The following is a 72,089-nucleotide window of genomic DNA, read 5'->3' as shown; positions in this document are numbered from 1 at the left end:
TTTTGGGTGGATAAAGACAAAAACAGACATAGAATCGGCGATTCTGAGAAATTCTGACCGGGAAATTGTCCACAAGGACAGATGATAACATTGCACAATACTTGTTTTTCTGTTATTTTTCTGATATTAAAAAGATGAAGATTAACCATTTCTTTAAAGAACATTACCACAGTTTTCATTCCAACCCTAACCCACCTCATCACCCTGTCACTAACAACTGTTGTCTTCCCCTCATACTTCAAACATATGTTGATCACACCCATCCACAAATAGCCCTCTCTTGACCCATCCTTTGTGTATAGCTATCGCCCTATATCACTTATCCCCTATTCCTCAAAACTACTAGAACAACACATCCATTTTAAACTGTCCTCCCACCTCTCCTACTGCTCTCTCTTTGACCACTTACAATCTGGCATTTGACAGCATCGTTCTACTGAAACTGCCTTGACTAAAGTCACCAACAACCTACTAACCAACACATCCAAGCTACACTACTTTGTTAATCTGCTGGGAGACCTGTCATCTGCCTTCGACAAAGTGAACAATTCCTTCTTATTACAGACTCTCTCATCTCTTGGCATCACAGACTTGACCATATCTTGGATCACCTCATACCTAACAGACAGGATATTTAGTGTCTCCCACTCATAAACCTCCTCCTTATCGTGCTCCCTTTCTGTCAGTGTACCTCAAGATTCATTTCTAAGACCCTTGCTCGTGTCCATCTATACATTCAGCCTGGTATAGCTCAAGGAGTCTCATGGTTTTCAGTATCACCTCTATGCTGATGACACACAGATCTATCTCTCTGGACCTGATATTACCTCCTTACTAACCAGAATCCCTCAATGTCTGTCTGTGATTTCATCTTTCTTCGCTACTAGATTTCTAAAACTTAAGATGGATAAAATTGAATTCATCATCATTCCACCATCTGATTTAACCAACTCAACTGACCTATCCATCAAAGTCAATGGCTGCCCAATTTTCACAATTTTCCTTTCAAATCTGAGATCCAACCGGTTCCAATTCAAAAATAACTTCTTGATCCGCATATTCCTCACCCATGAATCTCCAAAAACACTAGTGCATGCCCTCATCTTCTCCCACCTCACCTACTGCAACCTCCTGCTCTATGGCCTCTCCTCTAACATTCTCGCATCTATCCAAACTATCCTAAACTCTGCTACCCGTAATACACCTGTCACCCTGCTATTCCCCAGATTCTCCCCTCTGCTATTCACTGCATTAGCTCTCCATTGCCAAGAGACTCATGTTCAAAGCCCTATTTTGGCATACAAAGCTATTCACAACCTGGCTCTTCCATACATCTGTTACCTAGTCTCCAGATACTTACTTACGAATAAACTCCAATCTCCACAAGATCTTCTCTACTCTCCTTTTATATTCTCTTACCACAATCGCATACTAGATTTCTCCAGTAGATCCCCTCTACTCTAGAGCTGTGTACCACAACACATCACTCTTACCTACAATGGATATCTTCAAAAGTAATCAGAAAAAACACCTCTTCCGACAAGCCTACAACCTCCACTAACCATTGCTCCACCATACTGCTGCACAAGCAGCTGTACCCTCACCAATTGTATCCTCACCCATCCCTTGTAGACTGTGGCAGGGTCCTCCCTCCTCCAGTACCAGTCGGTGACTTGTATTGTTTAAGATTATTGTCCATGTTTTTATTATGTATACTTCTTTTCACATGTAAAGTTCCATAGAATAAATTGCACTACGATAATAAATAATAATAATTGATGACACCTTAGTAGTGCATGGCAATAATTTAGGAAAATGTTTGTACTCCAAGTTGGGTCTACTTCATGTGTTGCCTGAATTTGGCAGGGCTCCTAGCACAGCAGGCCTACACCTGTCTTTTAACCATCTCTTAATTTCAACCAAATTTCAAAGCTGTAAATTCTGGGCAAGACCCTGATACCTCATGTATTGCCCATGGCTGACTGCTTCAGTGCCATTATAAAATGTTCTACTGTGGGTCAAATGATCAGTCAACTACCTGAGTTACTATCCTTACGTTTTTTTTTACAAATTGTAGTCTATGAAACTGATGTTTGTGCCACCTGATGGCGGCTTTGAAAAAAAAAATGAGTTGTTACATGAGGTATCAGGGCTCCCAGAAAAGAAGGCTTACACCACTCTCTTACACACCATGTTGTTATTGAAACTTAAATTAAAAGGTCAAAATGTTGTCCCAGACCCTGATACCTCTGGCACCTCTTAATTTCAACCAAATTTCAAAGCTGTAAATTCTGGGCAAGACCCTGATATCTCATGTATTGCCCATGGCTGACTGCTTCTGTGCCATTCTAAAATTTCTACTGTGGGTAAATTAATCAGTCAACTACCTTTATTACTATCCTTACATTTTTTATAACATTGGTGATCTACCAATCTGATATTTGTGCGACATGAGTGTGGCTGAGCAAAAAAGCAGTGTGAGCTTTTCATGAAGTATCAGGGTTCCCACTACAGCAGGCTTACACTGGTCCCTCACCACTCATCTTAATTTAAAATTTAATTATAAGCTGTAAATTCTATAAACGCTGTAAATGCTGGGCCAGACCTCATGCATGGCCCATGGCTGACTGCTGCTGTTTGTCAAATTTCTACTGTGGGTCAATTGATATGACTTTTCCTGGTGCTTGCCCCTAATTTGAGTTGTTTGGGCAGCTTTTTGGCAGCCCCACTGAAGGTGTTGTCAATGCTTGTTGTTTTGCCTCCCTATGTCAGACTCCCCCTGTGCCGGAGCCTTTCCGAGAACATGACAGCTGATCTATGCAGCTAACATGTGCCCACAACAGCAGCGGGTGGAATCTCAAATCACCAGCATATATTACCTAATTAAATGCCGCTGTCAGTCTATAGGATACCCTAAACTTGGTATGGTGTCAATAGAACCATTGAAGCACCTTGACAGATTCGGGTACCTATCTCCTGATCTTTATAATGGGTGAGATTATGCCAATATCTGATTTACAATAACTGGCCATTATGAACCTTTACTATTATGGACCTGGTGGTTAGGAGCACCCGGAAGGACCTGATGGTTAAACTCACACAGGACAAGCTCTGGGAAGTGGGAGCTCTGCTGACCGCAACCCCTAATCCTATCACACAACTAAAAATAGCCGTGGAGCGTACCTAACACGACCTAGACGCCTCTTCACAGCCTAAGTGCTAACTAGCCCTAAAGATAGAAAATAAAGCCTACCTTGCCTCAGAGAAATTCCCCAAAGGAAAAGGCAGCCCCCCACATATATTGACTGTGAGTTAGTCAGGTTTCAGCAAAGGAAGGCCAGACTTACTAAACAGACTGAGGATAGGAAAGGTATCTTTGAGGTCAGCACAAAAAACTACAAAAGACCACGCAGAGTGTGCAAAAAGACCTCCGCACCGACTCACGGTGCGGAGGTGCCACTCTGCATTCCAGAGCTTCCAGCTAGCAAGGCAAAATCATGATAGCCAACTGGACAAGGAAACAATGAACAAATAATAACTAGCAGGGACTTAGCTTCTGCTGGAGTAGACAGGTCACCAGAAAGATCCAAGAGCGAACTGAACCAGTACAAGAACATTGACAGCTGGCATGGAGTAACGATCTGAGTGGAGTTAAACAGAACAGCCAGCCAAAGAATAAACTACGTCACCTGTGGAAGGAACCTCAGAAGCAGCAGCTCCACTCACAGCCACCAGAAGGAGTCCATGGACAGAACTCGCCGAAGTACCATTCATGACCACAGAAGGGAGTTCGAAAACAGAATTCACAACAGTACCCCCCCCTTGAGGAGGGGTCACCGAACCCTCACCAGAACTCCCAGGCCGATCAGGATGAGCCAAATGAAAGGCACGAACTAGATCGGCAGCATGAACATCAGAGGCAAAAACCCAGGAATTATCTTCCTGACCATAACCCTTCCATTTGACCAGGTACTGGAGTTTCCGTCTCGAAATACAAGAATCCAAAATCTTCTCCACCACATACTCCAACTCCCCCTCGACCAACACCGGGGCAGGAGGATCAACGGAGGGAACCATAGGCGCCACGTATCTCCGCAATAACGACCCATGGAACACATTATGGATGGCAAAAGAAGCTGAAAGGGCCAAACAAAATGACACAGGATTGAGAACCTCAGAAATCTTATACGGACCAATGAAACGAGGCTTAAACTTAGGAGAGGAAACCTTCATAGGAACATGACGAGATGACAACCAAACCAAATCCCCAACACGAAGTCGGGGACCAACACAGCGACGGCGGTTAGCGAAACGTTGAGCCTTCTCCTGGGACAATGTCAAATTTTCCACCACATGAGTCCAAATCTGCTGCAACCTGTCCACCACCGTATCCACACCAGGACAGTCCGAAGGCTCAACCTGCCCTGAAGAGAAACGAGGATGGAAACCAGAATTACAGAAAAAAGGCGAAACCAAAGCAGCCGAGCTGGCCCGATTATTAAGGGCGAACTCAGCCAAAGGCAAGAAGGACACCCAATCATCCTGATCAGCAGAAACAAAGCATCTCAGATATGTCTCCAAAGTCTGATTAGTTCGTTCGGTTTGGCCATTTGTCTGAGGATGGAAAGCCGAAGAAAAAGAAAAATCAATGCCCATCTTAGCACAAAAGGACCGCCAAAACCTCGAAACAAACTGGGAACCTCTGTCCGAGACGATGTTCTCCGGAATGCCATGCAAACGAACCACATGCTGGAAAAACAATGGCACCAAATCAGAGGAGGAAGGCAATTTAGACAAGGGTACCAAATGAACCATCTTAGAGAAGCGATCACAAACCACCCAAATGACTGACATCCTTTGAGAGACAGGGAGATCTGAAATAAAATCCATGGAAATAAGCGTCCAGGGCCTCTTCGGGACCGGCAAGGGCAAAAGCAACACACTGGCACGAGAACAGCAGGGCTTAGCCCGAGCACAAGTCCCACAGGACTGCACAAAAGAACGCACATCCCGTGACAAAGAAGGCCATCAAAAGGATCTAACCACCAAATCTCTGGTACCAAAGATTCCAGGATGACCAGCCAACACTGAACAATGAACCTCAGAGATAACTCTACTAGTCCATCTATCAGGGACAAACAGTTTCTCCGCTGGACAACGGTCAGGTCTATCAGCCTGAAACTTCTGCAGCACACGCCGCAAATCAGGGGAGATGGCAGACAAAATTACCCCCTCTTTGAGAATACCCGCCGGCTCAGGAACACCCGGAGAGTCAGGCACAAAACTCCTTGACAGGGCATCAGCCTTCACATTCTTAGAGCCCGGAAGTTACGAAATCACAAAATCAAAACGGGAGAAAAACAGCGACCATCGAGCCTGTCTAGGATTCAACCGTTTGGCAGACTCGAGATAAGTCAAATTCTTGTGATCCGTCAAGACCACCACGCGATGCTTGGCTCTTTCAAGCCAATGTCGCCACTCCTCGAATGCCCACTTCATGGCCAACAACTCTCGATTGCCAACATCATAATTGCGCTCAGCAGGCAAGAATTTTCTAGAAAAGGCACATGGTTTCATCACCGAGCCATCAGAACTTCTTTGCGACAAAACAGCCCCTGCTCCAATCTCAGAAGCATCAACCTCAACCTGAAACGGGAGCGAAACATCTGGCTGGCACAACACAGGGGCAGAAGAAAAATGACGCTTCAACTCCTGAAAAGCCTCTACAGCCGCCGAGGACCAATTGACCACATCAGCACCTTTCTTGGTCAAATCAGTCAACGGTTTAGCAACACTAGAAAAATTAGCGATGAAGCGACGGTAAAAATTAGCAAAGCCCAGGAACTTCTGCAAGCTCTTCACAGATGTCGGCTGAGTCCAATCATAAATGGCCTGAACTTTAACAGGGTCCATCTCGATAGTAGAAGGTGAAAAAATGAAACCCAAAAATGAAACCTTCTGAACCCCAAAGAGACACTTCGACCCCTTCACAAACAAGGAATTCGCATGAAGGACCTGGAACACCATTCTGACCTGCTTCACATGAGACTCCCAATCATCCGAAAAGACCAAAATATCATCCAAATATACAATCATGAATCTATCCAGGTACTCTCGGAAGATGTCATGCATAAAGGACTGAAACACAGATGGAGCATTAGAAAGCCCGAATGGCATAACCAGGTACTCAAAATGGCCCTCGGGCATATTAAATGCTGTTTTCCATTCATCGCCCTGTTTAATTCGCACAAGATTATACGCCCCTCGAAGATCTATCTTGGTGAACCAACTAGCCCCCTTAATCCGAGCAAACAAATCAGACAGCAGCGGCAAAGGGTACTGAAATTTGACTGTGATCTTATTAAGAAGGCGGTAATCAATACAAGGTCTCAAAGAGCCATCCTTCTTGGCCACAAAAAAGAACCCTGCTCCCAATGGTGATGACGACGGGCGAATATGACCTTTCTCCAAGGATTCCTTTATATAACTCCGCATAGCGGCGTGCTCTGGCACAGATAAATTAGACAGTCAGCCCTTAGGAAACTTACTACCAGGAATCAAATTAATAGCACAATCGCAATCCCTATGAGGAGGTAAGGCACCGGATTTGGGCTCTTCAAATACATACCGGTAATCTGACAAAAACTCAGGGACTTCAGAAGGAGTGGAAGGCGAAATTGACAGCAATGGAACATCACCATGTACCCCTGACAACCCCAGCCGGACACAGACATAGATTTCCAATCCAATACTGGATTATGGACCTGTAGCCATGGCAACCCCAAAACGACCACATCATGCAGATTATGCAACACCAAAAAGCGAATATCCTCCTGATGTGCAGGAGCCATGCACATGGTCAATTGAGTCCAGTACTGAGGCTTATTCTTGGCCAAAGGCGTAGCATCAATTCCTCTCAATGGAATAGGATACTGCAAGGGCTCCAAGAAAAAACCACATCGCCTGGCAAACTCCAAGTCCATCAAATTCAGGGCAGCGCCTGAATCCACAAATGCCATAACAGAATAGGACGACAGAGAGCAAATCAGAGTAACGGACAAAAGAAATTTAGACTGTACCGTACCAATGGTGGCAGACCTAGCGAACCGCTTAGTGCGCTTAGGACAATCGGAGATAGCATGAGTGGAATCACCACAGTAAAAACACAGCCCATTCCGACGTCTGTGTTCTTGCCGTTCAGCTCTGGTCAAAGTCCTATCACATTGCATAGGCTCAGGCCTATGCTCAGAGAATACCGCCAAATGGTGCACAGCTTTGCGCTCACGCAAGCGCCGGTCGATCTGAATGGCCAAGGACATAGAATCATTCAGACCAGCAGGCGTGGGAAATCCCACCATGACATCCTTAAGAGCTTCAGAAAGACCCTTTCTGAAAATTGCTGCCAGGGCACACTCATTCCACTGAGTAAGCACAGACCACTTTCTAAACTTCTGACAGTACACCTCCGCTTCATCCTGACCCTGACACAAAGCCAGCAAGATTTTCTCTGCCTGATCCACTGAATTTGGTTCATCATAAAGCAATCCAAGCACCAGAAAAAACGCATCTACATCACGCAATGCAGGATCTCCTGGCGCAAGGGAAAATGCCCAGTCTTGAGGGTCACCACGCAACAAAGAAATAATGATTTTTACTTGTTGAACGGGGTCACCAGAGGAGCGGGGTTTCAAAGCTAGAAACAGTTTACAATTATTTTTGAAATTCAGGAATTTAGATCTATCCCCAGAAAACAAATCAGGAATTGGAATTCTAGGCTCTAACATCGGATTCTGAACCACAAAATCTTGAATGTTTTGTACCCTTGCAGTGAGATGATCCACACAAGAGGACAGACCTTGAATGTCCATATCTACACCTGTGTCCTGAACCACCCAGAGGTTAAGGGGAAAAGAAAGACAAAAAACACTGCAGAGAAAAAAAAATGGTCTCAGAACTTCTCTCATCCCTCTATTGAGATGCATTAATACTTTGGGCCAGCTGTACTGTTATGGACCTGGTGGTTAGGAGCACCCGGAACGACCTGATGGTTAAACTCACACAGGACAAGCTCTGGGAAGTGGGAGCTCTGCTGACCGCAACCCCTAATCCTATCACACAACTAGAAATAGCCGTGGAGCGTACCTAACACGACCTAGATGCCTCTTCACAGCCTAAGAGCTAACTAGCCCTAAAGATAGAAAATAAAGCCTACCTTGCCTCAGAGAAATTCCCCAAAGGAAAAGGCAGCCCCCCACATATATTGACTGTGAGTTAAGATGAAAGTCACAAACACAGAAATGAAACAGGTTTCAGCAAAGGGAGGCCAAACTTACTAAACAGACTGAGGATAGGAAAGGTATCTTTGCGGTCAGCACAAAAAACTACAAAAGAGCATGCAGAGTGTGCAAAAAGACCTCCACACCGACTGACGGTGCGGAGGTGCCATTCTGCGTCCCAGAGCTTCCAGCTAGCAAGGCAAAATCATGATAGCCAACTGGACAAGGAAACAATGAACAAATAATAACTAGCCGGGACTTAGCTTCTGCTGGAGTAGACAGGTCACCAGAAAGATCCAAGAGCGAACTGAACCAGTACAAGAACATTGACAGCTGGCATGGAGTAACGATCTGAGTGGAGTTAAATAGAACAGTCAGCCAAAGAATAGACTACGTCACCTGTGGAAGGAACCTCAGAAGCAGCAGCTCCACTCACAGCCACCAGAGGGAGTCCATGGACAGAACTCGCCGAAGTACCATTCATGACCACAGGAGGGAGTTCGAAAACAGAATTCACAACACTTTACCCTTGATTTGGAGGATTATATTACTAATATTATATAAGTTTACCACAGTCACTATTTGGTTTTAGGGATTGTGCTCGCCACCAACAAAATACAGCCAGGATGTATTACTTTCTATTCAGTGGTCAGTGGAGAGATGCAGCATTCCAACCTGTGTATACATGTTATCTGTTAGTGAGTAGTTGCTTGTTCTGTCTTTGTACTTTACATCCAGCTGGACATCATTTTAGGCTTTAAGATACTGTATATGTATGTTTTATCAATATTATTAAAAGTTAACTCTAATTTTACCTCTCATTGCTACTGATTCTGATATACGGTGTAACATAGTAACATGGTTAGTAAGGCCGAAAAAAGACATTTGTCCATCCAGTTCAGCGTATATTCCATCATAATAAATCCCCAGATCTACGTCCTTCTACAGAACCTAATAATTGTATGATACAATATTGTTCTGCTCCGGGAAGACATCCAGGCCTCTCTTGAACCCCTCGACTGAGTTCGCAATCACCACCTCCTCAGGCAAGCAATTCCAGATTCTCACAGCCCTAACAATAAAGAATCCTCTTCTATGTTGGTGGAAAAACCTTCTATCCTCCAGACGCAAAGAATGCCCCCTTGTGCCCGTCACCTTCCTTGGTATAAACAGATCCTCAACGAGATATTTGTATTGTCCCCTTATATACTTATACATGGTTATTAGATCGCCCCTCAGTCGTCTTTTTTCTAGACTAAATAATCCTAATTTCGCTAATCTATGTGGGTATTGTAGTTCTCCCATCCCCTTTATTAATTTTGTTGCCCTCCTTTGTACTCTCTCTAGTTCCATTATATCCTTCCTGAGCACCGGTGCCCAAAACTGGACACAGTACTCCATGTGCGGTCTAACTAGGGATTTGTACAGAGGCAGTGTAATGCTCTCATCATGTGTATCCAGATCTCTCTTAATGCACCCCATGATCCTGTTTGCCTTGGCAGCTGCTGCCTGGCCCTGGCTGCTCAAGGTAAGTTTATCATTAACTAGGATCCCCAAGTCCTTCTCTCTGTCAGATTTACCCAGTGGTTTCCCGTTCAGTGTGTAATGGTGATATTGATTCCTTCTTCCCATGTGTATAACCTTACATTTATCATTGTTAAACCTCATCTGCCACCTTTCAGCCCAAGTTTCCAACTTATCCAGATCCATCTGTAGCAGAATAATATCTTCTCTTGTATTAACTGCTTTACATAGTTTTGTATCATCTGCAGATATCGATATTTTACTGTGTAAACCTTCTACCAGATCATTAATGAATATGTTGAAGAGAACAGGTCCCAATACTAACCCCTGCAGTACCCCACTGGTCATAGCGACCCAGTTAGAGACTATACCATTTATAACCACCCTCTGCTTTCTATCACTAAGCCAGTTACTAACCCATTTACACACATTTTCCCCCAGACCAAGCATTTTGTGTATCAACCTCTTGTGCGGCACGTTATCAAACGCTTTGGAAAAATCGAGATATACCACGTCCAATGACTCACCATGGTCCAGCCTATAGCTTACCTCTTCATAAAAACTGATTAGATTGGTTTGGCAGGAGCGATTTCTCATAAACCCATGCTGATATGGAGTTAAACAGTTATTCTCATTGGGATAATCCAGAATAACATCCTTCAGAAACCCTTCAAATATTTTACCAGCAATAGAGGTTAGACTTACTGGCCTATAATTTCCAGGTTCACTTTTAGAGCCCTTTTTGAATATTGGCACCACATTTGCTATGCGCCAGTCCTGCGGAGCAGACCCCGTCGCTATAGAGTCCCTACATTATATTATATTACATTACATTATATTTCCCAATTTCTAAATTTATTATTATTGTTACTGATTGTGCAGTGAGAATATCATTTAGCAAAATCTCCCATCCTTCTTGGACATTTCTGTCCTTGAGAACATCCAGCCACTGGACCTTTCCTATCCTCTTTCTGAGTCCATTAAAATCTGCCTTTCTGAAGTCCAACCTTAAAGTCTGAGTCCTCCCAAGGCTTCTTCCTTTACTTCCTCAACTATTTCCTCCCTCTTGGTAAGAATTAAGTCCAAGATTGCAGATCTTCTTGTTTTCTCTTCTACCTCTTGAAAGATAAAGTAGTCAGCAGGAGAAGATATGATTTTTCTGAACCCATTACTTTTGCCTGAAAGAGAATTCCAACAAAAATGCGTGCGCAGATTGAGATCTTGGAGGCCATTTTCCTGAAGCCAAGGGCCGCCGAGATCTCAAAGCCAGGGGCCGCCGAGATCTCAATCTGCGCACGCGAGCCTCAGGAAGGTGGCCGCCGAGAAACTGGTCATGCACTCGGCTCTACTCGACCTGGACACTGGGCTGCATTGTTGTCACATTTCTGCCACCGGTATCCTGAGGAAGGGACCCTGCTCCATGCTCTGCCTCACCGCTTACACTGGATCAGCAGTATCGCACCTCGGGACTGCTGCATTGCCCCACTTCTGCTGTCGCCGGCTTTCTAAGGAGGGGACCATGCCTCCTGTGATCCTGCTCTACTACCACCGGCCCTCTGGTAAGATACCTTAAATTCAGACAATAAGACGGACCCCCATCTTATAAAAATCTTTTTTCTGCTGTTTCCCACCCCAAAATCTTATGGTCCGGTGCGTCTTATAGTCCGAAAAATACGGTACATCAGGTTAGTTTACCTTTATTTAAAAACTTTCATCCTACAGTGCTGTCTTTTTCCTTCTAATTATATTCTAATACCCTGTACAGACACTCTTTGTTTGTACCATCATAAATAAACACAGAAAACAGTCAATTTATATTATAGACATTTAGTGACCAAATAACATCACTATGATCTGTGAATTAAACCTCCATATCATAATCAAACATTTCCACTCTCAAGTGACTGAATATTGGTCCATCTACACTATTGTATATAGACTAGTTGAGAGAAGTGGATTGATATGCGGAGGAGTGAGTTTGAGTCAAATTTCTTCAAATGTGTGGTGGTTTTGCGCAAATTCAAACATTTTGAGATTTGCAAAACAAAAAAACATGCCCTGCACCTTTTCCTACACTTTTGAAGCATCAGAGAGCAAGTAACATCATTTTGTGATTCTTGCATGACATCTGATTCTGATATGACATCTTTCGGATTATCATGCCTTGTGCAGTGGGGGTCAGTAACTGGGCCATCTGAGATCACAGCTTCCCAATAAAGCACAGTTATTATGGCAGATTAGTTTTCTTTCCACAGAGTCACTTGTTATATCTTTCAGTCCAATAAAGTGTAAGCTCTTATGGTCAGAAGGGTTTTCTCACTCATTCTCTCCTTCTCTTTCTCTTGTAAAGTATAAGGCTGGGTTCACATTGCGTTAACAGCAGCCCGTTCAACACATGCATTAACGGGCTGCTGTTAACGCAAGTGCCGATATGTCATCGCGCTAGCATAGATAGAGCTAGCAGATGCTCCATCTGCGCTAGCGGTGACGGACCCGGAAACGCTGCAGCCCGTGTCCCAGGGTCCATCACTCAATGACGGCACATCGCTTGCGCAAGCCCATTGTGGGCGTACGTTAGCGATGTGTCGACATAGGACTTAATGGCGGCGTTTTGGACTGCATTACACCGCGTTATGATAAATGGGTACCTCACTCTCTCCTACACAGTATAAGCTCTCATGGTCAGCAGGGTACTCTCTCTCCTCTGTAGAGTATACATTTTTATGGTCATCTAATTTTGGATCAGTAGACTAATGAGGGTCAGGATTTGCAGCTATAATATGCCTGTGAAATATCCCCAAAACTGATTTCTGTGAATACAATTTACAAGCACAGTTAGGTAAATGATTGCAATTTTTCATTCAGATCCTCACCACGTACGACCATTTCTTGTTAATAGTTTTTCTTTTCTACAAACACTAATAACAATCGCTAACATCTGTGCAGCAACTGTTTCTGGCAAGTTGTAATCCATCAGGGATATAATTAGTAATCTTTATTATTTTATTAACCATTAGCCATAACTACTGATGTCTATGCTCATTTAATAGGAAATAATTAATCATTGCTCTGAAGAATTGTACTTTTTACTTTGCTAAACGGAGATAAAGCAGTTATAGTAAACTTTGGATAACCTGCAACATTAAAAGACTATCATGGCTTCGCATGAAGAGAATTATAGACTTTTATCCATACATTTAAAATATGGTATTGTGGCACCCCAGAGTCTGGCTGCCACGGTGACATTGCCTCCCTCTAAGGGGTGATGTCATGCCTGGAGGCAAGAAGAAAGGTCCCCATGCCAGGTAACGCAGTGTACATGTCACTTCCTGCTCCAGGCCAGAAAGGGGAGCTTCCTTATAAATTCTGGCCAGCAAGTGGGGTTAGTGAGTCAGAAAGAAGTCAGCTGAGAGAGCAAACAAGGGAGTTGTCATGGAAATGGGAGCCAGCTGGAGCTCATGACAGGACAGTGAGAGAGGAGAGTTGGCAGTTGGTCTGTGGAGAGGAAAGAGACAGAAGCAGAGACAAGAGCTCAGGGGAAAGAAGAGCTCGTTAGAAAGAAAGATGATACCATGAGAATGTGTGTTGACTACAGGTGAATTAAAAGCAGTACGCACAAGGATGCCTATCCATAACCTAGAACTGAGGAGTCACTAGCTGCACTGAGATCCGCTAACTATTTCTCCACCTTAGATCTCACCAGTGGGTATTGGCAGTTTCCTGTGACGGAGGCAGATAAAGAGAAGACCACCTTCATGACACCAATGGGCCTCTCTGAGTTAAACTACATGCCATCCTGGCTTTGCAATGCACCAGGGTCGTTTCAGAGGATGATGGAGTGTTGCCTCGGGCACAAGAACTTTGAAACCATTCTGTTGCACCTGGATGACGTCATCGTCTTCTCCAAAACCTATGAAGACCACTTGAAGCATATGACTGAGGTATTCGAAGCCCTGTCCAAATTTGGTTTGAAAGTAAAGCCATCCAAATGTCACCTTTTGAAGCCCAAGGTGCAGTACCTAGGCCACATGGTAAGCGCGGAAGGTGTGGCACCAGACCCTGACAAAGTCACCATTATCTGGGACTGGCAAAGACCCAGCACCATTCATGAAGTAAGGCAGTTTCTTGGGTTGGTAGGCTACTACAGGAGATTGACCAAGGACTTCACCAAAAGAGCTGCACCCCTGCAAGATCTTCTAGTGGGCCAATCCAAGAAGGCCAAGAACAAAAGTCTTCCATTTGAGTGGAACAACAGGAAAGAAGATTACTTCATCAGGTTGAAATTGGCCCTCACGGGAAATGATGTCCTGGCTTACCCTGATTATGACCAAACATTTTTACTTTACACTGACACCAGCAATGTGGGATTGGGAGCAGTGTTGTCACAAGTACAGAAAGGCAGAGAGAGAGAGTGATAGCCTATGCCAGCTGGAAGCTTCGTCCCACTGAAAGGAACCATGACAATTACAGTTCCTTTAAACTGGAGTTCCTCACCATAGTCTGGGTAGTAATGGAATGCTTCAAGCACTACCTAGCTTCAGCAAAATTTACCATCTACACAGACAATAATCCGTTAACCCACCTTGAAACGGCAAAGCTAAATGCACTTGAGCAGCGATGGATGGCCCGGCTGTCCAAATATGAGTTTACCATCAAGTACCAAGCGGGACATGAGAGTGCTAATGCTGATGCACTGTCCAGGATGCCCAATTCACCAGATGGGGAAGAAGATCCAGAAGAACTCAAAGAAATTGAGTTACCAGCCTTCCTCCATCCAGTTGCGGCCCAGTGCTCCCAAGGGGTGAGGAATAAGGGCTATATCGTACGAGAGGCAACGTTGAACCCATTACCCCATTATGAATGGGCAGAGATGCAAGATAGTGACCCAGCAATTTGCCTAGTAAAGGAGTTGCTGACACAAGCTGATTCACACCCTGGTCCAGATGCCCCACAGGAAGCACAGCAGTTATGGAAGGAGAGAGGCAAGCTGTTAATCTATGAGAGTAAGCTGTGTCAGGGGAAAATCAACTTGCGCACTCACAAACTGGTCTGGGAGGTGGTAGTCCCGAAGCAGGATGTGCCATTGATCTTGGATAAAACTTGAGGTTTTTTATTCCGTAGTACGAAAAAACGTTTCGGCCTAGTGTGGCCTTCGTCAGTTACTACAATATTGCAAAAACAATAGATACATCTGTAAGTACATATAATGTGAAACTGTGGGTTACCACTAAAAGAGAGAGAAACCCGCTATGTAAACTATATTAACTATATAGTGTAAGGATATAATGGTGCACATAGTGCAAGTGTCCCCAGATGCTAGCCAATACCTTAATGGCGGTCTCTTTTAGTGGTAACCCACGGATCTATCACACATACTGAGGTTATTCTCAGTCATCCTTCAGTACGGTATGAACAGCGCTACTTCTCTCTCTGTACTCTATTCACTATCAGGGGGTATACTAAGTGGCTCCTTATTGGTGTTTCTATTACTGATATATCATGACCTTATGATTCTTTGTATATACCTTTGTTTTTCAGATTTTCTTTTTCTGTTATTATTTTTCATTTCACATTATATGTACTTACAGATGTATCTATTGTTTTTGCAGTATTGTAGTAACTGACGAAGGCCACACTAGGCCGAAACGTTTTTTCATACTACGGAATAAAAAACCTCTAGTTTAATTCAAGTCGAGTGCCGGGTTCTTTATATCTATATGCATATGGTTTGGGAACCTAACCATGCACCCTAGTAGCTGTGCTCACGTCTTTTGACTCACCAATGATCTTGGAGGCGTACCAAGATGGAGCAGGACACTTCGGGTGGAAGAAGTTGGAGGTCCTACATCGTGAAAGATTCTACTGGGTTGGCATGAGGAGATCCTTTGAGAAGTGGTGACGAGAATGTGGCCCATGCAAACTGCGCAGGAAAGACCGTAACAGCCAGCGAGCCCCATTACAGCAAATTATCACAAAGCAGCCGCTTGAACTCGTAGCTCTGGATCATGTGAAGTTAACTCTGAATAGGATTGGCTACACCTACACTCTGACCATCATTGACCATTACTCAAGGTTCTTGGTAGTTGTGCCAGTTAAAGACCAAACATCGAAGACAGCAGCCAAGGAATTTCAATGCCCATCCATGCTCTACCACAAACTTCCATAGCCTCTATAACCTTATACCCATTCACCCAGCCCCCGCTTCCCCAGTCCCACTAACAGGAGCTCTGTGAAACACTCACTCTGTCTGCAACAAGCTTTCCTACATCCATGATCTTTTTGTTACTACCAAACTTTCCTTCCTCGCAATCACCGAAACCTAGCTCACCCCTTCTGACACAGCCTCCCCTTTTGCACTCTCTTATGGTGGCTTCCACCTTTCTCACACACCCCGCCCCAGCAGCAAACATGGTGGAGGAGTTGGTTTTCTCCTGTCAGATAACTGCTCTTTCACCCCAATCCCACTGCCACCCTCTGTTACCCTCACTTCCTTTGAGGTGCACTCTGTGCGCATCTACTCCCCATCCAACCTCCAACTTGGCTGTCATTTACCGCCCCCCAGGGCCAGCCACCACCTTCTTTGACCACTTCACCACCTGGCTACTTCATTTCCTTTCCGCGGACATCCCCACTATCATCATGGGTGACTTCAACATCCCCATTGACACTTCCCTCTCAGCTGCCACTAAACTTCTATCTCTCACTTCCTCCTTCGGCCTCACTCAGTGGTCTTCTACAGCCACCCACAAAGATGGTCACACACTGGACCTCATCTTCACCCGCCTCTGCTCCCTATCTAACCTCTCTAACTCACCTCTTCCTCTCTCTAACCACAACCTTCTCATCTTGACCTACATTCATTCTCTGAATCCCTCCTTCCTCTCACAGATATAAGTTCCTTACACAATGCAGATGACGCTGCCGCTCTATATAACACCACAATAGTTGTAGCTTTGGAATCTGCTGCAACACTTACACATACCAAAGCTCGCAAAATCAACAGACAGCCCTGGCACACCAGCCTGACCAAAGAACTGAGGCAAGCCTCCAGGGCTGCAGAGCGGAGATGGAAAAGATCCCGCTCCAATGAGCACTTCATCACATTCAAACCGTCCCTCACTACTTTCAAGACCACACTGGCCACAGCTAAACAAACCTACTTCTCTTCTCTCATATCCTCCCTGTCTCACAACCCTAAAAAGTTATTCAACACCTTCAATTCTCTCCTCCGTCCCCCAGCACCTCCTCCCTCCCCACTTATCTCAGCTGAAGAATTTGCCTCACTTTTCAAGCAGAAGATTGATAACATCAGAGACAGTTTTGGTCAACAACCCCCAGAGCCTTTCTTCCCGACTTCCCAGCCCTCTGCCTCCAAAACCAACTTCTCCACCATTACAGAAGATCAACTCTCCACTCTACTCTCAAGATTGCATCTCACCACCTGTGCATTTGACCCGCTCCCATCCCACTTCTTCCCAAACCTCACCACAGTATTTATCCCAACCCTAACCCATCTCTTCAACCTATCACTAACTGGTGTTTTCCCCTCAAGCTTTAAACATGCCTCCATCACACATATCCTCAAAAAGCTTTCTCTTGACCCATCCTCTGTATCTAGCTATCGCCCTATATAATTTCTCCCCTATGCCTCCAAACTACTGGAACAACGCATCTACCTTGAACTGTCCTCCCATCTCTCTTCTTGCTCCCTCTTTGAGCGCTTACAATCTGGCTTCTGGTCACACCATTCCACTGAAACTGCCCTAACTAAGGTCACCAATAACCTCTTAACCGCCAAGAGCAAGCGACACTACTCTGTGCTCCTCCTCCTCGATCTGTCGGCTGCCTTTGACACAGTGGACCATCCCCTATTATTACAGACCCTCTCATCACTTGACATCACAGACTTGGCCCTATCCTGGATCTCATCATACCTAACAGACCGGACATTCAGCGTCTCCCACTCACACACCACCTCCTCACCTCGCCCACTATCTGCCGAAGTCCCACAAGGTTCAGTCCTAGGGCCCCTGCTCTTCTCCATTTACACCTTTGGCCTGGGACAGCTAATAGAATCTCATGGCTTTCAGTATCACCTCTATGCTGATGACACACAGATTTACATCTCTGGAACAGATATCACCTCCCTACTAACCAGAATCCCTCAACGTCTGTCCACTATTTCATCCTTCTTCTCCACTAGATTTCTGAAACTTAACATGGACAAAACAGAATTCATCATCTTTCCCCCATCTCACGCGACCCCCCCAATGAACCTATCCAATACAATAAATGGCTGCCCACTCTCCCCAGTCCCACAAGCTTGCTGCCTCGGGGTAATCCTTGACGCTGATCTCTCCTTCAAACCACATATCCAAGCCCTTTCCACTTCCTGCCGACTTCAACTCAAAAATATTTCCGTACATTCCTCAACCAAGAATCTGCAAAAACCCTAGTGCATGCCCTCATCGTCTCTCGCCATTACTACTCCAACCTCCTGCTCTGTGGCCTCCCTTCTAACACTCTCGTACCCCTCCAATCTATTCTAAACTCTGCTGCCCGTCTAATCCACCTGTCCCCCCGCTATTCCCCAGCCTCTCCCCTCTGACAATCCCTTCACTGGCTCCCCATTGCCCAGAGACTCCAGTACAAAACCCTAACCATCATGTACAAAGCCATCCACAACCTGTCTCCTCCATGCATCTGTGACCTTGTCTCCCGGTACTTACCTACACGCAACCTCCAATCCTCACAAGATCTCCTTCTCTACTTCCCTCTTATCTCCTCTTCCCACAATCGTATACAAGATTTCTCTCGCGTATCACCCCTACTCTGGCGTATTACCCTCTACCACAACACATCAGACTCTCGCCTACCATTGAAACCTTCAAAAAGAGCCTGAAGACCAACCTCTTCCGACAAGCCTGCAACCTGCAGTAACCACCAATCGACCAAACCGCTGCATGACCAGCTCTATCCTGGCCTACTGTATTCTCACCCATCCCTTGTAGATTGTGAGCCTTCGCGGGCAGGGTCCTCTCTCCTCCTGTACCAGTTATGACTTGTATTGTTTAAGATTATTGTACTTGTTTTTATTATGTATACCCCTCCTCATATGTAAAGCGCCATCAAATAAATGGTGCTATAACAATAAATAATAATAATAAGAAGAAGAACACTTTTGTCGACCGCATGGCTACCCTGAACAAGTGCTCACCGACCAAGGTCCAGCCTTTGAGGCAGAAGTGTTCCAGGAGTTCTGAAACATGTACGGTTGCAAGAAAATCCGGGTGACGCCGTACCATCCACAGACAAATGGCATGTGTGAGAAGATGAACCAGGTGGTAATTGACCTATTGAAGACCTTACCTCTGGAAGAACGAAACCAGTGGCCAGAGAAGTTGCCAGATCTGGTAGATCTATATAATCATATACCGGTAAACTCCACCTACTGCACTCCAGCCTACCTGATGAGGGCAAGACCTGGCAAGTTACCCATTGACTTGAATATGGAAGTCTTAACACCTGAGATGAAATCACCAGATGCAGACTGGGATACAGAGTGGCAGCAACGATACCGCAACGTGCAAGAATTTGTGGAGAAAAGTTTGTTCCAGGCAAAACAGAGGCAGGAAAGGAATTACAGTCAACACTCCCCTGATGCCAAAGGAGCCCTGACCAAGCATTGAGTGCATTTACTGAACATACATTTCAGTAGGCCAACATTTTGGATTTTAAAATCATTTTTGAAGCTGATGGTATAAAGTATTCTAATTTTCTGAGATAACTTTTGGATTTTCATTGGCTGTAAGCCATAATCATCAACATTAACAGAAATAAACACTTGAAATAGATCACTCTGTTTGTAATGACTCTATATAACATTTGAGTTTCACCTTTTGTATTGAAGAACTGAAATACATTAACTTTTTATTGATATTCTAATTTTGTGAGAAGCACCTGTATCTATCTATTTTAAGTGTATTTGCAGTGTATTTACAATTCATCAATTCTATTCTGTAGGCCCCTGCTATGATTTTACAGTATATGGTTACTGAATTGTCAGCTTCTCTTCTAACTATCTAGCTATGTAATGTGTGTATATATATATATATATAGGGGTGGATTAAGGGCAGCCAGGGCCCCGGGCTGTTCAGACACTGTGGGCCCCGAAGACATGTGACGGGTTCATGTGATGGGGTCATGTGACCAGGTTATCATATACCTGAACCAGATTATTCCAGAAAAATAGTTGCTGTGTGAAACTATAACCTGTCAAACATCCATTGATCTAGTCAGTTTACCCTTCAGTTCAGTATATAGTATACAGTGTATAGTGTCAGTGTATAGGTCACACTGACTCACCAGTGACGTCTCTAGGTGAAGTCCTTTAGCTTTCATCTGGCACAGACCGCCATTAATTCATCCAGCCCGGACTCATCTCTGCAGGAAATAACACAGTTACCTCGAGCTCCGCTTGCAGAACACATTACTTAATTTTTCCCAACTTCTACATTACACCATATGAAGAAAAAGAGGCAACTTAGTGTCACTCTACACAGTAACAGGACCACCCCCATTTAAAACTGTATCCTCAAAAAATAATATAAATACATCACTGCAGTAATAATATCCCTTAATTAGCCCCTATGGTAAAAATAATATCCCCCATCCTGGCCCCGTGTGTCTCATTCCTGGCTCCAGCCATATGTTCTCCCATCCTGCCCTCATGAGTATCCATCCTGCCCCATATGATCTCCCCATCCTGCCCCATCAGTCTCCATCGTATCCATCCTGCCCCATGATCCGGAATGATCTGTCTCCAATTCTGCCCCATGTCTTTCATTCTGCCCCGTGTCTCCAATCATACCCCATATCTACATTTTGCCCATGTCTCCAGTCCTGCCCCCAATCTGTCCAGAATCTCTGCCCCCAATGTGTCCAGCATCCTGCCCCAGTGTCCAGCATCTCTGCCCCCAGTGTCCAGAATCTCTGCCCCCAATGTGTTCAGCATATTGCTCCAGTGTGTCCAGCAATCTGCCCCAGTGTCTCCAGCATCCTGCCCCCAGTGTGTCCAGCATCCTGCCCCCAGTATGTTGAGCATCCTGCCCCCAGTGTGTCCAGCATCCTGCCCCCAGTGTGTCCAGCATATTGCTCCAAGTGTGTCCAGCATATTGCCCCCAGTGTCTCCAGCATAATGCCCTAGTGTGTCCAGCATTCTGCCCCCAGTGTCTCCAGCATATTGTTCCCAGTGTCTACAGGATATTGCCACAGTGTGTCCAGCATCCTGCCCCCAGTGTCTCCAGCATCCTGCCCCCAGTGTCTCCAGCATATTGCCCCAAGTGTGTCCAGCATATTGCCCCCAGTGGTTTCAGCATTCTGCCCCAGTGTGTCCAGCATCCTGCCCCCAGATTCTCCAGCATATTTCCCCCAGTTTGTCTAGCATCCTGCCCCCAGTGTCTCCAGCATATTGCCCCCAGTGTCTCCAGAACTCTGCCCCAGTGTGTCCAGCATCCTGCCCCAAATGTGACCAGCATATTGCCCCCAGTGTGTCCACCATATTGCCCCCAGTGTCTCCAGCATATTGCCCCCAGTGTGTCCAGCATCCTGCCCCCAGTGTGTCCAGCATACTGCCCCCAGTGTCTCCAGCATATTGCCCCCAGTGTGTCCAGAATCCTGCCCCCAGTGTCTCCAGCATATTGCCCCCAGTGTGTCCAGCATCCTGCCCCCAGTGTTTCCAGCATATTGCCCCCAGTGTGCCCAGCTTTCTGCCCCAGTGTGTCCAGCATATTGCCCACAGCTTTTCCAGCATTTCTGCCCCCAGTGTCTCCAGCATTTCTGCCCCCAGTGTGTCCAGCATATTGCCCCCAGCTTTTCCAGCATTTCTGCCCCCAGTGTCTCCAGCATTTCTGCCCCCAGTGTCTCCAGCATTCTGCCCCAGGATCGCCGCTCTCAAAAAAACCAAACAAACAAAAAAAACATTAGACCAGTGGAAATCTGTGCTTTGGTCTGATGAGTCCAAATTTGAGATCTTTGGTTCCAACCACCGACGCAGAAAAGGTGAACGGATGGACTCTACATGTCCGGTTCCCATCATGAAGCATGGAGGAGGAGGTGTGATGTGTGGGGGTGCTTTGCTGGGGACACTGTTGGGGATTTATTCAAAATTGAAGGCATACTGAACCAGTATGGCTACCACAGCATGTTGTAGCGGCATGCTATTCCATCCAGTTTGCGTTTAGTTGGACCATCATTTATTTTTCAACAGGACAATAACCCCAAACACACCTCCAGGCTGTGTAAGGGCTATTTGACCAAGAAGGAGAGTGATGGGTTGCTATGCCAGATGACCTGGCCTCCCTAGTCACCAGACCTGAACCCAATCGAGATGGTTTGGGGTGAGATGGACCGCAGAGTGAAGGCAAAAGGACCAACAAGTGCTAAGCATCTCTGGGAACTCCTTCAAGATTGTTGGAAGACCATTTCCGATGACTACCTCTTGAAGCTCATCAAGAGAATGCCAAGAGTGTGCAAAGCAGTCATGAAAGCAAAAGGTGGCTACTTTGAATAGAGACATATTTTCAGCTGTTTCACACTTTTTTGTTACGTATATAATTCCACATGTGTTAATTCATAGTTTTGATGCCTTCAATGTGAATTTACAATTTTCATAGTCATGAAAATACAGAAAAATCTTTAAATGAGAAGGTGTGTCCAAACTTTTGCTCTGTACTGTATATATATATATATATATATATATATTTATATGTGTGTCACTGACATCTACCGTACATACAGGTGCTTCTCACAAAATTAGAATAAGCCATAATCAATTAACATTAACAGGAATAAACCCTTGAAATAGATCACTCTGTTTGTAATGACTTTATATAATATATGAATTTCATTTTTTGTATTGAAGAACCAAAATAAATTAACTTTGTGGTAATATTCTAATTTTGTGAGAAGCACCTGTATCTACCTATTCTATGTGTATTTACTGTATGTAATCTGTCTATTCTATCCTGTCAGGTTCTGTACACAGCAGATGAATTGCCGGCTTTTCATCTATCGCGCGATGTGAGTCAGAAAGGCATGCAGGCATCTTTTCCATGCAGTTCTCATTTAGTTAGCTCTTTCCCATCCATTTCAGCATTTTTTTCTCAGGCCCCCAGATGTTTGTTGGGTCAAGCAGAAAAATATTCGTCTTTCCCATTGACTTGCAGTAGATCAGTTATTCAGTATGAATACATGAATATTATAAAGTATTTGTGACAAATTTCCTGAATCCAAATATTTCACTATTCGCTCATCACCAAATATAATATATAAATTGTAAAGGAAAACACTGTACAAGACTTTTAACAATAAACCAAGAATATGCCAAGTCAGTGGAACTCCCAACATATTCTATGATCTCAGATTCCATAATAAGTAAGGACTCCAAGTACTTGGACTCATATAACATGGACAGCAGGTTGGTTAGTACTTCATATACTGCACCTTAGAACTTGATACCTTCTCACAATAATACAAAGAGAAGGATGGGAAATCATTGTCCAAATGTCTTGCCTAGACTTGTGGGTATCTCCTTTACTGCCAAACATTTTGCAAAAAAACTAGATAAATGCAACAAAGCACACACTGGCGCTCACCACACTTGGGGACAGGAAGTTGGTGACAGGGAGAATTGAAGGTGGAATTATACACCTCTAGCTGCTTGGGATCACAAAACAGGATATGTGCCTATCCTGGAAAAGGTAAAGATTTATCACAAGAAAAACAAAGTGATGCCGCGCTCGGGGGTGGATGTTGCGTGATAGTAGCCGGAGTATGGCCACTGAATAGGTACTGGTCGGTGCCCAATAGTAGCCACAGATATACTCTCAATAGGGAGCGAATGTGACCTATGCAATATCTAAAACAAATGTGCTTGTGTATCTACACCTAAATACTGTATTACACAAAGGTGCTTATCCGATGTGTGGATGCGCTTGTAGATACGTAGTTGGTCCCACTAAAGCTGTGCTTGTGGAGGCATTCGTGCTCCCACTGCGGAAACCCGAAGGGTGTCCAGTCCAGCCGCCGCTGTAAGCTGTTGCGGCGTGTGTGGAAGATAAGGGAGCGGGGGATGAGTAGCAGCCAGCGCGATACCTAGGAGCCCCAGCCGAAGGTGTCCCTGTCGTCACAGTACAGGCAGGCATGAGCCGGCGCTAGCAGCCATCTTTCTCCTCGCGGTTACCAGGGACGCCTTCGTATCTACAAGCGCATCCACACATCGGGTAAGCACCTTTGTGTAATACAGTACTTAGGTGTAGATACACAAGCACATTTGTTTTAGATATTGCATAGGTCACATTTGCTCCCTATTGAGGGTATATCTGTGGCTACTATTGGGCACCCACCTGTACCTATTCAGTGGCCATACTCCGGCTACTATCACGCAACATCCACCCCCGAGCGCGGCATCACTTTGTTTTTCTTGTGATAAATTTTTCAAAAAAACTGGACACAGGGCTTGCTTTTAGTGTATGGGGCCATGGAATTTTGAAAGAACCTTCCTGGTCTTAAGGATTGTAGAATAAATATCTACACTCAGAACTACAAGCATTCCATAGACTAGTTTATAAGAAGATGGTGATAGTAGAGAAGATAGAATGGCCATGATGATAATGGAGTTTGTGTCAAATTTTAGGTAATTTGCTGAATCCATCTGCAGTTTGATTTAGGTGAATCACCAAAAAAGACTGTCAATTCTTTATGCAATGAAAAAGATTGCAACAGTCAGAGAAGGCCCAGATGACTTTTTAAGCAACGATCTGACTTCACAATAATGCCTTGCAGGTATCACATCACATAGTATAATACATCACATAGTATAATATATCACATCGTATAGCACATCACATCGTATAGTATATCACATAGTATAAAACAGCCATCAAATAGCTTAACACATCACATAGTGTGAGACAGACTATCATAGCCTGTAACTAGACGAGGCAGGGAAAGCAGTGCAGCAACCATGTTGGGGTCAATCTAGTGAGAGGATATCACAGCTCACAGCTTAGCAATAGAAATAGGGAGAAAGGGCCAAATAAATCTGCATACGTAGTGTTTGTGAACTGTAGAGAAGAATGGTTACTATCCTTTTACCCTTAGGCATATACTGTGAAGGTCACTTTGACATTGCTAAGGCTAGTTTCACATTAGCGTTTTGAGGAGCTGCGGAGGGCTGCAGACTTCCTCCGTGAAGCCCCACCCTCGGCTGCACCTCCGCCGCTAGCTCCACCTACTTCTGCATGCAGCCTGCGTACCTATCTTTAACATTTGGTACGCAGGTTGTGCGGATATATGCGGATGCTTCCGCATGAGTCGTTTTGACGATGCAGAGAAAAAAATAAATTGCAACTAGCTGCGTCCTATGCTGGTCGCCGCATCGTCAAAACGACGCATGCGGAGGCATCCGCATACAGCCGCATGACCTGCGTACGTAATGTTAAAGATAGGTACGCAGGTCGCATGCAGGCCGCATGCAGAAGTAGGCAGAGCTAGCGACGGAGGTGCGGCCGAGGGCGAGGCTTCACGGAGGAAGTCATCAGCCCTCCGCAGCTCCTCAAAACGCTAATGTGAAACCGACCTAAGGCTGTGTTTGTGTTAAAAGGTGTTGAATACAGTCCTAGTAGATTACAGGGTATTATACACATCTTTTTAAGGCAATTGGAGTACCTGCAATTCTAGGCAAATTTATTTCCTGCAAATCAAATATTTTTGAAAAATTTTCTGAAGTTGGTGAATTTGAATTTCAAAAGATAATCATCTCTAGCAGGGGAATTATGTAACACTAAATGATTCGCATATATGCAGGATATACTTTCTTCATTCAGCATACACTCAAATGGATATAGATTAGTACAATATAAAACCTTTATTTGTTACCAAGGGACACAATGTCATACTCTTTTGTGCCAGGATTAAGAAAACATAATAACTTGCAGCATAGAGAACTTTCTTTACAAAAGTCATGAAAAAAAAACTAAAACTTTCAAGCAACTTCAATATGAAAGTTTAAATGCAATTAATAGCCTGGGGTTTGATTCAGTCCACTGTAAGTTTTATGGTTTGGTATTTAGCCTAAATGGGATGGCGTGGAGCTGCCCCTGCGGTTCTGCATTAGAGGAAAGCCAAAGCAGACTGTTTGCACGGTCAGAAAATGAATTTCTGAAAGTTTTTAATTGTAAGTGTGGTTCAATAGCAGCTGGAAGTGCTTTTCAAGGCTGTATTAGATGTGACTGAGCCTCAGCCTGTGTGTGGGGGTGAAATCAGTTGTTGGGCTTTCAGAGCCAACAATAAACAATTAACCCTCTCTATGTCAATTTCTTTTCTAGCTAAGCCGCTAATCCACAAAGAAATATAGAAGAATTTGTTACACAGAATACAGGAAAATTCTGTTAACTCGAAACATGACTATCCAACATTTTAACTCACCCGATATCATTCATAATTGTGGTGTAAAGTAATATTCATATTTTATAGGGGAGAGGATATACATGTATATATACTTTACGGTTCCTTGATGATAACCTGATCAGATAACATCCAAAGATATCCTCCAGCACCTCTTCTTCCCATGAAAGGATTCTAACAAGAAGGTCCAGCTGAGGTGTATCCACTATCCAGATAAGTATATTGGAATCTGTATCTATCTGATATGTACAATACATAGATTATCAGCATTGATGCAAAGGGACGAACATCAATGTAGAGCTGGCAGAACCTCTCCAATTGAATAATGGCCTGATAGAGGGAGCTACACTTGTCATATTTGGGGTCTATGTAACTTTAAACTCATGAGAAAAAACCTTCAGAGGCAAAAATATTTCATGAGTTGGGAATTTCATAAAATCCTGAAGGGTTCAGAACACCTCACAACCTGGCCCACATGTGGTCATCAAGGGGAGTTATGTGGGTGCAACGTAGGAGCTAATAAAAAACAGAACCTGGGTCAGGATCAATTGTCAGTCCCTGGAAGTGCAGCCAACTGAGGTTCTATCCATTTTCTTTTTGGAATTCCTCCCTCCACAAATCTGAAGCCATTGCTGTGATGTCAGGTTTAGTAAGTTTATTTTGTAAATCCTTTTCATTTTATGTAGTTATATTTTCTGTATTGTTTTGTCCCCTTTATAAAATCTTTTGTACATTTTATAAAAACACTGCCTATCTTTCTGGATTAAATATAAAATGTAATAGTCCTGTTCCTTTTGTTAAATAAACTGCACCCCTGAAGCCATACACTACCTAAAACCAGTATACAATTGGTCTGTATAAATGATTGGTGGTGGCAGCAAATAACTTTTTTTGGGTTATTGTAGAGTTGGCAGCGACCATACTAGAGTGTATATATATATATATATATATATATATATGTATATATATATATATATATATATATGTATATATATATATATATATATATATATACATATATATATATATATATATATACTGTATATATATATATATATATATATATATATACTGTATATATACATTTCATGCCTTGGAATCAGTTATATATTAACAATACACTCACTGTGCGTTCCCCAATTGCTGGCCTAGTAATAGTAACAGGCATAGCCCCCCTCTTTGTATCGTCAGTCAAGTGCATAATTGTCCTGATGATAGAGGGCAGCAGATGGCTGATTGTGTCAAAAAGTAGCAGCGCAGTGATTCAGCGCAACCCCCCGGCTGTCATCTTTGACATCCTTCCTTCAACATGTATCTTCTGATTTAGTTTTTGCTATCTGAAAGCTCACATGTAATCCAATATGTGGTTCTGTTTTTACATGCTATCTTATATTTTTTTCCACCAAGATATCTACACTACTTTTTTTACACCCGTATGTATAGCTACCTCATGTTCTCTGCGTTCTTAACCCCTTTCCGACATTGGGCGTAATAGTACGTCGATGCCGGACTCCCCCTGGTTGGTGTAGGCTGTGTGGTGAGCCCACACCTTTGCAGGCACATGTCAGCTGATCTATACTGTAATTTTGGGGCAGTCTGCTGGGCATAAGGTACCAGGGTTTGGGGCAAAATTTACAGCTTTGAAGTGAAGTTTGAATAAGGTTGATAAGGGACCAGTGTAGGCCTTTTTAGCTGGGAGCTCTGATACTTCATGCAATACCTGCAATTTTTTTTTCCAGACTAATTCAGATGGCACAAACACAAGTTTCATATAGTTCTATTGGTCGCAAAATGTAAGGAAATTAACACAGGTAGGTGAGTGAAAGTAAGTGCAGGCCTACCTGTCATGGATCTCTACTTACACAGGCAACCCAACAGATGGAGACCCAACTTGGAGTCTCCACATTTAACCCTGCTGTTCTGTTGGTCAAAAATGACCGACTTTGAACTTCAATATTCTTTAAAATATTCAAGATGCGGCTCTGAAACCCGTGGCCGACCGACCCATCCTCATTTAAGTCAATCAACCACAAGTTTCAGAACCGCATCTTGAACACCCCAAAAAATACCAAAGTTCAAAATAGGTCTCCCCAGACCGAACAGAACAGCAGGGTTAAAGAAATTATTGTCACACACCACTAAAGTGGCATCAATTTCTACACAGTAGAAACAGTAAATAGGCCTCTGACACACCTTCTACTACAAGCAACCAACCAGATGGAGACTCAACTTGGAGTCTCCACAGTTCAAAAAACTGTTTGTAACATCAGCAGCAGTAGTCACAGCAGGCACAGAAGCTACAAAAAAGGTGTCAATACCTGCAATAACGTGAGATCAATACATGACACTAAAAACAACACCATCGCCTAGTCTGCCCAGTCTGCGACTGGGGTACAAAGGTAATTGGAGATCCATGACTTGTTCATTTTGATGAAAGTAAGGTGTTCTATACTTTCAGGGGATAGCCAGATGCGCTTATCCGTCAGTACACCACCAGCAGCATTGAAGACACGGTCTGCGAGAATGCTGACTGCCGGGAATTAAAAAAACCTCCAAGACATAACAGGTGAGTTCAGGCCACTGTTCCATTTTTGAAGACCAAAATGCGAAAAGGTCCAAAAACCCCTGATGGCACTGATATTGAGTTCCAGATACTCTTGCACCATCCTCTCCAATCATTTACAACATGACAAACTTCTATTCTGTTCTGCTGGTGCATGAGCTGGTATAAAAAATATATGAAATGACTTACACTGCTGCTGCTATTGTTTTTGCAATGACATCTTGAAGTTCCTGGGATTGGATGTCTAGAACTGTGATGTATACTGTTTGCCTCATTGCTGTCTTGGGGAAAACCACTCTTAAGATTGTCTATAAGTGTGTTTCAATATTCTAGCATGCACACGTCCCTTTTCAGGGGGGCAAGCATCTGGCTATATTTACTCTTATACTGTGGATCTAACAGAGTGGCAACCCAGTAGTTAGCACTATTTATAACCCTAAAAATATGAGCATCACGTTAAAGATAGCAAGAAGGAGCTCATGTGTCGAGTGCTTCCATGAGCTTCAAGTACATTGTGTGTTGGTGGTGGGGTAACACTCAAGATTGCTTTCTCAGTCACCTCCCACCAATGATGGACAACAGAGAGGGTATCATTATCCTCTTCATTTCCTGACTGTTCAGCGTCCATTACCTCTATAGCAAACAAGTCAATGACCTGTGGGGTGGGATCGTCAGAGTGAGCACACAGTGAACATGCTTTCTGCAGCAGTGTATCCAGACAGGAAAGTGGCAGAGAAATTGCTGTACCACCAGGTTAAGGATGTGAGCCATGCAAGGTACGTGTGTGAGGTTGCCTCATCATAGGTCCGCCACCAGGTTTGCACCATTATTGCACACGGTATTCCCTGGCTCCAGGTTCAGTTGAGACAGCCATAGCTCTAACTCAGCCTGGATAGCTGACTTGAGCTGTGTCCTCCAAGGAATATAAATTTTAACACTGCCTGTTTTCAGTGAGCCATGGCTGTGCAGTATGCAGGTGGGGGGATTCTATTTGCACTGTTGGAATGCGTGTCTGATTAAGGGAGAGGTTGAGGGCACAGGTTGAGGCCCTAGAGGAGGTGGAGGAGCCAGAAGCAGTGGAGGAAGTGTTAGATACAGATGTTTGTCCCCCAAGCCTTCAAGATTCAAAGACTTGTGGAGCAGCCCCTTGACCACCTGCCCCCACAGACACCAGAGTCATTCAGTGCCAAGTCAGAGAGATGTAACACCCTTGCCCATCTTTGCTTGCCCAGGTGTAAGTGGTGAAATGCGCCCTGTCAGACATAGATTTTTTCAGGGAATGGGTGATGTTGTCTGTGACATGCTGGTGTAGCGCAGGCACAGCTTTCTAAGAGAAGTAATGAAAACTTGGCAACCGATACTGGGGGACTGCGACGGCAATCAACTTTTGGAAACCGTCTGTATCCACTAGGTGGAAAGGCAACATGTCCATGGTCAACAGTTTGGAAATGGTGTAGTTCAAGCTCTTTGCTTTGGCATGTGTAGGAGGAAACAATATTTTATGTGACCACAACTGTGGGACAGGGGGCTATGCTGAGACAGGGTGGAGTAGGGTGAACAGGACAAATTGCTTGACTGTGAGTGACCTGCGCATACAGGTGTTGGGTTGATAAAGATGTGTTGTGCTAGCTGACACAAAAACAGCAGGCATATCCACTTACTTAAGAGCTGAAGGGCTCTCAGTCACCCCAACTGTAGAGGATAAACAAGAGAATTTTCTGCATCCGGAGATCTTTGTGAGTACACTTTGCACAGTTATGGAGGAAGAAGAAGCAATAGATGTGGTTGATGGGACAGCAGGTGGTTGGCGAAGCCCACTAGTCAGCATTTTACTTCACTGAGATTTCCAGATTAAGGCATGTTAATCACAAATGTGCTGGTTCATGCATGTAGTTTTCAAATCATTGCAATTCTTGCCTCTACTGAGTTCCTTTTTTGCAAATTTTGCTGATATCGAGAGTTGGGTCATTCTTTGCGATCTCAAAAAAGTCCCAGGCTGGGCAACCTTTGTTGCTCTTGTGAACTGCACACTCATGACCAGTGCTTGCCATAGCCAGAGTTGTGGCTGAGGATGCAGTGCTTGTCGTGATTACTTTACTTTGTGTCTGTGTGGGAAGCTGCAATGTAACCTCCTTGTCTTCCTCCTCCTTCACCTCCTCTGCTGAGCTACTCAGCTTTGTACCTCTGGGTTTACACCTAGTGGAATCTACAACCGCATCGTCATCCTCTCTGTTCTCACAACCCTTACCCTGAGAGTCACTCTCCTCCTCTTCCTGCCCATGTGAGCCTCAGATATCTGAATCTCATCAGGGTCACCTTTGTTGACGGTGGGATGATTTTTATGCTATTTTTTATCAAAAACAGTATTACTAACTACCCAGTGTTATTTAATTGCACACTTGCTTTTTACTTATTTAGTTACAGCAGGGTTTATGTTTATTTTGATGCTTGCAGGTTTTGTGAGTGCATAATTGCCAGGAGGTTCCCAGTGCATCTAAGGTTGGAAAGTACTTCCCAACCATGATGTACTGAGAACGTCCAAGGTCAGTAGGGATTAATACTAGAGATTAGGACCATCCCGATTTGGGTACATCTTGGTGCTGTGGGATGGCTTTTACGCTTTTTTAAAAATAAAAAATGGTGTTTACTACATACCCTATGTTATTTATATGCACTATTGCTTTTACTTAATTTTGTTCATATTGTTTCTTTTTTAAGTCTTGTCTTTTTAACATTACTATTTTGAATGAATACCAACTTATACTCAAGGTTTTTTAACTTATTGAAACTAAAAGTCTGCTTCTGTTGTGTGCCTGTATTCTGTTTGGCCCAGTGGGAGAGTAGAATCAGAGAGACAATGTCGCACCCCAATTTCTTTCGTCCATCTCAGCAGTGTCTCTAAGGCTAGAGATGGATTACACTTGACAAGAGTCTGGACAGTAAGCTGAAGTGATTTTGCAAGGAAAGACAACCTAAATTTTAAATAATGTGGACATAGTTTTGCTGGTCTGGGTATTCAGTGCATTATTCATTTAGTGGACCAGCATGTTTGATTCTTGTCAGGCGCATTTAGTTCAGTGTTTAGTAATGATGTTCTGTTTGCACTACATGTTTTCTTTCTTCCCTTTTGTTAGTGTTTCAAACAGCTACAATGACTCTTTGCATTCTCTCACCTCTCTCCCTAGCTTATCACTTCACACAATGGAGGAGACACAGGTAGATCTGATGAAGCTTCTTGCAAACACAAAAGCATACAAAATGCATTCAGCAGGAAGTCAAAGTGGAATATTAAATATATATATATATATATATATATCACCATTATACTGGATGTGTCTGTGGTCTACAACAAACAGTGACGATTGATGTCAGTCTTTGACTTTATATGTTCTTTTTTTTGCTTGTCACCTTCCTGTATAAGTTCAGCTATTTGGAAAACTTACATTGTACATAGCAACTTTCAGCCAATCATATTAGAGCAAGAAAAATGCTAAAAGTGTATCTAGTGCTTCTCCTATCAAGTATCAAAATAAACAATTACATCACTTTTGGCTTCAGAAAGCAAAGGCATCACCGTGAGGTGTTTTCAGAAGTAATTTGCATTGCCTCTATACTACTGTTATCTTAAAAGTGTTTTTTACTACAGGATAACCCTTACATAGTCATTTCAGGGCCCTAAAGAAAATAGGCTGTGAGAAATGAGACAGATATGACACAATTGAAGACGATACCACGTCACTTTAGACAGTTCCACGGATGCAACCCTAAGTCCTTTTTGGTATGGGGAATTGATCATGTCCAGTGTGGTATTAGAGGTGGAGATATCAAGCGCCTCCTGGCACAGAGAGATTGTCATTGGATTACCACGCTAGGCACGATGACGCCCATGGGTCTCAATGAAGCACAGGGATTTTCTTCTTTTTTATAATCTGAGGGGAGTTACAATATTGTTTTGTCTCTATCATGTGCCATCAGTTTTTAATTTTGTATCTCTGTTCCGTATATTTTTATAATTTTAGTGTGCTTGTACTGTTGACTAGGGTTGAGCGAAACGGGTCGTTCATTTTCATAAGTCGCCGACTTTTGGCAAAGTCGGGTTTCATGAAACCCGACCGGATCCCTGTGTGGGGTCAGCCATGCGGTACGCGACTTTCGCGCCAAAGTCGCGTTCAATGTTGCGAAAAGCGCCATTTCTCAGCCAATGAAGGTGGACGCAGAGTGTGGGCAGCGTGATGACATAGGTCTCAGTCCCCACCATCTTAGAGAAGGGCATTGCAGTGATTGGCTTGCTTTCTGCGGCGTCACAGGGGCTATAAAGGGGCGTTCCCGCCGACCGCCATCTTACTGCTGCTGATCTGAGCTTAGGGAGAGGTTGCTGCCGCTTCGTCAGAAGCAGGGATAGCGTTAGGCAGGGTCCATTAACCCCCAAACCGCTTGTGCTGTAGCGATTTCCACTGTCCAACACCACCTTTTCTTTGCAGGGACAGTGGAGGCTACATTTTTTTTTTCCTCAGCGCTGTAGCTCATTGGGCTGCCCTAGAAGGCTCCCAGATATCTGCATTGCTGTTTGTACACCGCTGTGCAAACCAACTGCTTTTTTCAAAGCACAAGTCCTGTTGCTCCTTCCTTTCTGCACAGCTTCCTTGTTTGTTTGTCCACACTGTTGACTTTTTTTGTGCAGCAGTCCACTCCTTGTTATTGCTGCCTGCCATACATTGCTGAGATTACTGCAGGGAGATCGTAATTGTAGGACAGTCCATTTTTTTTTTTTGTTTCGTTATATCTCTTCAAGCCACTTTCTGCCACAGAAAATATACTCTAATACAGTGGCCCAGATTTATTCACTAGTCTCCCTGAAGAAGAAAAGAGTGCAGATTAAAATTGGCAAATCTGTATCAGTGGCAGTCCTGTGTGTGGCACCTGTCTCAAATTGTGCGCCACATTATACCTAGTGTGTAATACTGGGTCAGATTTCTTTTAAATTCTCCCTGAAAAAAAAAATAGTGGGAGATTAAGATTGGCATTTCTGCTTCAGAGCCACTCCTGTGTGTGCCACCTGTCTCAAATTGTGTGCCACATTAAACCTAGTGTGTAATACTGGGTCAGATTTCTTTTAAATTCTCCCTGAAAAAAAAAAATAGTGGGAGATTAAGATTGGCATTTCTGCTTTAGTGCCACTCCTGTGTGTGCCACCTGTCTCAAATTGTGTGCCACATTAAACCTAGTGTGTAATACTGGGCCAGATTTCTTTTAAATTCTCCCTGAAATAAAAATAGTGGGAGATTAAGATTGGCATTTCTGCTTCAGAGCCACTCCTGTGTGTGCCACCTGTCTCAAATTGTGTGCCACATTAAACCTAGTGTGTAATACTGGGTCAGATTTCTTTTAAATTCTCCCTGAAAAAAAAAAATAGTGGGAGATTAAGATTGGCATTTCTGCTTTAGTGCTACTCCTGTGTGTGCCACCTGTCTCAAATTGTGTGCCACATTAACCTAGTGTGTAATACTGGGCCAGATTTCTTTTAAATTCTCCCTGAAATAAAAATAGTGGGAGATTAAGATTGGCATTTCTGCTTCAAAGCCACTCCTGTGTGTGCCACCTGTCTCAAATTGTGTGCCACATTAAACCTGGTGTGTAAAACTGGGTCAGATTTCTTTTAAATTCTCCCTAAAAAAAAAAATAGTGGGAGATTAAGATTGGCATTTCTGCTTCAGTGCCACTCCTGTGTGTGCCTCCTGTCTCAAATTTTGTGCCACAGAACATATACTGTATGAGAGTGGGCCACATTTCTTCAATATTCTCCCAGAAAAAATAAAAAGGGGGAGATTTGAATTGTTAGTGTCTGCATCAGCGTCATTCCTGTTAGTGGCATATCTGTCTGCCACTGAAGCTGTGTACTGTTATACATTGGGCCTGATTTTCCCTGCAGTCTGACCCACCTATAAAGGGATATATAAATCCAACAGAAGTTTGAGTTCACCTTGTAACTGGTTTTACAGTAACAAATACTGTTAGTTTGGTTACGTTTTTCAAACAATGAGGAAGTCTGGTGGAAGAGGTCGTGGCCGTGGGCGGTCATTGCCAGCTGGTAATGATGGTAGTGGTGGTGGAGCATCAGGTGGTCATGGGAAAAGCAATATAGCACCTAAGTCTCGAGTTGTTGAGCCAGGTTCGTCGTCTGGCTACATAAGGCATCGAACGCTCCCTTTTCTGGGAGTAGGAAAACCGCTTTTAAAGCCGGAGCAGCAAGAACAAGTTTTGGCTTTCCTTGCTGACTCAGCCTCTAGCTCTTTCGCCTCCTCTTCTGAAACTGCTAAATGTAAAATCAGCGCGTCGTTAGTGGATGTTCACAGTCAAGGACAAGTCGCTTTCTTGTCTTCTTCACCAAGAACAACAGAGAAGGATGCGTCAGGCGACACAACGGGTTACTCCATGGAGCTCTTTACACATACCGTTCCTGGGTTAGAAAGTGAAACAGTTAACAGGCCATGCCCATTACAAGTTGAATCGGACATGGAGTGCACAGATGCACAGCCACAGCCAGATTACTATGCTGTTCCTTTGACTCAGACCACAACATTGCCCTCGCAGTGTATTGATCCAGAATCAGACCCTGATGAGACTATGGTGCCCCGTCTCGAACGCTATACCACCGGCTTACACGGTGACACAGACAAAGTTGCACACGAGATAGAAGAGGAGGTCATAGATAACCCAGTTGTTGACCCCGATTGGCAGCCATTGGGGGAACAGGGTGCAAGCGGCAGTAGCTCTGAAGCGGAGGAGGAGGAGCCGCAGAAGGCATCAACATCGCAACAGGTTCCATCTGCCAGGCCCGTATCTGGCCAAAAACGCGTGGCAAAACCAGTTGTAGGACAGCATGGACATCCGGTTAAAGAAGCTCAGTCTGCAATGCCTGAAAAGGTATCCAATAGTAGAAAGATTGCAGTCTGGCATTTTTTTAAACAACATCCAAATGATCAGCGCAAAGTCATCTGTCAAAAATGTTCAACTACCTTAAGCAGAGGTCAGAATCTTAAAAGTCTAAATACAAGTTGCATGCGTAGACATTTAACCACCATGCATTTGCAAGCCTGGACTAACTACCAAACGTCCCTTAAGGTTGTAGCACCCTCGGCCAATGAAGCTAGTCAGCAACGCTACATCCCTTCCCTCACTGTAAGCCCACCATTTCCCGCACCACCTGCAGCAAATGTGCAGATTTCGTCGCCAGGCCAAAGCAGTCAGGGAATCACCAGTTTCGTAGTAGGAAACACTGCATGTAGGGCACCAGCAAGAATACCATCTCCAACCCTCTCTCAGTCTGCCATGTCCACCGGCACCCCCGCTAGTTCCACGATCTGCAGCTCTCCAGTCCAGCTCACCCTACATGAGACTATCGTTAGGAAAAGGAAGTACTCATCCTCACATCCGCATACACAGGGTTTGAACGCCCACATTGCTAGACTAATCTCGTTAGAGATGATGCCCTACTGGTTAGTTGAAAGCGAAGCTTTCAAAGCCCTGATGGACTATGCAGAACCACGCTACGAGCTACCCAGTCGACACTTCTTTTCGAGAAAACATCCCAACCCTCCACCAGCATGTAAAAGACCGCATCGTCCATGCACTCAGGCAATCTGTGAGTACAAAGGTGCACCTGACAACAGATGCATGGACCAGTAGACATCGCCAGTGACGTTACATGTCCATAACGGCTCACTGGGTTAATGTGGTGGATGCAGGGTCCACAGGGGACAGCAATATTTGGACAGTTCTGCCTAGCCCACGGTCTAGGAAACAGTTGGCTGTAGGTGTTCGCCCCCTTCCTCCTCCTCCTCGCCCTCCTGCAGAAGCAAGAGCTCGTCCACAGACCGCAGTCGCACAACCACTCCATCCGCAGCTGCCACTGTTGCACACGAGGTGTCCCATTATGGGACACCTAGTGGCAAGCGTCAGAAGGCTGTATTGGCAATGAAGTGTTTGGGCGACAACAGACACATCGCGGAAGTTCTGTCCGAGTTCTTGCAGATAGAAACTCAGTCATGGCTGGGCACTGTACATCTTGAGGCAGGCAAGGTAGTGAGTGATAACGGAAGGAATTTTATGGCTGCCATAGCCCTTTCACAACTGAAACACATTCCTTGCCTGGCTCACACCTTAAACCTGGTGGTGCAGTGCTTCCTGAAAAGTTATCCGGGGTTACCCGACCTGCTCCTCCAAGTGCGCAGATTTTGCTCGCATATCCGCCGTTTGCCCGTGCACTCCAGCCGTATGCAGAACCATCAGCGGTCTTTGAACCTTCCCCAGCATCGCCTAATCATCGACGTTGCAACAAGGTGGAACTCCACACTGCACATGCTTCAGAGACTGTGTGAACAGAGGCGTGCTGTTATGTATTTGTGGGAGGATACACATACAAGGGCAGGCAGTTGGATGGCAGACATGGAGTTGACAGGTGTGCAGTGGTCGAACGTACAAGACCTGTGTCAAGTCCTTCAGTGTTTTGAGGAATGCACAAGGCTGGTTAGTGCAGACAACACCATAATAAGCATGAGCATCCCCCTAATGCGTCTGCTGATGCAAAGTTTGACGCACATAAAGGAGCAGGCGTCTGCAGCCGAGGAAGAGGGAAGCCTTGATGACAGTCAGCCATTGTCTGGTCAGGGCAGTCTACAGGATGAGGTAGCGGGCGAAGAGGCGGAGGACGAGGGGGATGATGGGGATGAGTATTTTTTGTATGAGGAAGCTTCTCCGGGGCCAATAGCAACTGGTGGCGTTGCAAGGCCGGGTTCAGGGTTATTTAGGGAGACAAGTGACGTAGATTTGCCTGAAACTGCCCCTCAACCCAGCACAACCGCAGAATTGACAACTGGAACTTTGGCCCACATGGCGGATTATGCCTTACGTATCCTCAAAAGGGACCCACGCATTATTAAAATGGTGACCGATGACGATTACTGGTTGGCCTGCCTCCTTGATCCTCGCTATAAAGGCAAATTGCAAAATATCATGCCACATAAGAACCTCGAACAAATATTAGCAACCAAACAAGCAACTCTTGTAGACCGTTTGATTCAGGCATTCCCAGAACACAGCGCCGGTGATCGTTCTCACACGAGCTGCAGGGGGCAACAGGGCAGAGGTGTTAGAGTTGCACAAATCAGAAGTGGCGTTGGACAGAGGGGTTTTCTGACCAGGTTGTGGAGTGATTTCGCAATGACAGGACAGGTACTGCAGCATCAATTCAAAGTGACAGGAGACAACATTTGTCCAGTATGGTTACTAACTATTTTTCATCCCATATCGATGTTCTCCCTCAACCGTCAATCCCATTTGATTACTGGGCATCCTAAATAGACACCTGGCCTGAATTGGCAGAATATGCATTGCAGGAGCTTGCTTGCCCAGCAGCTAGTGTGCTATCAGAAAGAGTATTCAGTGCTGCTGGTTCAATATTGACCGAAAAAAGGACTCGTCTGGCTACCCAAAATGTTGATGATCTAACCTTCATTAAAATGAACCACTCATGGATTTCAAATTATTTTGCCCCACCTTTCCCGGCTGACACCTAGCTTTCCTATAAAAAGGTCTTGCTTGTGGACTCGTCTTACTGACTGTTCCAATCTCTTAATTTGCAGCAGCTGTTTGTCCAGCATACAACATGTTTACACCTCCCTAAATGGGCTAACTCCCCCCACGGGGCCATGGTCGCGCCACTTGGCGCAAGCACCCGTGAGAGTGCAGTTTGTCTGAAGAGGTGGGTGTGCCCGCTTTTGGTCAACGGCACTGCAACTGGGTCCCTCATAGTACAATAAAGTGTATCTGGCGGTGGTGGTGCGCACCCAACGTCAGACACACCGTTGTAACATGAGGGGCCCTGGGCCTGTACCGCCGGCCACAAGAGAGTTCCCCCCCCAGCTCAAACAGTGCTCTACCACTTGCAAAATTATCTCTCACAGCTCCACCAATGTTTAGTCTATGTGCTGACATCCTTCAATGCCTGGCACTGACAATACCAATTTGTTGACATGTATGATGCTAGTTAAAATAGTCAGGGTCAGTGTCCTATATTGACACCAGTAAATACTTAGCGCCTAATTACTATGTTTGAAACTCAGCAGAGGAGCCCACACCTGTACCTAAGTATGCCACCCTTTTGTTTTTTGTTTTTGTTCTTTTGCGAGACATTAACATCTATTTATTTTTTGGGAGTACTAACTGTGTCAGACACTCCTTCCAATCGTCCTCCGCTGACCACACCAATGCTGCCTGTGTAACTCTGCAAGATAATTCAAACTGCTTTGAGCCTAATTTTTTTTATTTTAGGCCTACTAAGTCTGTCTGCGGTCCCTCCTTCCAATTGTCCTCCGCTGAACACACCAATGCTGCCTGTGTACCCCTGCAAGATAATTGAAACTGCTTTGAGGCTAATTTTTTTTATTTTAGGCCTACTAAGTCTGTCTGCGGTCCCTCCTTCCATTTGTCCTCCGCTGAGCACACCAATGCCAACCGTGTACCCATGTAACTTTTTGTCATCCTGCAGTGAGCCTTCTTTGTGGTGTAAGGCCTACTAGCAGTGTCTGTCTGCGCCACTTAATACAGCTGTCCTCCTCTAAAAAAAAAATGGCGGATTTTCAGCTTGTCAGAATTATAAAACTGCATTGGGGCCACAAGTTTCGTTGTGGTCCAAATACTGAGTCTTCCGCTCCAAGGTGTTCTCTCTGTTGCCTCTCCTTCGCTTCTATCTTGAAGCTCTTGTTAAGTAGTTGTTGAAACAACACTGCATTAGGCCTACAAGTTGGGTCTGGGTTGTAGAGACTAGGGTTGAGCGACTTTTGTTTTTATAGGATCGGGTCGGATTTCACAAAACCCGACTTTTTCAAAAGTCGGGTCGAGTGAAATCGGCCGATCCTATAGAAAAGTCGGGGTCGGCCGAAACGCAAAACCCAATGCAGTGCATTGGGTTTCTAATGGTTCCCAGGGTCTGAAGGAGAGGAAACTCTCCTTCAGGCCCTGCGATCCATATTAATTTGTAAAATAAAGAATAAAAATAAAAAATATTGCTATACTCACCTTCGGATGCGCCCTGGTTGTAACCGGGAGCCTTCCTTCCTAAGAATCAGCACTTGTAGGACCTTTCGATGACGTCGCGGCTTGTGATTGGTCGCATGAGCAGTCACATGGGCGTCACGCGACCAATCAGAAGCCGTGACGTCATCGAAAGGTCCTTCAAGCGCTGATTCTTAGGAAGGAAGGCTGCGGGTTACAACCAGGGCGCGTCCAAGGGTGAGTATATACCTATTAGGAATATACTCACCCTCGGACGCGCCCTGGTTGTAACCCGCAGCCTTCCTTCCTAAGAATCAGCGCTTGAAGGACCTTTCGATGATATCACGGCTTCTGATTGGTCGCGTGAGCGGTCACATGGGCGTCATGCGACCAATCAGAAGCCGTGACGTCATCGAAAGGTCCTTCAAGCGCTGATTCTTAGGAAGGAAGGCTCCCGGTTACAACCAGGGCGCGTCCGAGGGTGAGTATAGCAATATTTTTTATTTTTATTCTTTATTTTACACTTAAATCTGAATTCCGATACCAATTCCCGATATCTTAAACATATCGGGAATCGGTATTGGAATTCCGATTCCAGATTAAGAAGATCGCCGACTTCATGGCCGACCCCACACAGGGGTCGGGTCGGGTTTCATGAAACCCGACTTTGCCAAAAGTCGGCAACTTCTGAAAATGGCCAACCCGTGTCGCTTAACCCTACTAGAGACGATGTCTGCCACTCCAAGGTGTTCTCCAGGTTGCCTCTCCATAGCTTCAATCTTCGTGCTCTTGTTAAGTAGTTGTTGAAACAACACTGCATTAGGCCTATAAGTTGGGTCTGGGTTGTAGAGACGGTGTCTGCCGCTCCAAGGTGTTCTCCAGGTTGCCTCTCCATGGTGTTCTCCAGGTTGCCTCTCCATAGCTTCTATCTTCTAGCTCTCGCTAAGTAGTTGTTGAAACAACACTGCATTAGGCCTACAAGTTGGGTCTGGGTTGTAGAGACGGTGTCTCCCGCTGCAAGGTGTTCTCCAGGTTGCCTCTCAATAACTTCAATCTTCATGCCCTTGTTAAGTAGTTGTTGAAACAACACTGCATTAGGCCTACAAGTTGGGTCTGGGTTATAGAGACGGTGTCTGCCGCTCCAAGGTGTTCTCCAGGTTGCCTCTCCATGGTATTCTCCACGTTGCCTCTCCATAGCTTCAATCTTCATGCTCTTGTTAAGTAGTTGTTGAAACAACACTGCATTAGGCCTACAAGTTGGGTCTGGGTTGTAGAGACGGTGTCTCCCGCTCCAAGGTGTTCTCCAGGTTGCCTCTCCATAGCTTCAATCTTCATGCTCTTGTTAAGTAGTTGTTGAAACAACACTGCATTGGGCCTACAAGTTGGGTCTGGGTTATAGAGACGGTGTCTCCTGCTCCAAGTTGTTCTCCAGGTTGCCTCTCGATGGTGTTCTCCAGGTTGCCTCTCCATAACTTCAATCTTCATGCTCTTGTTAAGTAGTTGTTGAAACAACACTGCATTAGGCCTACAAGTTGGGTCTGGCTTGCAGAGACGGTGTCTCCCGCTCCAAGGTGTTCTCCAGGTTGCCTATCCATAGCTTCAATCTTCATGCTCTTGTTAAGTAGTTGTTGAAACAACACTGCATTAGGCCTACAAGTTGGGTCTGGGTTGTAGAGACGGTGTCTCCCGCTCCAAGGTGTTCTCCAGGTTGCCTCTCCATAGCTTCTATCTTCATGCTCTTGTTAAGTAGTTGTTGAAACAACACTGCATTAGGCCTACAAGTTGAGTCTGGGTTGTAGAGACGGTGTCTCCCGCTCCAAGGTGTTCTCCAGGTTGCCTCTCCATAGCTTCAATCTTCATGCTCTTGTTAAGTAGTTGTTGAAACAACACTGCATTAGGCCTACAAGTTGGGTCTGGGTTGTAGAGACGGTGTCTCCCGCTCCAAGGTGTTCTCCAGGTTGCCTCTCCATGGTGTTCTCCAGGTTGCCTCTCCATAGCTTCTATCTTCTAGCTCTCGTTAAGTAGTTGTTGAAACAACACTGCATTAGGCCTACAAGTTGGGTCTGGCTTGCAGAGACGGTGTCTCCCGCTCCAAGATGTTCTCCAGGTTGCCACATAATCGAAGCTGCATAGAGCCTATTTTGTTATTTTAGGCCTACTAAGTCTTTCTGCGGTTCCTTCCAATTGTCCTCCACTGAGCACACCAATGAAGACCGTGTACCCATGTAACCTTTTTTAAACCTTTGTGGTGTAAGGCCTACTTGCAGTGTCTGGCTGCGCCACTCAATACAGCTGTCCTCTTTAAAAAAATGACCTGCAATTATCAGGTTTTCAGCCTATCGGAATTTTAAAACAGCAGTGGGGCTACTAGTTTGGTTGGGCCTACTAACAGTGTCTGCCGCTCCAAGGTATTCTCCTGGTTGCCTTTCCTGAGCTTCTATCTTCAGGCTCTTGTTAAATAGTTGTTAAATGGAACAACTGCATTTGGCCTACTAGTTGGGTTGGGGCCTACTAAACGTGTCTGCCGCTCCTTGCTGTTCTCCTGGTTTCCTGTCCTGAAATTCCATTTTCAGGCTCTCGTTAAGTAGTTGTTAATGTTAGACTGCATTTGGCCTACTAGTTGGGTTGGGGCCTACTATCGGTGTCTGCCGCTTATTGATGTTCTCCTCCACTGAACAAACCAGTGCCGCCTGTTTACTTCTGTTACCAATTTTGAACTGCATTTAGCCTACTTACTGATTTGGGCCTACTCACTGTGTCAGCCTCTCATTACAGTTGTACTCCACTGAACAAAGCAATGCCACCTGGTTAGTCCTGTTACCAATTTTGAACTGCGTTTAGCCCACTTTATTCTTTGGGCCTATATCTGTGTTTCCTCCTCATCCTGCCCATTGCCCAGCCAGTGATAGATGAGTCTGCTGGTACATTGACCCATAACGCAACATTCCCCGTGCACGCTACACAGCATGATTGTGACCCTGCTGAAAGTCAGGTTCCCCTTCCCGCATACCATACCACCTTACACGGGGACAAAGAGGAAGGTGCAGATGAAAGTGCAGGTTCCTTCATCAGGTGGGGGGAGGAATACTCGTTGGCGACGTCACTGGCACAGGGCCCCCCATAGTACGCAAAAGTGTTGCTGCCGGTGGGAGGCGCCCCCGCTGTGCAAACACACCGCCATACTTTGAGGGGCCCTGTGCCAGTGCCAATGCCAACGAGTGGGCCCCCCCTGCTTGCTCAGGATCACAGCACTTGCAAAGTTTAAATACTTACCTCTCCCTGCTCCACTGCCGTGACGTGGTCCAGATTTCCTTGGCCCACTAAATACTTAAACCAGCCCTACCCACCACAACTTTAGCCAAATGACCTCCAATTTCCAATGCCTTACTATTATTATAAGGTAAATTAAGATTGACAAGCTTCAGTAACAAGAATGTATGTGTTAGGAGTCGAGTTTCCTCTGCTGCACAGGGGGAATCTCGATCCGTGTCTGCTGCGGTCTCCCATTCAGCATCGGCCGCAGTGGGGTCTGCTCAGCGGAGACGTCGCTCCCAGCGTCTTGCTGAGGCTGATTCTGTGCATAGGGTCACTACTGCCTTTCCTGGCTTTCCTATGGTACCCTGCACTGATCTGCGGCGAGCAGGCCTCTCTGGGACTAAGTCCTTATTTACACACACTGAGCATGCCCAGGGCAAGGTCTCCCATTGGAGGTTGAGGGTCACATGCTCAGGTACTGCAGCGCATCCCATTGGTCCTCCAGGAAGGTCCTGAAAGGGCAAAACTTCGGTAGCAGCTTCCTGTGCTGCAACTATATAAGCTGCGCATGACCACACGGCCATGCGCTAGAATTGTCTAAACTTATGTGCTTTGTGGCAGTGTGGTCACATGTGTGTGTGTTCAGGGACCCGGCTGAAATAAGCCCCTAGAATGCTGGCTCCTCCGGCGAGGAGATTGAGTCTGAGTGTATTCAGGGACCCGGCTGAAATAAGCCCCTAGAATGCTGGCTCCTCCGGCGAGGAGTTTTGTGTATTTGCTGTTATGAAAGGTAATTCAGTACCACAATGGACATAGAGGTCAGCGCACATACAGTGACCTGGCAATAACCCAAAAAACAAGAACGAGCTCTGAGACGTGGGAACTCTGTTGACCGCAATCCCTAATCCTCTCCAACACACTAAAGGCAGCCGTGGATTGCGCCTAACGCTCCCTATGCAACTCGGCATGGCCTGAGAAACTAGCTAGCCTGAAGATAGAAAATAAGCCTACCTTGCCTCAGAGAAATACCCCAAAGGAAAAGGCAGCCCCCACATATAATGACTGTGAGTTAAGATGAAAAGACAAACGTAGAGATGAAATAGATTTAGCAAAGTGAGGCCCAACTTTCTGAACAGAGCGAGGATAGGAAAAGTAACTTTGCGGTCAACACAAAATCCTACAAAAACCACGCAAAGGGGGCAAAAAGACCCTCCGTACCGAACTAACGGCACGGAGGTACACCCTCTGCGTCCCAGAGCTTCCAGCAAGCAGTAAAAAACAAATTGACAAGCTGGACAGAAAAAACAGCAAACAAATAGCAAAGAGGAACTTAGCTATGCAGAGCAGCAGGCCACAGGAACGATCCAGGAGGAAACAGGTCCAATACTAGAACATTGACTGGAAGCCAGGATCAAAGCACTAGGTGGAGTTAAATAGAGCAGCACCTAACGACTTCACCACATCACCTGAGGAAGGAAACTCAGAAGCCGCAGTACCACTTTCCTCCACCAACGGAAGCTCACAGAGAGAACCAGCCGAAGTACCACTTGTGACCACAGGAGGGAGCTCTGCCACAGAATTCACAACAGTACCCCCCCCTTGAGGAGGGGTCACCGAACCCTCACCAGAGCTCCCAGGACGACCTGGATGAGCCATATTAAAGGCACGAACAAGATCGGGAGCATGGACATCAGAGGCTAAGACCCAGGAATTATCTTCCTGAGCATAACCCTTCCACTTAACCAGATACTGGAGTTTCCGCCTTGAAACACGAGAATCCAAAATCTTCTCCACAATATACTCGAACTCCCCCTCCACCAAAACCGGGGCAGGAGGATCAACAGATGGAACCATAGGTGCCACGTATCTCCGCAACAATGACCTACGGAATACGTTATGTATGGAAAAAGAATCTGGAAGGGTCAGACGAAAAGACACAGGATTAAGAACCTCAGAAATCCTATACGGACCAATAAAACGAGGTTTAAACTTAGGAGAGGAAACCTTCATAGGAATATGACGAGAAGATAACCAAACCAAGTCCCCAACCCGAAGTCGGGGACCCACACAGCGTCTGCGATTAGCGAAACGTTGAGCCTTCTCCTGGGACAAGGTCAAATTGTCCACCACATGAGTCCAAATCTGCTGCAACCTGTCCACCACAGTATCCACACCAGGACAGTCTGAAGACTCAACCTGCCCTGAAGAGAAACGAGGATGGAACCCAGAGTTACATAAAAACGGTGAAACCAAGGTAGCCGAGCTGGCCCGATTATTAAGGGCGAACTCAGCCAAAGGCAAAAAGGACACCCAGTCATCCTGATCAGCAGAAACAAAGCATCTCAGATATGTTTCCAAGGTCTGATTGGTTCGTTCGGTCTGGCCATTAGTCTGAGGATGGAAAGCCGAGGAAAAAGACAAGTCAATGCCCATCCTACCACAAAAGGCTCGCCAAAACCTCGAAACAAACTGGGAACCTCTGTCAGAAACGATATTCTCTGGAATGCCATGTAAATGAACCACATGCTGGAAAAACAATGGCACCAAATCAGAGGAGGAAGGCAATTTAGACAAGGGTACCAAATGGACCATCTTAGAGAAGCGATCACAGACCACCCAAATGACTGACATCTTTTGAGAGACGGGAAGATCTGAAATAAAATCCATAGAGATATGTGTCCAAGGCCTCTTCGGGACCGGCAAGGGCAAAAGCAACCCACTGGCACGAGAACAGCAGGGCTTAGCCCGAGCACAAATCCCACAGGACTGCACAAAAGTACGCACATCCCGCGACAGAGATGGCCACCAAAAAAATCTAGCCACTAACTCTCTGGTACCAAAGATTCCAGGATGACCAGCCAACACCGAACAATGAACCTCAGAGATAACTTTATTCGTCCACCTATCAGGGACAAACAGTTTCTCCGCTGGGCAACGATCAAGTTTATTAGCCTGAAATTTTTGCAGCACCTGCCGCAAATCAGGGGAGATGGCAGACACAATTACTCCCTCTTTGAGGATACCCGCCGGCTCAGATACACCCGGAGAGTTGGGCACAAAACTCCTAGACAGAGCATCCGCCTTCACATTTTTAGAGCCCGGAAGGTATGAAATCACAAAGTCAAAACGGGCAAAAAACAACGACCAACGAGCTTGTCTAGGATTCAACCGCTTGGCGGACTCGAGATAAGTCAAGTTCTTATGATCAGTCAAGACCACCACGTGATGCTTAGTTCCTTCAAGCCAATGACGCCACTCCTCGAATGCCCACTTCATGGCCAGCAACTCTCGATTGCCCACATCATAATTTCGCTCAGCAGGCGAAAACTTCCTGGAAAAGAAGGCGCATGGTTTCATCACCGAGCAATCAAAACTTCTCTGCGACAAAACAGCCCCTGCTCCAATCTCAGAAGCATCAACCTCGACCTGGAACGGAAGCGAAACATCTGGTTGACACAACACAGGGGCAGAAGAAAAACGACGCTTCAACTCTTGAAAAGCTTCCACCGCAGCAGAAGACCAATTGACCAAATCAACACCTTTCTTGGTCAAATCGGTCAATGGTTTAGCAATACTAGAAAAATTGCAGATGAAGCGACGATAAAAATTAGCAAAGCCCAGGAACTTTTGCAGACTTTTCAGAGATGTCGGCTGAGTCCAATTATGGATGGCTTGGACCTTAACAGGGTCCATCTCGATAGTAGAAGGAGAAAAGATGAACCCCAAAAATGAAACCTTCTGAACACCAAAGAGACACTTTGATCCCTTCACAAACAAAGAATTAGCACGCAGGACCTGAAACACCGTTCTGACCTGCTTCACATGAGACTCCCAATCATCCGAGAAGATCAAAATGTCATCTAAGTACACAATCAGGAATTTATCTAGGTACTCTTGGAAGATGTCATGCATAAAGGACTGAAACACTGATGGAGCATTGGCAAGTCCGAATGGCATTACTAGATACTCAAAATGGCCCTCGGGCGTATTAAATGCAGTTTTCCACTAATCGCCTCGCTTAATACGCACAAGATTATACGCACCACGAAGTTCTATCTTGGTGAACCAACTAGCCCCCTTAATCCGAGCAAACAAATCAGATAACAATGGCAAGGGGTACTGAAATTTAACCGTGATCTTATTTAGAAGGCGGTAATCTATACAAGGTCTCAGTGAACCATCCTTCTTGGCTACAAAAAAGAACCCTGCTCCTAATGGTGACGATGACGGGCGAATATGCACCTTCTCCAAAGACTCCTTCACATAACTCCGCATAGCGGCGTGCTCAGGCACAGATAAATTAAGCAGTCGACCTTTAGGGAATTAACTACCAGGAATCAAATCGATAGCACAATCACAATCCCTATGCGGAGGTAGGGTATCGGACTTGGGCTCATCAAATAAATCCCGGTAATCAGACAAGAACTCAGGAACCTCAGAAGCGGTGGATGATGAAATAGTCAGAAATGGGACATCACCATGTACCCCCTGACAACCCCAGCTGGACACAGACATGGATTTCCAATCTAATACTGGATTATGGACTTGTAGCCATGGCAACCCCAACACGACCACATCATGCAGATTATGCAACACCAGAAAGCGAATAACCTCCTGATGTGCAGGAGCCATGCACATGGTCAGCTGGGTCCAGTACTGAGGCTTATTCTTGGCCGAAGGCGTAGCATCAATTCCTCTCAATGGAATAGGACACTGCAAGGGCTCCAAGAAAAACCCACAACGCCTAGCATACTCCAAGTCCATCAAATTCAGAGCAGCGCCTGAGTCCACAAATGCCATGACAGAATACGATGACAAAGAGCAGATCAAGGTAACAGACAGAAGAAATTTTGACTGTACCGTACCAATGGTGGCAGACCTAGCGAACCGCTTAGTGCGCTTAGGACAATCAGAGATAGCATGAGTGGAATCACCACAGTAGAAACACAGCCCATTCAGACGTCTGTGTTCTTGCCGTTCAACTCTGGTCAAAGTCCTATCGCACTGCATAGGCTCAGGTTTAAGCTCAGGTAATACCGCCAAATGGTGCACAGATTTACGCTCGCGCAAGCGTCGACCGATCTGAATGGCCAAAGACATAGACTCATTCAGACCAGCAGGCATAGGAAACCCACCATGACATCCTTAAGGGCTTCAGAGAGACCTTTTCTGAAAATAGCTGCGAGCGCACCTTCATTCCACTGAGTGAGTATGGACCACTTTCTAAATTTCTGACAATATACCTCTATTTCATCCTGACCCTGACACAGAGCCAGCAAATTCTTCTCTGCCTGATCCACAGAATTAGGCTCATCGTACAGTAATCCGAGCGCCAGGAAAAATGCATCGATATTACTTAATGCAGGATCTCCTGACGCAAGAGAAAATGCCCAGTCCTGAGGGTCGCCACGCAAAAAAGAAATAACGATCCTAACTTGTTGAACTGGGTCACCAGAGGAGCGAGGTTTCAAAGCCAGAAATAGTTTACAATTATTTTTGAAACTCAGAAATTTAGTTCTATCTCCAAAAAACAAATCAGGAATAGGAATTCTCGGTTCTAACATAGAATTCTGAACCACAAAGTCTTGAATACTTTGTACTCTTGCCGTGAGCTGATCCACACATGAAGACAGACCTTTAATGTCCATCACTACACCTGTGTCCTGAACCACCCAAATGTCTAGGGGGAAAAAAAGGCAAAACACAGTGCAAAGAAAAAGAAATGGTCTCAGAACTTCTTTTTTCCATCTATTGGGAATCATTAGTACTTTTGGCTTCCAGTACTGTTATGAAAGGTAATTCAGTACCACAATGGACATAGAGGACAGCGCACATACAGTGACCTGGCAATAACCCAAAAAACAAGAACGAGCTCTGAAACGTGGGAACTCTGTTGACCGCAATCCCTAATCCTCTCCAACACACTAAAGGCAGCCGTGGATTGCGCCTAACGCTCCCTATGCAACTCGGCACGGCCTGAGAAACTAGCTAGCCTGAAGATAGAAAATAAGCCTACCTTGCCTCAGAGAAATACCCCAAAGGAAAAGGCAGCCCCCACATATAATGACTGTGAGTTAAGATGAAAAGGCAAACGTAGAGATGAAATAGATTTAGCAAAGTGAGGCCCAACTTTCTGAACAGAGCGAGGATAGGAAAGGTAACTTTGCGGTCAACACAAAATCCTACAAAAACCACGCAAAGGGGGCAAAAAGACCCTCCGTACCGAACTAACGGCACGGAGGTACACCCTCTGCATCCCAGAGCTTCCAGCAAGCAGTAAAAAACAAATTGACAAGCTGGACAGAAAAAAACAGCAAACAAATAGCAAAGAGGAACTTAGCTATGCAGAACAGCAGGCCACAGGAACGATCCAGGAGGAAACAGGTCCAATACTAGAACATTGACTGGAAGCCAGGATCAAAGCACTTGGTGGAGTTAAATAGAGCAGCACCTAACGACTTCACCACATCACCTGAGGAAGGAAACTCAGAAGCCGCAGTACCACTTTCCTCCACCAACGTAAGCTCACAGAGAGAACCAGCCGAAGTACCACTTGTGACCACAGGAGGGAGCTCTGCCACAGAATTCACAACAATTTGCGTGACCACTGACTGCTCTCTGTTTGGGCAGTTAGCCTGTGCCTCTGTGGAGTCTAACAGGGCACAGTGCTTTCCTTTCACGGATACTCAGTGAATTAACTGAGTTAATCTATACCGCTATATAGCTCCGCCGTTTGCTAGCAGCAGGTACTCCTGCACGGTGGACCCCGGGCTGCGAACGCACCAATATCCATAAACATCTCTATTTACTCGGTGCGTTCCGCTAGCCTTAACAGAATACTAGCGCCAGGGTCTGGCTAGTAAATGGCGGACATTCAGCAATCTTTGCGGTATATCCAGCAGCTGGAGGGTAGGTTGGCGGCTCTCAAGAGCTCAACCTCAGCTGTGGATGTTACCGCAGTTGCTGTACAGGCTGCTAGCGTGGCTGCAGCAACCTTGTCCACTGCCACCCCTGTTCCGACATTGTCTCACCTCCCGCTGCCAGAAAAATTTTCTGGAAATAGCAAAACTTGTAGGGGATTCGTGAGTCAGTCCTCTATTCACCTCGAGCTCCTGGCTGCACGTTTTCCTACAGAGCGGGCTAAGGTGGGATTTATTGTGTCTCTCTTGTCGGACAGGGCGTTGGAGTGGGCTACACCGCTGTGGGAGCGTGGTGATCATGTGGTGCAGAGTGCTCCGTTGTTCCTGAGCACTCTGAAATAGGTCTTTTTAGGACCTCAAGTCACCCATGACACAGCGCTCCAACTACTGGCATTAACTCAGGGTAAGTCCTTGGTCAGCCATTTTTCCGTCCGCTTCCGTACTTTAGCTTCCGAGCTGGAGTGGTTGGATAAAGCCCTTATCCCAATATTTTGGAGGGGCCTGGCTGACCACGTTAAGAACGCTCTGGTCACTAGGGAGATTCCTGCCACAATGGAGGAGTTAATAACTGTCTCTACTCGTATTGACCTCCGTTTTAACGAGCGGAGGTTGGAGCAAGCCCAGTGTAGGCAGAGGTTTCGGCTGGCTCCCACCTTCGCCAAACCTTTGGAATCTCCAGTCCAGGCATCCGAGTCACATGAGGCCTTAGAGGTGACACGAGCGGGATCCAAGTCTCAGTCTGCCCGTGCACATAAGGTCCATCATGTTTGCCAGCAGTCAGGACATCTTGCCTCCAAGGGTCCTCAGCAGTCGGGGAAACGTCAGCGTCATGTGGCAGTTGGAGGAGGTACACTAGACACGGCGACGTTTGCCTCAAAATTGTCCTTCAAGGCCCATCCACTCTTATGGTCGAGCTATGCGTGGATTCTGGGGAAGAGGGTAACTTTATGTCTTCCGCTTTTGCCCAGCGTCACGCAATACCCTTGGTGATGCTCGCCAAGCCAATAACCGTTCGAGTGGTAAACGTGTCAACACTACCTTCACAGATTACCCACCAAACCATTCCTTTCACGCTATCTGTGTCTCCATCACATCAGGAGATAATCTCCCTATTAGTCATTCCTGAGGGAATTGATGAGGTCCTGTTGGGGATACCATGGCTTCGCTACCATTCTCCTCATATTGAGTGGTCCTCTGGGAGAATTTTGGGATGGAGAAAATCCTGCGAGGGTAGATGTCATAGGGAGTGCGTTCAGGTTGCTACTACACAGGTACCCGCAGATCTTTCCTCTCTCCCCAAGCACTATTGGCCCTATGCAGACGTGTTCTCCAAAATAGCTGCGGAGACCCTTCCGCCTCACCGCCCCTATGACTGACCTATTGACCTCTTGCCTGGTGCTGAGCCTCCCCGGGGTCGAGTCTATCCGTTATCTCTCCCTGAGACGGAGGCAATGTCCCAGTACATCCAAGAGAATCTGGCAAGAGGATTCATTAGGAATCCAAATAGTAGAAAAAAGGAAAAAAGACAGCGCACTCACCGGTGATGCTTTGGTAGCTTTATTCGGACATCATAACAAACGTTGCAGGGAGGGTAGTGAAACACACGCAGACGACGGCCGTTTCGTGCTGATAGCACTTCAACAGGTCCTGTTATGATGTCCGAATAAAGCTACCAAAGCATCACCGGTGAGTGCGCTGTCTTTTTTCCTTTTTTCTACTATTTGGATTTTCATTGAACTGTGGCAACAGCAGCACCCCGGGCGGTAGAATCTGGCTTCTTTAGGCTCTATGCGGTATATATTTACAGCGCAAGGAAAGCACTAGGGTCCAACTTATCTAGCAGTGCAGATGTATACATTTTTGCTTATATTTTTTGCATAAGTTGTCTGGATTCATTAGGAAGTCAGTGTCACCGGCAGGGGCTGGGTTCTTCTTCGTACAGAAGAAGACTGGAGACTTACGTCCATGCATAGACTACAGGGGTCTTAATGCCATCACCGTTAAGAACAAGTACCCATTACCCCTGATATCTGAGCTTTTTGATAGGCTACGGGGAGCAAGGGTATTTACAAAGTTAGATCTGCGGGGTGCTTACAACCTGATTCGCATCCGTGAGGGGGATGAATGGAAGACGGCTTTTAACACCAGGGATGGGCACTATGAATATCTGGTGATGCCCTTCGGGCTCTGTAATGCCCCAGCCGTTTTCCAAGACTTTGTGAACGACATCTTCCGGGATATGCTCACCATCTCGGTCGTAGTCTATCTGGATGATATTCTCATCTACTCTCCAGATATTGACTCCCATCGGAGAGATGTTCGCAAAGTCTTCGACCTCTTACGGGCAAACTCCCTCTACGCCAAGTTGGAGAAGTGTGTGTTTGAGCTGGAGTCCTTGCCTTTCCTTGGTTATATCATCTCTGCCCAGGGTTTGGCTATGGATCCTGCCAAGCTACAGGCTGTAATGGACTGGCAGGAACCCCATTCTCTTAAAGCGGTGCAGCGCTTTATGGGGTTCATTAATTACTATCGCCAGTTCATTCCACACTTCTCAACTTTGGTAGCTCCCTTGGTTGCCCTCACCAAGAAGGGAGCAAATCAAAGTTGTGGTCAGAGCAGGTCTCCAAGGCTTTTCTCTCGATTAAGTCACACTTCGCTAGCGCTCCCATCCTACATCGCCCCGATGTAGATAAACCATTTATCTTGGAGGTGGAAGCCTCATCCGTTGGTGCTGGAGCAGTCCTTTTCCAAAAGGATGCTCAAGGTCGGAAGAATCCTTGCTTCTTCTTCTCCAAGACCTTCACACCAGCGGAGAGGAATTATTCCATCGGGGACAGGGAGTTGCTAGCCATGAAGTTGGCTTTTTCAGAGTGGTGACACCTCTTGGAGGGAGCTCGCTTTCCCTTCCAAGTCTTCACTGACCACAAGAACTTGGTGTATATACAGACGGCCCAGCGGCTGAATTCTCGCCAGGCTAGATGGTCCCTCTTCTTCTCCCGGTTCCATTTTACTCTCCATTTTCTCTCCGGGGAGAAGAACGTTCATGCCGACGCTCTCTCCCGCTCCGTAGTGTCATCTGAGAAGGAGGAAGAGGAGCCTCGGCTTATTGTCCCTTCTGAGAGCCTGAGAACTGTAGCTCCGGCTTCGCTAGAGTCTGTGCCCCCGGGCAAGACTTTCGTGCCAGCTAACTTGCGACCGGAGGTTCTCTCTTGGGTTCACTCCTCCAGAGTGGGTGGGCATTTTGGGACCAAGAGGACATCTGAGCTTTAGGCGAGAACATACTGGTGGCCGCATATGGCCCGAGATGTCAGGGACTATATTCAGGTGTGCGTTTCTTGCGCCCAGAATCGGTCTCCTCGGCAACGGCCTGCTGGGTTGCTTTACCCTCTACCGGTGGCAGAAAGACCCTGGGAGATGGTCGGGATGGACTTTGTGGTGGGCTTACCCAAGTCGCGTGGCTGCTCCGTTATTTGGGTTGTCACCGACCATTTCTCTAAGATGGTGCATTTGGTGCCGCTCCCTCGGTTACCTTCTGCACGGGCCTTGGCGGTGTTGTTCATTAAGCACATTTTCCGATTACATGGTATGTGTTATGGCTGGCAATCAGGCAACACAGCGTGCAGTAATCAGCGCACATACAGAGATCTGGCAATAACCAAAAACAATAGGACGAGCTCTGAGACGTGGAATCTCTGTAGACTGCAGTACCTGATCTATCCTCACACAACTATAAGCAGCAGTGGATTGCGCCTAACACTACCTATGCAACTCGACACTGCCTGAGGAGCTGACTAGCCTGAAGATAGAAATACAAGCCTGACTTACCTCAGAGAAATACCCCAAAGGAATAGGCAGCCCCCACATATAATAACTGTTAGCAAGATGAAAAGACAAACGTAGGAATGAAATAGATTCAGCAAAGTGAGGCCCGATATTCTAGACAGAGCGAGGATAGCAAAGAGAACTATGCAGTCTACAAAAAACCCTAAAACGAAAACCACGCAAAGGGGCAAAAAGACCCACCGTGCCGAACTAACAGCACGGCGGTGCACCCCTTTGCTTCTCAGAGCTTCCAGCAAAAGTTAATAGCAAGCTGGACAGAAAAAACAGAAAACAAACTAGAAGCACTTATCTAGCAGAGCAGCAGGCCCAAGGAAAGATGCAGTAGCTCAGATCCAACACTGGAACATTGACAAGGAGCAAGGAAGACAGACTCAGGTGGAGCTAAATAGCAAGGCAGCCAACGAGCTCACCAAAACACCTGAGGGAGGAAGCCCAGAGACTGCAATACCACTTGTGACCACAGAAGTGAACTCAGCCACAGAATTCACAACAGTACCCCCCCCTTGAGGAGGGGTCACCGAACCCTCACCAGAACCCCCAGGCCGACCAGGATGAGCCACATGAAAGGCACGAACAAGATCTGGGGCATGGACATCAGAGGCAAAAACCCAGGAATTATCTTCCTGAGCATAACCCTTCCATTTGACCAGATACTGGAGTTTCCGTCTAGAGACACGAGAATCCAAAATCTTCTCCACAATATACTCCAATTCCCCCTCCACCAAAACAGGGGCAGGAGGCTCCACAGATGGAACCATAGGTGCCACGTATCTCCTCAACAACGACCTATGGAATACATTATGTATGGAAAAGGAGTCTGGGAGGGTCAGACGAAAAGACACCGGATTGAGAATCTCAGAAATCCTATACGGACCAATAAAACGAGGTTTAAATTTAGGAGAGGAAACCTTCATAGGAATATGACGAGAAGATAACCAATCCAGATCCCCAACACGAAGTCGGGGTCCCACACGGCGTCTGCGATTAGCGAAAAGCTGAGCCTTCTCCTGGGACAAGGTCAAATTGTCCACTACCTGAGTCCAGATCTGCTGCAACCTGTCCACCACAGAATCCACACCAGGACAGTCCGAAGACTCAACCTGTCCTGAAGAGAAACGAGGATGGAACCCAGAATTGCAGAAAAATGGAGAGACCAAGGTAGCCGAGCTGGCCCGATTATTAAGGGCGAACTCAGCCAACGGCAAAAATGACACCCAATCATCCTGGTCAGCGGAAACAAAACATCTCAGATATGTTTCCAAGGTCTGATTGGTTCGTTCGGTCTGGCCATTAGTCTGAGGATGGAAGGCCGAGGAGAAAGATAGGTCAATGCCCATCCTACCACAAAAGGCTCGCCAGAACCTCGAGACAAACTGGGAACCTCTGTCAGAAACAATATTCTCAGGAATGCCATGTAAACGAACCACATGCTGGAAGAACAAAGGCACCAAATCAGAGGAGGAAGGCAATTTAACCAAGGGCACCAGATGGACCATTTTAGAAAAGCGATCACAGACCACCCAAATGACCGACATTTTTTGAGAAACGGGAAGGTCAGAAATGAAATCCATCGAAATATGTGTCCAAGGCCTCTTCGGGACCGGCAAGGGCAAAAGCAACCCACTGGCACGTGAACAGCAGGGCTTAGCCCTAGCACAAATTCCACAGGACTGCACAAAAGCACGCACATCCTGTGACAGAGATGGCCACCAGAAGGATCTAGCAACCAACTCCCTGGTACCAAAGATTCCTGGATGACCGGCCAGCACCGAACAATGAAGTTCAGAGATAACTTTACTAGTCCACCTATCAGGGACGAACAGTTTCTCGGCCGGACAACGATCAGGTTTATTAGCCTGAAATTTCTGCAACACTCTCCGCAAATCAGGGGAGATGGCAGACACAATGACTCCTTCCTTGAGGATACTCGCCGGCTCAGATAACCCCGGAGAGTCGGGCACAAAACTCCTAGACAGAGCATCCGCCATCACATTTTTAGAGCCCGGAAGGTATGAAATCACAAAATCAAAACGAGCAAAAAATAACGACCAACGGGCCTGTCTAGGATTCAAGCGCTTGGCAGACTCAAGATAAGTAAGGTTCTTATGATCAGTCAAAACCACCACGCGATGCTTAGCACCCTCAAGCCAATGACGCCACTCCTCGAATGCCCACTTCATGGCCAGCAACTCTCGGTTGCCCACATCATAATTACGCTCAGCAGCAGAAAATTTCCTGGAAAAGAAAGCACATGGTTTGAACACTGAGCAACCAGAACCTCTCTGTGACAAAACCGCCCCTGCACCAATCTCAGAAGCATCAACCTCGACCTGGAACGGAAGAGAAACATCAGGTTGACACAACACAGGGGCACAGCAAAAACGACGCTTCAACTCCTGAAAAGCTTCCACGGCAGCAGAAGACCAATTAACCAAATCAGCACCCTTCTTGGTCAAATCGGTCAATGGTCTGGCAATGCTAGAAAAATTACAGATGAAGCGACGATAAAAATTAGCAAAGCCCAGGAATTTCCGCAGACTTTTTAGAGATGTCGGCTGAGTCCAATCCTGGATGGCCTGAACCTTAACCGGATCCATCTCGATAGTAGAAGGGGAAAAGATGAACCCCAAAAATGAAACTTTCTGCACACCGAAGAGACACTTTGATCCCTTCACGAACAAGGAATTAGCACACAGTACCTGGAAAACCATTCTGACTTGCTTCACATGAGACTCCCAATCATCTGAGAAGATCAAAATGTCATCCAAGTAAACAATCAAGAATTTATCCAGATACTCACGGAAAATGTCATGCATAAAAGACTGAAAAACAGATGGAGCATTGGCAAGTCCGAACGGCATCACCAGATACTCAAAATGACCCTCGGGCGTATTAAATGCCGTTTTCCATTCATCTCCCTGCCTGATTCTCACCAGATTATACGCACCACGAAGATCAATCTTAGTAAACCAACTAGCCCCCTTAATCCGAGCAAACAAGTCAGAAATCAATGGCAAGGGATACTGAAACTTAACAGTGATCTTATTAAGAAGGCGGTAATCAATACACGGTCTTAGCGAACCATCCTTCTTGGCTACAAAAAAGAACCCTGCTCCCAATGGTGACGACGATGGGCGAATATGTCCCTTCTCCAGGGACTCCTTCACATAACTGCGCATAGCGGTGTGTTCAGGTACGGACAAATTAAATAAACGACCCTTAGGGAATTTACTACCAGGAATCAAATCGATAGCACAATCACAATTCCTATGCGGAGGTAGGGCATCAGACTTGGACTCTTCAAATACATCCTGAAAGTCCGACAAGAACTCTGGGATGTCAGAAGGAATGGATGACGAAATTGACAAAAATGGAACATCACCATGTACTCCCTGACAACCCCAGCTGGTTACCGACATAGAGTTCCAATCCAATACTGGATTATGGGTTTGTAGCCATGGCAACCCCAACACGACCACATCATGCAAATTATGCAGTACCAGAAAGCGAATAACTTCCTGATGTGCAGGAGCCATGCACATGGTCAGCTGGGCCCAGTACTGAGGCTTATTCTTGGCCAAAGGTGTAGCATCAATTCCTCTCAACGGAATAGGACACCGCAAAGGCTCCAAGAAAAATCCACAACGTTTAGCATAATCCAAATCCATCAGATTCAGGGCAGCGCCTGAATCCACAAACGCCATGACAGAATACGATGACAAAGAGCACATTAAGGTAATGGACAAAAGGAATTTGGACTGTACAGTACCAATAACGGCAGAGCTATCGAACCGCCTAGTGCGTTTAGGACAATTAGAAATAGCATGAGTAGAATCACCACAATAGAAACACAGTCTGTTCAGACGTCTGTGTTCTTGCCGTTCTACTTTAATCATAGTCATGTCGCACTGCATAGGCTCAGGTTTACTCTCAGACAATACCGCCAGATGGTGCACAGATTTACGCTCGCGCAAGCGACGACCGATCTGAATGGCCAAGGACATAGACTCATTCAAACCAGCAGGCATAGGAAATCCCACCATTACATCCTTAAGAGCTTCAGAGAGACCCTTTCTGAACAAGGCCGCTAGTGCAGATTCATTCCACAGAGTGAGTACTGACCACCTCCTAAATTTCTGACAATATACTTCTACATCATCCTGACCCTGGCATAAAGCCAGCAGATTTTTTTCAGCCTGATCCACTGAATTAGGCTCATCGTAAAGCAATCCCAGCGCCTGGAAAAATGCATCAACATTACTCAATGCAGAATCTCCTGGTGCAAGAGAAAACGCCCAGTCCTGTGGGTCGCCGCGCAAAAAAGAAATAATAATCAAAACCTGTTGAATAGGATTACCAGAAGAATGAGGTTTCAAGGCCAAAAATAGCTTACAATTATTTCTGAAGCTCAGGAACTTAGTTCTGTCACCAAAAAACAAATCAGGAATCGGAATTCTTGGTTCTAGCATCGATTTCTGATCAATAGTATCTTGAATCTTTTGTACATTTACAACGAGATTATCCATTGAGGAGCACAGAGCCTGAATATCCATGTCCACAGCTGTGTCCTGAAGCACTCTAATGTCTAGGGGAAAAAAAAGACTGAAGACAGAGCTAAGAAAAAAAAATGATGTCAGGATTTCTTTTTTCCCTCTATTGGGAATCATTGGGTGGCTCCTTGTACTGTTATGGCTGGCAATCAGGCAACACAGCGTGCAGTAATCAGCGCACATACAGAGATCTGGCAATAACCAAAAACAATAGGACGAGCTCTGAGACGTGGAATCTCTGTAGACTGCAGTACCTGATCTATCCTCACACAACTATAAGCAGCAGTGGATTGCGCCTAACACTACCTATGCAACTCGACACTGCCTGAGGAGCTGACTAGCCTGAAGATAGAAATACAAGCCTGACTTACCTCAGAGAAATACCCCAAAGGAATAGGCAGCCCCCACATATAATAACTGTTAGCAAGATGAAAAGACAAACGTAGGAATGAAATAGATTCAGCAAAGTGAGGCCCGATATTCTAGACAGAGCGAGGATAGCAAAGAGAACTATGCAGTCTACAAAAAACCCTAAAACGAAAACCACGCAAAGGGGCAAAAAGACCCACCGTGCCGAACTAACAGCACGGCGGTGCACCCCTTTGCTTCTCAGAGCTTCCAGCAAAAGTTAATAGCAAGCTGGACAGAAAAAACAGAAAACAAACTAGAAGCACTTATCTAGCAGAGCAGCAGGCCCAAGGAAAGATGCAGTAGCTCAGATCCAACACTGGAACATTGACAAGGAGCAAGGAAGACAGACTCAGGTGGAGCTAAATAGCAAGGCAGCCAACGAGCTCACCAAAACACCTGAGGGAGGAAGCCCAGAGACTGCAATACCACTTGTGACCACAGAAGTGAACTCAGCCACAGAATTCACAACAGGTATGAAATAGAAATAGATAAGATTGTCAGCGATCGGGGTCCCCAGTTCGCGTCTCCGTTTTGGAGAGAGCTCTGCCGTTTACTCAGCATAGAGTTGAACCTCTCCTCTGCATATCATCCCGAGACGAATGGGTTGGTGGAGAGAACCAACCAGACTCTGGTGACATATTTGCAACATTTCGTCTCTGCTAGGCAGGATGACTGGGCATCTTTGCTACCTTGGGCGGAATTTGCCTTGAACAACGCCGTAGCCGATTTCACTGGCCAGACTCCTTTTCTCCTTAATTACGGCCAGCATCCGCGTGTCCCTGTGCCCATGCCCGTGTCATCCACCGATTCTAGGGTGGCAGACTGGGCGGTGGAGGCACGTGACATCTGGGACCGCACACAGGATGCCATCCGGGCCTCCAAGGAGAGAATGAGGGTTTCGGCTGATACACATCGGCGCCCCGCTCCGGTCTTTGCTCCTGGCGACTTAGTGTGGCTCTCCACCCGTAACATCAGGCTGTGAGTTGAGTCCACTAAGTTTGCTCCTCGCTACATTGGCCCGTTTAAGGTTCTGGAACAGGTCAACCCTGTGGTCTACCGTTTGGCTATTCCTCCACGCCTTGGTGTCACCGATACTTTTCACGTTTCCCTCTTAAAGCCCGTTCGTTTGTCCCGGTTTTCTGAGTCATCTGCTGGGACATCGGGTTCATCCACGGATGAGTTTGAGGTGAATGCTATTGTGGGGTGCAAGGTGGTACGTGGCAAGAAATTTTATCTGGTGGACTGGAAGGGTCACGGCCCAGAGGATAGAACCTGGGAGCCTGTGGAGCACATTCGGGCTCCGCTGCTTATTGCAGCTTTTAAGCGTAGTGAGGCTCAAGGAGGGGGGGGCCCTAGGAAGGGGGTAATGTTAGGAGTCGAGTTTCCTCTGCTGCACAGGGGGAATCTCGATCCGTGTCTGCTGCGGTCTCCCATTCAGCATCGGCCGCAGTGGGGTCTGCTCAGCGGAGACGTCGCTCCCAGCGTCTCGCTGAGGCTGATTCTGTGCATAGGGTCACTACTGCCTTTCCTGGCTTTCCTATGGTACCCTGCACTGATCTGCGGTGAGCAGGCCTCTCTGGGACTAAGTCCTTATTTACACACACTGAGCATGCCCAGGGCAAGGTCTCCCATTGGAGGTCGAGGGTCACATGCTCAGGTACTGCAGCGCATCCCATTGGTCCTCCAGGAAGGTCCTGAAAGGGCAAAACTTCGGTAGCAGCTTCCTGTGCTGCAACTATATAAGCTGCGCATGACCGCACGGCCATGCGCTAGTATTGTCTAAATTTATGTGCTTGGCGCCAGTGTGGTCACATGTGTGTGTATTCAGGGACCCGGCTGAAATAAGCCCCTAGAATGCTGGCTCCTCCGGCGAGGAGATTGAGTCTGAGTGTATTCAGGGACACGGCTGAAATAAGCCCCTAGAATGCTGGCTCCTCCGGCGAGGAGTTTTGTGTATTTGCGTGACCACTGACTGCTCTCTGTTTGGGCAGTTAGCCTGTGCCTCTGTGGAGTCTAACAGGGCACAGTGCTTTCCTTTCACGGCTACTCAGTGAATTAACTGAGTTAGTCTATACCGCTATATAGCTCCGCCGTTTGCTAGCAGCAGGTACTCCTGCACGGTGGACCCCGGGCTGCGAACGCACCAATATCAATAAGCATCTCTATTTACTCGGTGCGTTCCGCTAGCCTTAACAGTATGTTTTTGCCATTAAAATGGGCACTGCACATGTTTTCCTGGCCTCCACTCACTGCCGACTATGCTCCCCCATTGACTTGCATTGGGTTTCGTGTTTCGGTCGATCCCCGACTTTTCGCGATAATCGGCCGATTCCACTCGACTCGACTTTTGAGATAGTCTGGTTTCGCGAAACCCGACTCGACACTAAAAAACTAAAAGTCGCTCAACCCTACTGTTGACCATATCCTATGACTTCTGAGGTTGGGGATACTTATGTGAAAACAAAATAAGATGAAGAATCTACAAATTACCAGATAACAGATTCCCTTTAACCCCTTAATCCCATATGACGTACTATCCCATCAAGGTGACCTGGGACTTAATTCCCAGTGACGGGATAGTACGTCATACGCGATCGGCCGCGCTCACGGGGGGAGCGCGGCCGATCGCGGCCGTGTGTCATGTTGTGAATTCTGTTGTCGAACTCCCTCCTGTGGTCGTGAATGGTACTTCGGCGAGTTCTGTCTATGGGCTCCCTCTGGTGGCTGTGAGTGAAGCTGCTGCTTCTGAGGTTCCTTACACAGGTGACGTGGTTTATCCTTTGGTTGGCTGCTCTATTTAACTCCTCTCAGATCGTTACTCCATGCCAGCTGTCAATGTTTTTGCATTGGTTCAGTTCGCTCCTGAATCTCTCTGGTGACCTGCCTTCTCCTGTAGAAGCTAAGTTCCTGATAGTCATTATTTGTTCACTGTTTTCTTGACCAGCTGGTTTTCATGATTTTGTCTTGCTAGCTGGAAGCTCTGGGATGCAGAGTGGCCCCTCCGCACCGTGAGTCGGTGCGGAGGTCTTTTTTGCACACTCTGCGTGGTCTTTTGTAGGTTTTTGTGCTGATCGCAAAGTTACCTTTCCTATCCTCTGTCTATTTAGTAAGTCTGGCCACCCTTTGCTGAAACCTGATTAGGGCTTGCGGTCAGCAGAGCTCCCACATCCCAGAGCTCGTCCTGTATGAGGTTTAACTATCAGGTCATTCCGGGTGCTCCTAACCACCAGGTCATAACAGTACAGCTGGCCCAAAGTATTAATGCATCTCAATAGAGGGATAAGAGAACTTCTGAGACCATTTTTTTTTCTTTGCACTGTGTTTTGTCTTTCTTTTCCCCTAGACCTTTGGGTGGATCAGGACACAGGTGTAGATATGGACATTCAAGGTCTGTCCTCTTGTATGGATCATCTCTCTGCAAGGGTACAAAACATTCAAGATTTTGTGGTTCAGAATCCTATGTTGGAGCCTAAAATTCCTATTCCTGACTTATTTCTGGGGATAGATCTAGGTTCTTGAATTTCAAAAATAATTGTAAACTGTTTCTAGCTTTGAAACCCCGATCCTCTGGTGACCCCGTTCAACAGGTAAAAATTAGAGTTGAGCGACCTTGACCTTTTTAGAGTCGAGCCGGGTTTCGCGAAACCCGACTATCTCAAAAGTCGGGTCGAGTGAAATCGGCCGATTATGACGTAAAGTCGGGATCGACCGAAACACGAAAACCAATGCAAGTCAATGGGGCAGCATAGTCGGCAGTGAGTGGGGGCCAGGAAAACACCTAGAGTGCCCATTTTAATGTCAAAACCATCCATTCTTCTTAATGAAGCTTGTCAAGCGTAATTTACCTTATAATAATTGGAAGGCATTTGAAATTGGGGGTCATTTGGCTAAAGTTGTGGTGGGTAGGGCTGGTTCAAGTAATTAGTGGGCCCAGGAAATCTGGACCACGTCACGGCAGTGGAGCAGGGAGAGGTAAGTATTTCAACTTTGCAAGTGCTGTGAACCTGAGCAAGCAGGGGGGGCCCACTCGTTGGCATTGGCACTGGCACAGGGCCCCTCAAAGTACAGCGGTGTGTTTGCACGGCGGGGGCGCCTCCCACCGGCAGCAACACTTTTGCGTACTATGAGAGGCCCTGTGCCAGTGACGTCGCCAACTAGTATTCCTCCCCCCACCTGATGAAGGAACCTGCACTTTCATCTGCACCTTCCTCTTTGTCCCGTGTAAGGTGGTATGGTATGCGGGAAGAGCAACCTGACTTTCAGCAGGGTCACAATGTTGTTGTGTAGCGTGCACGGGGAATGTTGCGTTATGGGTCAATGAACCAGCAGACTCATCTATCACTGGCTGGGCAATGGGCAGGATGAGGAGGAAACACAGATATAGGCCCAAAGAATAAAGTTGGCTAAATGCAGTTCAAAATTGGTAACACAGGAATAAAGAGGGGGCATTGCAGTGGAGGACAACTGGAATGAGAGGCAGACACCGATAGTAGGCCCCAACCCAACTAGTAGGCCAAATGCAGTCTAACATTAACAACTACTTAACGAGCGCCTGAAAACGGAATTTCAGGACAGGAAACCAGGAGAACAGCAAGGAGCGGCAGACACTGTTAGTAGTCCCCAAACCAACTAGTACGCCAAATGCAGTTGTTCCATTTAACCACAATTTAACGAGAGCCTGAAGATAGAAGCTCAGGAAAGGCAACCTGGAGAACACCTTGGAGTGTAACACACCATCTCTCTCCACCCGATACCCAATTTGTAGGCCTAATGCAGTGTAGTTTTCTACAACTACTAAACGAGAGTCGGAAGACCGAAGCAATGGCAAGGAAACCTGGGGAACACCTTGGAGTGTAACACACCATCTCTCTCCACCCGATACCCATTTTGTAGGCCTAATGCAGTGTAGTTTTCTACAACTACTAAACGAGAGTCGGAAGACCGAAGCAATGGCAAGGAAACCTGGGGAATACCTTGGAGTGTAACACACCATCTCTCCCCACCCGATACCCAATTTGTAGGCCTAATGCAGTGTAGTTTTCTACAACTACTAAACGAGAGTCGGAAGACCGAAGCAATGGCAAGGAAACCTGGGGAACACCTTGGAGTGTAACACACCATCTCTCTCCACCCCATACCCAATTTGTAGGCCTAATGCAGCCTACTTTCCGACAACTACTAAACGAGAGCATGAAGATCGAAGCTCAGGAAAGGCAACCTGGGGAACACCTTGGAGTGTAACACACCCTCTCTCTACACCACGGAAGGGCTAATTCTTAGGAAGGAAGGCTGTCGGAAAGAAGCAGGGCGCGTCCGAGGGTGATTATATTCTTATTAGGTATATACTCACCCTCGGACGCGCCCTGCTTCTTTATTTGTAATGAATGTTTATTTGCAATGTGGTTTTGACTTACTCTATTTTTTTGGTAAATAATGATTTTATTATTTTCATTGTTTTGCATCTTCTTGGCAATAATAAAAAGAAGACGCGACAGGACAACACTCGGTGGATGCCATATCTGTGTTTTAAATTGAAAAAACTTTCAGTTAACTACTTGCAGGAGAAAGTTATTGTAGCTGGTGGCCATTTTTAGTACTGTACCAGATTTTTGTTGTATGTGTTTGTTTTTAATGTTAAAATGTCTGCATTTGATATCTCTCCAGTATTTTCTTTTTTATAAGCAAAATACTTATTTTTATATTTTCTGATGTTGGTTCAAGGGGTACACGGGCAGCAGTAGACAGGTCAGTGGAGGCCTAGTGGAAGGAGGGACCGCAGACAGGCTTCGAAGCCCTAACATAATAAATTGGGCTGGCTGTAGGCAATTTAAAATTGGTTCCAGGGGAACCCGGGCAGCAGTAGACAGGTCAGTGGAGGCCTAGTGGAAGGAGGGACCGCAGACAGGCTTCGAAGCCCTAACATAATAAATTGGGCTGGCTGTAGGCAATTTAAAATTGGTTCCAGGGGAACCTGGGCAGCAGTAGACAGGTCAGTGGAGGCCTAGTGGAAGGAGGGACCACAGACAGGCTTCGAAGCCCTAACATAATAAATTGGGCTGGCTGTAGGCAATTTAAAATTGGTTCCAGGGGAACACAGGCGGCAGTAGACAGGTCAGTGGAGGCCTAGTGGAAGGAGGGACCGCAGACAGGCTTCGAAGCCCTAACATAATAAATTGGGCTGGCTGTAGGCAATTTAAAATTGGTTCCAGGGGAACCCGGGCAGCAGTAGACAGGTCAGTGGAGGCCTAGTGGAAGGAGGGACCGCAGACAGGCTTCGAAGCCCTAACATAATAAATTGGGCTGGCTGTAGGCAATTTAAAATTGGTTCCAGGGGAACCCGGGCAGCAGTAGACAGGTCAGTGGAGGCCTAGTGGAAGGAGGGACCACAGACAGGCTTCGAAGCCCTAACATAATAAATTGGGCTGGCTGTAGGCAATTTAAAATTGGTTCCAGGGGAACACAGGCGGCAGTAGACAGGTCAGTGGAGGCCTAGTGGAAGGAGGGACCGCAGACAGGCTTCGAAGCCCTAACATAATAAATTGGGCTGGCTGTAGGCAATTTAAAATTGGTTCCAGGGGAACACGGACAGCAGTAGACAGGTCAGTGGAGGCCTAGTGGAAGGAGGGACTGCAGACAGGCTTCGAAGCCCTAACATAATAAATTGGGCTGGCTGTAGGCAATTTAAAATTGGTTCCAGGGGAACCCGGGCAGCAGTAGACAGGTCAGTGGAGGCCTAGTGGAAGGAGGGACCGCAGACAGGCTTCGAAGCCCTAACATAATAAATTGGGCTGGCTGTAGGCAATTTAAAATTGGTTCCAGGGGAACACGGGTGGCAGTAGCCAGGTCAGTGTAGTAGTAGTGGAAAGAACGGGCCGCAGACAGGCTTCGAAGGCCTAACATAACAAAAATTGGGCTGTAGGCAATTTAAAATTGGTTCCAGGGGAACACGGGCGGCAGTAGACAGGTCAGTGGAGGCCTAGTGGAAAGAGGGACCGCAGACAGGCTTCGAAGCCCTAACATAATAAATTGGGCTGGCTGTAGGCAATTTAAAATTGGTTCCAGGGGAACACGGGCGGCAGTAGACAGGTCAGTGGAGGCCTAGTGGAAGGAGGGACCGCAGACAGGCTTCGAAGCCCTAACATAATAAATTGGGCTTGCTGTAGGCAATTTAAAATTGGTTCCAGGGGAACACGGGCGGCAGTAGCCAGGTCAGTGTAGTAGTAGTGGAAAGAACGGGCCGCAGACAGGCTTCGAAGGCCTAACATAACAAAAATTGGGCTGTAGGCAATTTAAAATTGGTTCCAGGGGAACACGGGCGGCAGTAGACAGGTCAGTGGAGGCCTAGTGGAAGGAGGGACCGCAGACAGGCTTCGAAGCCCTAACATAATAAATTGGGCTGGCTGTAGGCAATTTAAAATTGGTTCCAGGGGAACACGGGCAGCAGTAGACAGGTCAGTGGAGGCCTAGTGGAAGGAGTGACCGCAGACAGGCTTCGAAGGCCTAACATAAGAAAAATGTCAATACAATGGTATTGACAGTGCCAGGCATTGAAGGATGTCAGCGCATAGATTAAACATTGGTGGAGCTGTGAGAGAAAATTTTGCAAGAGGTAGAGCACTGTTTGACCTGGGGGGGGGACTGTCTTGTGGCCGGCGGTACAGGGCCAGGGCCCCTCTTATTACAACAGTGTGTCTGACGTTGGGTGCGCACCACCACCGCCAGACACTTTATTGTACTATGAGGGACCTAGTGGCAGTGCCGTCGACCAAAAGCGGGCACACCCACCTCTTCAGACAAACAGTACTCTCACGGGTGCTGGCGCCAAGTGGCGATACCACGGCCCCGTGTGGGGACTTTGGCCATTTAGCGAGGTGTTAACATGTCGGATGCTGGACAATCAGGTGCTGCAAATTACGAGATTGGAAAAGTCGTTCAGAATAGTCCACAGGCAAGACCTTTACATAGGAAAGCTAGGTGTCAGCCGGGCAAGGTGGGGCAAAAGATTTCGAAATCCAGTTGTGGTTCATTTTAATGAAGGTTAGATCATCTACATTTTGGGTAGCCAGACGAGTCCTTTTTTCTGTTAGTATTGAACCTGCAGCACTGAATACTCTTTCTGATAGGACACTAGCTGCCGGGCAAGCAAGCTCCTGCAATGCATATTCTGCCAATTCTGGCCAGGTGTCTAATTTGGATGCCCAGTAATCAAATGGGAATGACGGTTGAGGGAGAACGTCGATAAGGGATGAAAAATAGTTAGTAACCATACTGGACAAATGTTGTCTCCTGTCACTTTGAATTGATGCTGCAGTACCTGTCCTGTCTGCGGTCATAGCAAAATCACTCCACAACCTGGTCAGAAAACCCCTCTGGCCAACGCCACTTCTGATTTCTGCCCCTCTAACACCTCTGGTCTGCTGGCCCCTGCAGCTCGTGTTAGAACGATCACGGGCGCTGTGTGCAGGGAATGCCAGAAGCAAACGGTCAATGAGAGTTGATTGTTTGGTTGCTAATATTAGTTCCAAGTTCTCATGTGGCATTATATTTTGCAATTTGCCTTTATAGCGAGGATCAAGGAGGCAGGCCAACCAGTAATCGTCATCTTTCATCATTTTTGTTATGCGTGTGTCCCTTTTGAGGATACGTAAGGCATAATCCGCCATGTGGCCCAAAGTTCCAGTTCTCAAATCGGCGGTTGTGCTTGGTTGAGGGGCAGTTTCAGGCAAATCCACGTCACTTGTGTCCCTCCAAAAACCAGAACCCGGCCTTGCCGCGCCAACAATTTCCACTGGCCCCGGAAAAGCTTCCTCATTAAATATATAATCATCCCCATCATCCTCCTCGTCCTCCTCCTCCTGTTCGCCCGCTACCTCGTCCTGTACACTGCCCTGGCCAGACAATGGCTGACTGTCATCAAGGCTTTCCTCTTCCTCAGCTGCAGACGCCTGATCCTTTATGTGCGTCAAACTTTGCATCAGCAGACGCATTAGGGAGATGCTCATGCTTATTATGGCATTGTCTGCACTAACCAGCCGTGTGCATTCCTCAAAACACTGAAGGACTTGACACATGTCTTGAATCTTCGACCACTGCACACCTGACAACTCCATGTCTGCCATCCTACTGCCTGCCCGTGTATGTGTATTTTCCCACAAAAACATAACAGCCCGCCTCTGTTCACACAGTCTCTGAAGCATGTGCAGTGTTGAGTTCCACCTTGTTGCAACGTCTATGATTAGGCGATGCTGGGGAAGGTTCAAAGAACGCTGATAGGTCTGCATACGGCTGGAGTGTACGGGCGAACGGCGGATATGTGAGCAAAGTCCACGCACTTTGAGGAGCAGGTCGGATAACCCCGGATAACTTTTCAGGAAGCACTGCACCACCAGGTTTAAGGTGTGAGCCAGGCAAGGAATGTGTTTCAGTTGGGAAAGGGAGATGGCAGCCATGAAATTCGTTCCGTTATCACTCACTACCTTGCCTGCCTCAAGATCTACAGTGCCCAGCCACGACTGCGTTTCTTTCTGCAAGAACTCGGACAGAACTTCAGCGGTGTGTCTGTTGTCGCCCAAACACTTCATAGCCAATACAGCCTGCTGACGTTTGCCAGTAGCTGCACCATAATGGGAGACCTGGTGTGCAACAGTGGCAGCTGCGGATGGAGTGGTTGTGCGACTGCGGTCTGTGGACGAGGTCTCGCTTCTGCAGGAGGACGAGGAGGAGGAGGAGGGGGTGCGAACGGCTACAGCCAACTGTTTCCTAGACCGTGGGCTAGGCAGAACTGTCCCAATTTTGCTGTCCCCTGTGGACCCTGCATCCACCACATTTACCCAGTGTGCCGTAATGGACACGTAACGTCCCTGGCCATGCCTACTGGTCCATGCATCTGTTGTCAGGTGCACCTTTGTGCTCACACATTGCCTGAGTGCATGGACGATGCACTCTTTAACATGCTGGTGGAGGGCTGGGATGGCTTTTCTGGAAAAAAAGTGTCGACTGGGTAGCTCGTAGCGTGGTACAGCGTAGTCCATCAGGGCTTTGAAAGCTTCGCTTTCAACTAACCGGTAGGGCATCATCTCTAACGAGATTAGTCTAGCTATGTGGGCGTTCAAACCCTGTGTACGCAGATGCGAGGCTAAGTACTTCCTTTTTCTAACCATAGTCTCATGTAGGGTGAGCTGGACTGGAGAGCTGGAGATCGTGGAACTAGCGGGGGTGCCGGTGGACATGGCAGACTGAGAGACGGTGGGAGATGGTATTGTTGCCGCCGGTGCCCTAGATGCAGTGTTTCCTACTACGAAACTGGTGATTCCCTGACCCTGACTGCTTTGGCCTGGCAAAGAAACCTGCACAGATACTGCAGGTGGTGCAGAAAATGGTGGCCCTACACTGCCGGAAGGGATGTTGCGTTGATGACTAGATTCATTGGCCGAGGGTGCTACAACCTTAAGGGACGTTTGGTAGTTAGTTCAAGCTTGCAAATGCATGGTGGTTAAATGTCTATGCATGCAACTTGTATTGAGACTTTTCAGATTCTGCCCTCTGCTTAAGGTAGTTGAACATTTTTGACAGATGACTTTGCGCTGATCAATTGGATGTTGTTTAAAAAGATGCCAGACTGCACTCTTTCTAGCATCGGATACCTTTTCAGGCATTGCAGACTGAGCTTTAACCGGATGGCCACGCTGTCCTCCAACAGGTTTTGACTTTGCCACGCATTTTGGGCAAGATACGGGCCCGGCAGATGGAACCTGTTGCGATGTTGATGCCTGCTGTGGCCCCTCCTCCTCCGCTTCAGAACTGCTGCCGCCTGCACCCTGTTCCCCCAATGGCTGCCAATCGGGGTCAAGAACTGGGTCATCTATTACCTCTTCTTGTAGCTCGTGTGCAACTTCGTCTGTGTCACCGTGTCGGTCGGTGGTATAGCGTTCGTGATGGGGCAACATAGTCTCATCAGGGTCTGATTCTTGATCAGCACCCTGCGAGGGCAATGTTGTGGTCTGAGTCAAAGGACCAGCATAATAGTCTGGCTGTGGCTGTGCATCAGTGCACTCCATGTCAGATTCAACTTGTAATGGGCATGGACTGTTAACTGCTTCACTTTCTAAGCCAGGGACGGTATGTGTAAAGAGCTCCATGGAGTAACCCGTTGTGTCGCCTGCTGCATTCTTCTCTGTTGTTTTTGCTGAAGAGGACAAGGAAGCGACTTGTCCCTGACCGTGAACATCCACTAACGACGCGCTGCTTTTACTTTTACCAGTTTCACGAGAGGAGGCAAAAGAGCTAGAGGCTGAGTCAGCAAGATAAGCCAAAACTTGCTCTTGCTGCTCCGGCTTTAAAAGCGGTTTTCCTACTCCCAGAAAAGGGAGCGTTCAAGGCCTTGTGTAGCCAGACGACGAACCTGGCTCCACAGCTCCAGACTTAGGTGCAATATTTTTTTTCCCAAGACCACCTGATGCTCCACCACTACCACTACCCTCATTACCAGCTGACAATGAACGCCCCCGGCCACGACCTCTTCCACCAGACTTCCTCATTTTTTTAAAAACGTTACCAAACTAACGGTATTTGTTGCTGTCACACAACTTACACTGTGAGCTATAACTTCAGTATGATTTAGCTACCCCTTTACAGGTGGGTGAGACCACAACGAAAATCAGGCACAATGTTACACACTCTGTTGTTGTTGGCAACAAATGAGAGAGATGCCACACACGCAGGACTGTCACTGAAGCGCAAATGTAAATATTAATCTCCCACTGATTTGTTTTTGTTTTTTTTAACAGGGAGACTTTAGAAAAAAAAAAATAATTAAAAAAAATGATTTTTTAAGGAAGAGTTTATAAACCAAATAAAATGAAATGATTGTTTCAGGGAGAATTTAGAAAACAAATAAAAAAAAAAATAGGCTTTCTATGGCCCACTGAGTGAGAGAGGACGCACACAGGAGTCAGGAGTGGCACACAAGCCCAGAGGCCAATATTTATCTCCCACTGATTGATTTAGTGATTTTTTCAGGTAGATTTTGGAACCCAAATCAAGCAAAAAAATTAATAGGCTTTCTATGGCCCACAATTGGAGAGAGAGAGATGGCACACCCAGGAGTCAAGACTGGCACACAAGCAGAAAGGGCAATATTAATCTCCCACTGATTTGATTTTTTTTTTTTTGTTTCAGGGAGACTTTAGAAAAAAAAAATACAAAAAAAATGATTTTTTCAGGAATAATTTAGAAACCAAATAAAATAAAATGATTTTTTCAGGGAGAATTTAGAAAACAAATAAAACAAAAAATAGGCTTTCTAGGGCCCACTGAGTGAGAGATGACGCACACAGGAGTCAGGAGTGGCACACAAGCCCAGAGGCCAATATTTATCTCCCACTGATTGATTTAGTGATTTTTTCAGGTAGATTTTGGAACCCAAATCAAGCAAAAAAATTAATAGGCTTTCTATGGCCCACAATTGGAGATAGAGAGAGAGATGGCACACCCAGGAGTCAAGACTGGCACACAAGCAGAAAGGGCAATATTAATCTCCCACTGATTTGATTTTTTTTTTTTTTCAGGGAGACTTTAGAAGAAAAAAAATACAAAAAAAAGAATTTTTCAGGAAGAATTTAGAAACAAAATAAAATAAAATAATTGTTTCAGGGAGAATTTAGAAAACAAAAAAAAAAAAATAGGCTTTGTAGGGCCCACTGAGTGAGAGAGGACGCACACAGGAGTCAGGAGTGGCACACAAGCCCAGAGGCCAATATTTATCTCCCACTGATTGATTTAGTGATTTTTTCAGGTAGATTTTGGAACCCAAATCAAGCAAAAAAATTAATAGGCTTTCTGTGGCCCACAATTGGAGAGAGAGAGATGGCACACCCAGGAGTCAAGACTGGCACACAAGCAGAAAGGGCAATATTAATCTCCCACTGATTTGATTTTTTTTTTTGTTTGTTTCAGGGAGACTTTAGAAAAAAAAAATACAAAAAAAATGATTTTTTCAGGAATAATTTAGAAACCAAATAAAATAAAATGATTTTTTCAGGGAGAATTTAGAAAACAAATAAAACAAAAAATAGGCTTTCTAGGGCCCACTGAGTGAGAGATGACGCACACAGGAGTCAGGAGTGGCACACAAGCCCAGAGGCCAATATTTATCTCCCACTGATTGATTTAGTGATTTTTTCAGGTAGATTTTGGAACCCAAATCAAGCAAAAACATAAATAGGCTTTC

This window comes from Ranitomeya imitator, chromosome 8 (assembly GCF_032444005.1).
Source record: "Ranitomeya imitator isolate aRanImi1 chromosome 8, aRanImi1.pri, whole genome shotgun sequence".
Classification (NCBI taxonomy): Eukaryota; Metazoa; Chordata; class Amphibia; order Anura; family Dendrobatidae; genus Ranitomeya; species Ranitomeya imitator.
This window is presented reverse-complemented; position numbering follows the sequence as displayed.